This window comes from Lichenostomus cassidix, chromosome 27, assembly GCF_008360975.1.
Source record: "Lichenostomus cassidix isolate B80296 chromosome 27, HeHo_3.0, whole genome shotgun sequence".
Classification (NCBI taxonomy): domain Eukaryota; kingdom Metazoa; phylum Chordata; class Aves; order Passeriformes; family Meliphagidae; genus Lichenostomus; species Lichenostomus cassidix.
In genome coordinates, this window is record NC_139507.1 from 2,155,255 (window position 1) to 2,226,473 (window position 71,219).

The 71,219-nt window shown below is 45.2% G+C and overlaps 1 protein-coding gene and 3 long non-coding RNA genes across 4 annotated transcripts; all 4 read left to right on the forward strand.

The window, feature by feature from the left end:
* The first annotated feature begins 5,368 nt into the window (after window positions 1–5,368).
* LOC146426506 (Ig heavy chain Mem5-like) lies at window positions 5,369–18,249 on the forward strand. Its single transcript, XM_085083297.1, has 7 exons — window positions 5,369–5,900; window positions 6,100–6,429; window positions 12,680–12,757; window positions 15,506–15,781; window positions 16,973–17,080; window positions 17,420–17,536; window positions 17,617–18,249. Exons 1-6 carry the CDS (start codon window positions 5,684–5,686, stop codon window positions 17,533–17,535), a joined length of 1,125 nt encoding a protein of 374 aa, XP_084939423.1. The 5' UTR covers window positions 5,369–5,683; the 3' UTR covers window position 17,536; window positions 17,617–18,249.
* Window positions 18,250–32,787: 14,538 nt separating this feature from the next.
* LOC146426507 (uncharacterized) lies at window positions 32,788–38,009 on the forward strand. The gene is made up of 4 exons (XR_014846172.1): window positions 32,788–33,243; window positions 35,915–36,103; window positions 36,683–36,799; window positions 37,430–38,009. It is a non-coding gene; the product is annotated as an uncharacterized LOC146426507 (long non-coding RNA).
* Window positions 38,010–42,349: 4,340 nt separating this feature from the next.
* LOC146426508 (uncharacterized) lies at window positions 42,350–46,001 on the forward strand. Its single transcript, XR_014846171.1, has 3 exons — window positions 42,350–42,557; window positions 43,267–44,029; window positions 45,578–46,001. It is a non-coding gene; the product is annotated as an uncharacterized LOC146426508 (long non-coding RNA).
* A 6,058-nt stretch (window positions 46,002–52,059) lies between these two features.
* Window positions 52,060–57,212, forward strand: LOC146426509 (uncharacterized). Its single transcript, XR_014846170.1, has 4 exons — window positions 52,060–52,230; window positions 54,925–55,113; window positions 55,693–55,809; window positions 56,427–57,212. It is a non-coding gene; the product is annotated as an uncharacterized LOC146426509 (long non-coding RNA).
* Window positions 57,213–71,219: the final 14,007 nt, after the last annotated feature.

Here is a 71,219-nt window from a genome sequence, read left to right on the forward strand (position 1 = left end):
GAAGAGAAGGGGTCCAAACGAGAAAAAAGAAGAAGAATGGAAAAAAAACGGGAACAGAGCTCACTCCGACCCCCGTCCAACACGCAGTCTCTGCCGGGCGACGAATCCTCCCCCGGAGCGAGGCTTGGAGAAAATGTTTTCAAAACAACCCGCGTTTCTCTCTGCGGCTGGGTGCAGTTAAAGAGACAGGACCACACATTTTTACACATTTTTTTTTCTTTCTTGGGCATATAAGCCAACGATAGGGGATAAAGGATTATCATATCATCAATCCAAGACAGAAACATAGCCTGCAAGGAGACAGAGACAACCCAGCCTTCATTTTGTGGGGATCTCTAACAGGCATTTGCACATACAGTTTTATTTTGTTGACCAATACAGTCTCAAACCACGGGGTTCCACCTGCTTGCACACACTGCTAGATCATCCTTGGGACAATACCTTCCTCTCACACATGACAGGAGTCACCTCCAGAGGCTGAGAGTTTCTGTCCTCTTCCCAATCCCCTTGTCAATGCCCACAGCCCCTCCAAATATCAACACGAGGAGCACAGATGGAACATACACAGGGTTAGGTACCACAGCCACAGGAACAGGCCAAGAAATGCTGTCAGCAGAGCCTGCACACCTAATACAACTAATGCTTAGATCAGATTTGTTTCCAGCCCACTCTGGGCAGATCTGCTGTTATCTCAACTCTTTATGCTCCACACTGAATGCCAAATAAGGCTGTTGTGGTTTAGTAATGCTATTTCCCACTTTAGTGTTCCCACTGACTCACTCCACACCAAGCCTGAGGGGTCTTCCACAGGATCACAGAAAGTGTGATTATGGAAGAGGCCTCACTTATAGAAAGACAGCTTAAAAGAAAGATGGGGACCACACATGGTGAGAGACTCAAGAGGGCAGCAAGAGCTTCAAGTTGTGCTCCTCCTGCTCACAGCTCTCCCCTCTCTGTTGTCACTGACAGAGGGAGGGCCTAGGAGGGACTGGGCCTGAGTGCAGTGACAGAGGCGCAGGCAGGGAAGGTGTGGGCAGACCTGTTGTGCAGGCAGACAGAAGGTGCAGAGAGGTGAGCCAGAGCAGGCCTGGCCATGTGGAGTGCCCTGTGCACTGTGGGCTTCTTGCCCATTGTAGGTAAGTGAAGGGAAGGGCTGATGCCCCCAGGAGCTGAGCGTGGCCCTGTGCTCTGCTCGGCTCTGGGCAGCTGTGCTGAGCGCTTGCAGCCAGACCTGTTCCTGGCTCCAGCTGCCCAGCCATGCCTGTGGAGCCCGGGGAGAACAGCCCTGCTCCTCTTCTAGCTGGCAGCTCGGCACCTCCATCCATCCATCCATCCATCCATCCATCCATCCATCCACGCTGCCTCCTCTGCAGCCTGGGCACTCGCAGGGCACCTCCCTGCTGCACTCAGACCTTGGGGCACAGCACTCTGCCCTGGCACTGCACACTCTGCTGCTGGGCACTGCGGCCCCTCTGGCAAAGACCAGCTGGAGGATGGCAGCACAGGGCCCAAGCCTCAGCTGCCCGTCACAGCTTTTGTCTTTCCTGTGCTCATGTAGAGCAGTTTCAGGGACAGGAGAGTGGCTTCCTCACCATCCTGTCTGGGCAAAGACAAAGGGATTTGTCACCCCATGGTGCAAATCCTTCTTGCTTCTTTGGGGAAAATCAGAAACAGCCTCCTGTCTGATTGAGAAAAATAGGGAGGTAATTGTGGTGTCTCCTTCCTTGGGAGCCTTGATAGCTGCTACCAGCTCTGCCCATTTATGTCAGTGGGATTCAGAGGATGATTTTGTCCCCCCCTCTTTTAATGCCATTCCAATGTCCCACCAGCATTGCCCTGACCTTTGCCGACTCTTGGAGTGATCATGGCTTGCTCTTTCTCTCTGCAGCAATCACTGGCCAGATGACCTTGGAGCAACACTCCAGGGAAGTGACCGTGCGAGAGGGAGAACGAGTCACCTTCCAGTGCAGCATGAGGGGAGCTGATATGAGCAAGTACTTCATGAACTGGTACCGTCAGGGCCCAGGGGGCTCTCCCAAATTTATTTACAGGCGGGGTGATATCTACGGAGAAGGTTTCAAAGACCATTTTGAGGGTTCCTTGGAGAGCTCCAAGAACCAATTCACACTGCAGATCATGGCAGCAAAGCAAGGGGATGCAGCAACGTATTACTGTGGAGCAGAATCACCCTGGAACAGCTCTGCAGCAGAGAGGACCAAAAACCACCAGATGGGGAAGACAGATCACTCAGCATTTCTTTCTAGCAGCTGCAACCCAGGGCTCTAGTCAGGCACTGGCAGGTGCACAAAGCTTCCCTCTCTCTTGGTGGCACTAAAAGCCAGTTGAGGGAAATGTGGTAGAAGGGGTGCTACCACTTCTGGGGGGACCTCTTCTGGGAACTTCACAGGCTCTTAGGGCAAGTGCATCTTCAGTGCTCTTCGCCTGGGCTCCTGTCCAGCACAGCCTCATTTTTCCTCTGTGCCTTGGCTGCAGAGCAATGGGATGAAGGAGATGTGTTGCTGTAGCTTCCATAGTGCTGTGGTGGATGGAGCCAGGCTGTTTAGGAAAGACAGATCAGCAGGGATGGCATTGCTCTGGGTGGCTGCTACAGAGCACCTGATCAGCAAGCAGGAGTTGACTTTGGTTTTGTTCCAGGGTCTCAACAAGCTGCTGTCTCAGTGCTCCTCCTCTACAGGACAAGGCAAAAAATATGCATTGAAGACTTGTGGGTTGACATAAGGACAGGGAGATGTCCCAGCAGTGCCACCATGGGCAAACACATTGACTTGGGAAAATGAATTGAAGTCAGTGCCAATCAAATCAATGTAAGTTCCTGAGAAATGAGAACAAATCATGAAACATCTCCACCTGATCCCTGTAAAAATGGATGGGGAATGTGGCCTGTACCCCATTCCAAACATGTTTTCACTGCCATTTTTTCCTTCTCACTCTATTCCTCTGCTTCAATGTGCAGTCCAACCCATGGATGACATTTCTCCAGGAACTTCTCCAGTGCAGGTTCTTCCCTCTGGCTGCAGTACCTCACACACTCCTCCAGCCCAGTGGGTCTTTTCCATAGGGTGCAGCCCTTCAGGAACACACTGCAGCATTGTGGCTCCTCTGTGGGACACAGGTTCTGTCAGAAAACCTCCTCTGGCATGGGCTACTCACTCCATGGGACCACAGCTCCCATCAGGAGCCTGTTCCAATGTGAGCTCTCCATGGAGTCACAGATGTTTTCAGGCCATATCCACTCACTCCTGTGTGGGGTTCTGCACTGTCTGCAGGATCAATATCTGATCTGGTATCCATTGCCATGGTCTGCAGAGGGACAACCTGCATCACCATTGTCTTCACCATGGACATCAGGGGAATCTCTGCTTTGGCCCCTGGAGCACCTCACAGCCCTCCTTCCTCATGGAAAGTCAGCAAGGCTTTGGGAAGTGGCAATTGTGCTTCGCTACATTTACAGCCTTCTGCAAGTGAGGCAAAGGGTCTGTGTGGGTGAGAAAAGAGTGGATGTTTTGTATTCTTCATTCACTTGTGCTTTCAGCACTGACTTCCCTGAGAACCTTCTGGACAAAGTCTTTCATTAAGGACTAGGAAAGGGCTCAGTGACATAGGTTGTGCAAGGGTACATATTCATTATTCCAGTCTCTCCCCCTGGGCTGTGGGAAATGGACTTTCTGAAGGCTGGTCTGGCTGCTGAAGCCTGAGGAGAATAAAGCATTCAGTACCTCAGCCCTTTTCCTTGTTGTTGTGTTTTAGGAATAGTAGACCCCAATTCAGTGTCCTCCATGGAGACTGTCCCAAACCAGAGCTTGTTTAGTCCTTCTACCCCTTCCCTTCCCACTTTCTGCTCTGGGAATGGGGTTGAGAATTGGAGGCACAATGGTTAAAATCACAGGCTAAGATGAGAATAATTTGCTGGAAATAACAATGACATAAGGAATGAAATGTACCAGCAACAATATTAATAACAAAAAGTAAAAAACGAAGACATTATTTACACAGAAAGCAAAACAAGACTCTTTTGCCTGCTGAGCTTTCTCCCCCTCCCTCCTCCTGACCTGAAGAAGAGAGGGAATCCCTTACTCCCATGCCTGGCAAGTGACCTGAGATGGCATTGAACAATAGTCGATTCTGGCCACACCCCCTCCTGGCTACTGTACAAAATGAACCCTTTCCTGGCAGAGACTAGGACACACATCCTGTGTCACCTGGTCCCCATCCCATTCAGCAGTGAGCCCATGTTTTCCCCAGCCTCGTTTGCCATGCAGACTCCTGGCATGTTGACCTGACTCCTTGCTCACTGGGGAGGAATCCTCTTCAGCTCAGCACTGGTGAGACTGTTGACTACTGAGTTACCCACTAGGCTCCCAAGCCTGGGAAGGACATGGACAGAGGGGAACAAATGCAATGAAAGGCCGTGAAGACAGGGAAGGGAACAGCTGAACATAGGAGAGCCTGGGAGAACTGGGTTGGTTTAGTATAGAAATGAAATTGCCATGGGGATAATTTGTAACATATACCCCCTGCAACCCTCCAGCAGTGGCCTTTGGGTTGCTGTGAAGGGGAGAGGGAGAACTTCTACTCATCATTTCCCAAATGAATTTCCTCCCATCCACTCTGCCCACTGTCACCAAAAGCTATGAAATAAACTCTCCAACCAATTTGCTGTGTTAGAAAGCCAACATTACTGAATTAGCAGCTCTGGATACCTGGGGATGTCTCCTCAAAGCATGCTCAGTAACCTTACAGAAAAGTCCTGTTCCAGAAATGAATACATATTCATCACACTTCCTGAATACATGCATATATACTAATTATTTCCATGGACTTTTTTGAATATGGTTCTAGATCTTCTGTTGAATCTTTTCTCCATGAGAGTATCTCAAATAGGTTCTCTGGTCATAATGTACTTCTCTTATCATTCTTCACTGACACACAAACCTTATTTCCAAAAGAAAGATATTGGCAAATACATATTAATCACTAATATAATTAAATAAGGAAACATTAGCTGACACAAGACTTATTAGTCACACATATAGGGAGTTAACACAAAGCCATATTTATCTCTGATATTTGTACTAAGCACTGTATGGTACAAAATTAAGCATGAATTTCTTATAATGACAGTGATGAAAAGAAGTTGCCCCAAGAAGTTGTATCTGCTCCAACCACAGATACATTTAAGATCAGATTAGGTGCAGCTTGAGCTACTTGTGTCGCTGATCATAGCAGGAGGGCTGGACTAGATGACCTTTAAATTTCACTTCCAATCCAATCCATTCTGTGATTCTAAAATTCTTTTCCTATCCATTGCTGAGAGAACATCTCCCCAACACCAGGCTTTCTCTTCTCCAGGGTGAACAGTCCCAGCTCTCTCAGCCTTTCCTCATGCAAGAGGTCCTCCAGTCCCATAATCATCTTCCTGGCCCTTCACTGCCTCTTTCCAGGAGATAAAACTCCTTCTCGTAGGGGGAGTCAAGCTGTGCCCCCAGTACTCAAGTGTGGCCTCAGCAGTGCTGAGGAGAGAGGAGACATCACCTCCCTGAGCTGCTGAGAGCATTTTGGCTAAGGCTGCCCATGATCCCAGCGACCTTCTGTGCTTCCAGGGCCAATTGCTGGGCGAGCTGCCCACGAACGCCTCGGGTCCCTTTGGCAGAACGCGCTCTCCATGCGGTGCTGCCCTTGCCGTGGCCCGGAGCCCCGCTGGCTGTGTCGGGGCGGGCAGAGGCGCCGGCGCTGCCCCGGCGAGGCGGGGCCGGGCGGGAGCGGCCCGAGCGCGGCTCCGCTCGGCTCCTGGGCGGCTGCGGCGGAGCCGGGGCTGGTCACCATGTGCGCCGGGCTGGGGCCGTGGCTGCTGGCCTTGGCCTTGGCCTTGTGGCCGGCAGGTGAGAGCCGGGCGGGGAGAGCAGCGAGTCTGGGGCGGGGAACGAGGGACAGGGAGAGGGAGAGGGACAGGGGCAGATGTTGGGGGTGAGGAGGAAGGCGGGTTTTGTCACTGTGCCTGGCCGGGGGCACCGGGACACCAGGACAATGTCCTCGGTCCGTGGTCGCACCCTGCCCGATTCCTGCGCTCTCTCTCCGCAGGGCTCTGGGCACAGCTGAGGCTGGAGGAGGCTGGCGGAGGGCTGCGAGCGCCTGGGGAATCCGTGACCCTGTCCTGCCGTGGATCCGGATTCAACTTTCATTACTATGATATTTGGTGGTACCGTCAGGCACCTGGAGGCAGCCTGGAGTGGGTGTCCATTATCAGCCCTGATTCCTCTCTCAATAAAAGTGGGCCAGCAATGCAGGGTCGAGCCTTATTGTCCAGAGACAATTCTCGGTCCGAGTCATCCCTATCGCTGTGGGCCTTGGATCCCCTGGACTCTGCCCGGTATTTCTGTGCCATTTCACACGGGGACAGGAAATCCTGCTGTGCTCTAACACAAACATATGGGGCCTGCAGCAAGGTCCATGTGATTCTAAGACAGAGAATTCTGAGGTAGCTCAGGGCTGCTCCCAAAGAACTGGGCCATCACTGTGCACCACAATGATCCTGGCCTTTCTTCCAGAGCTCCTTTCCCCACGATGGCTTATGGCATATCTGAAATCCCAAATACAATGCCTCATTCTGTAGAGGTTGTTCAAAGCACAAAGCAGCCTGGTCACTCTGCCTGCCTGCAGCCTGTCTCTGCCTTCCTTTGCTCTCCTTCTTCCCCGGGGCACCCAAAGCACCTGGGCATTGACAACACCTTTACCTGCTTCCTTTGACACTCTTAGGGGCCATCTCCTCGCACCACTGAGAGCAAAGCAGTGATGCAATGGGCCTGCTTTTCTTTCAGCTGCATTTCAAGGTGATGAGATCCAAGCAACAAGCTCTGCAGTGTGGTGCCCAGCAGGGAGTACTGGGACCCTCGATTGCACTTACAGCTCCAAAGCCTCCTATATTTACATGGCCTGGTATCAGCAGTGTCCTGGTGGATCCCTGCAGTACTTGCTGCAGGGCCAGGGCCATGGAGGCTCCTACAGCCACACAGCCCCTTTTGCCCACAAGGGGTTTTCCTGCCAGGCTGACAAGAGCTCTGGGACACTGACCATCAGTGGGCTGGAGCTGGGGAACAGTGCACTCTATTACTGCACCCTGGAGGGACCACAGTGAGAGCGAACACACTTGGGGTGTGCCTGGACAACATCAGCTTCCTCCCCTCCTGCATGTTCACGTGGGTCACAGCTCATGCAAGGGCAGAGTCAGTGAGTGGGCTGTGCCTGGGGTCAGGGAAATGGGGTCTCATTGTGCCTAAGGGCTTGCAGAGGAGAGGAGTGGAGGGCAGGGGAGAGGGAAGACTATTTCAATTTAAAATGAGCTACAACGACTGTCTAGTCCAATTGCCTAAGCCCTTCAGGGCTGAACAAAAGCTGCAGCATGTGTCAAAAGACATTGTCCAAATGCCTCTTAAACACTCACAGGCTGGAGTCATTGACCTCTCTAGGATGCCTGTGTGGATATTTCATTTCTCTCTCAGTAAAGAAATGCTTCCTAACATCCAGGCCAAACCTCCTCAGTTGCAGCTCTTGACCATTCCCACATGTCCCATCACTGTGTACCTCCCTTGAGAAGGGAGAATATCCTTCTCAACCTTCTTTCCTAAAGAGGCAGAGACAAGGATTAGGTCCTCAAATTCCTTTTTTCCAGACTAGACAAATCCTCTGTGATCTTGGCACCATGGGGAATCTAGTATGTTCTACCATGCTGGAGCATCCCCAAGTTTCCAAGAGCACCATAGCTCTCCCTGGCACCCAACTGCTTTTCCCAGCCTCAAGCCCCCAATCTCCGTGGGTTTCTCTACACTCTCCAGCTCCCTTTTCCCACCCCAGTCCTAATGATCCCCTCTACAAGGCACCACATCCAAGTACCCAGGGAAAGAAAGAGGAGGGAATGGATTCAGTCTGTGGTAGGACTGTGTGGAGTGGGCAATGCTCCCTAAAAGGATGGTGGCAGTGAGGACAATGCCACTGTCAGGATTTAGAGCTGTCCCTTCCTGTGGTCCTATGAAGAGCCATGGGGTCCTTCTGAAGAGGAGGACATAGGGAAGGAAGGAAGTGTCCTGGTTGTGCTGTGCAGCCCCAGCAGCCTGGTCCCTGCAGATTCCTGTGCTGCCTTTGCTGCCTGGGCCGAGATCCAGGAGGGTTTTGACAGGAAGATACAGCTGGAGAAATGTCATCACTGTGGAGAGAGTAGGGTGCTGGGCCAGAGTGCAGGGAGAGGTGTGAGGAGCACTTTGGCTTAGAGGTGCCCTGGCCAAGCTGAGCTGGGATCCTGGGGCATCCCATCTGGGAGCAACTCCTCAGTAGCAGCAAGGGCCAGGGGGCAAGGGAAAGGACAAGCTGACAGCCTCTCTGGTCAGCCTGAAAGTCCCAGCAGCAGTCTGCAAGACTTCCTCAGGGAAAGACCATGGATGCCCCCACAGAAACACATCACCTTTTCCCCACCACAGCATTTCCTGCCCAGACTGTCTGTTCATGCACCACACAGGGTGAGAAACACCCAGGAGAGCACAAGAGCTTCAAGTTGTGCTCCTCCTGCCCACAGCTCTCCCCTCTCTGTTGTCACAGACAGAGGGAGGGCCTAGGAGGGACTGGGCCTGAGTGCAGTGACAGAGGCGCAGGCAGGGAAGGTGTGGGCAGAGCTGTTGTGCAGGCAGACAGAAGGTGCAGAGAGGTGAGCCAGAGCAGGCCTGGCCATGTGGAGTGCCCTGTGCACTGTGGGCTTCTTGCCCATTGTAGGTAAGTGAAGGGAAGGGCTGATGCCCCCTGGAGCTGAGCGTGGCCCTGTGCTCTGCTCGGCTCTGGGCAGCTGTGCTGAGCGCTTGCAGCCAGACCTGTTCCTGGCTCCAGCTGCCCAGCCATGCCTGTGGAGCCCGGGGAGAACAGCCCTGCTCCTCTTCTAGCTGGCAGCTCGGCACCTCCATCCATCCATCCATCCACGCTGCCTCCTCTGCAGCCTGGGCACTCGCAGGGCACCTCCCTGCTGCACTCAGACCTTGGGGCACAGCGCTCTGCCCTGGCACTGCACACTCTGCTGCTGGGCACTGCGGCCCCTCTGGCAAAGACCAGCTGGAGGATGGCAGCACAGGGCCCAAGCCTCAGCTGCCCCTGACAGCTTTTGTCTTTCCTGTGCTCATGTACAGCAGTTTCAGGGACAGGAGAGTGGCTTCCTCACCATCCTGTCTAGGCAAAGACAAAGGGATTTTTCACCGAATGGTGTAAATCCTTCCTGCTTCTTTGGGGAAAATCAGAAAAAGCTTCCTATCTGATAGAGAAAATCAGGGAGGGAATTGTGGTGTCTCCTTCCTTGTGAGCCTTGATAGCTGCTACCAGCTCTGCCCATCTGTGTCAGCTGGGTTCAAAGAGGATGATTTTTTCCTCTGGTTCAGTTCCAGTCCGAATCCCCACCAGCATTGCCCTGACCTTTGCTGACTCTGGAGCGATCATGGCTTGTTCTTTCTCTCTGCAGCAATCACTGGCCAGATGACCTTGGAGCAACACTCCAGGGAAGTGACCGTGCGAGAGGGAGATGCAGTCACCTTCCAGTGCAGCATGAGGGGAGCTGATATGAACAAGTACTTAATGTACTGGTACCGTCAGAGCCCAGGGGCCTCTCTGGAATGGATTTGGTTTCATGATTCAACCTATGGAGAAGGTTTCCAAGATCGCTTTAAGGGAGAAAAGGAGACCTCCCAGAACAGACTCCAACTGCAAATTGTGGCAGCAAAGCAAGGGGATGCAGCAATGTATTACTGTGGAGCAAGAATCACACTGGAGCAGCTCTGCAGCACAGTGGGCCCAAAACTGCCAGATGGGGAAGACAGATCACTCAGCATTTCTTTCTAGCAGCTGCACCCCAGGGCGCTAGTCAGGCACTGGCAGGTGCAGGAAACATCCGTCTTGCTTGGTGGCACTAAAAGGCAGTGGAGGGAAATATGGTAGAAGGGCTGCTACCACTTGTGGTGCAGGAGGATCTCTTCTGGGAACTTCAGAGGTTGTCTGGGGAAGTACATGTTCAGTGCTCATTGCCTGGGCTCCTGTGAACCTGTGACTGCATGTTTGTTTTGGTTTGAAAGACAGGTGTCTGCTAAGAGAGGTTGAACCCTCCCTTAGGACAGAGAATGTGATTTCCCCTCCCTCAGAATTATTTTCATTTTGAAATCAAGGGCTTTCAGGCAAAGGTATGGGAAAAGGAATAAAAGTTCTTTACTAGTATCTATAAACAAGCAATAACAATAATAGCAACCACAAATAGACCGAGAAACCAATAGCAGATGACTTTTGAGCTGCTGAGCCTTTTCCCGTGTGGTGCTATCACGGTCGCAAGCAGCAGGGGCGCTGTTGAGTTTCCGGTTGGGCAGGGCAGGTGCGATGACTGCCGAGCGGCTGCAGGTGGCGCTGTGGCGCAGGGTCAGGTCAGCCTCACGCAGCTGGTGGTGGCGGAAAAGGCTGAGGAGCAGGCAGGGCAGCAAGCAGCTCAGAGCGATGAGCAGGGCGGCAGGGGCAGGAGCTGGCTCTCCCAGGCTAGCCAGCGAGGCAGCAAGGACTCTGCAGTCACAGCAGATGCCGCGATCTCGTGCGGCAAAGTGGGGCAGACAGCAGGGACAGCCAGACTGTGAGAAACACAGCCTGGAAAGCGTGCACTTCCCAGTGGGAAAGAGGTTGAATCAAAGCTCACTCAGCCAGGAGAAGAAGACAGGGCACAGTTGGATCTCCTGTGGTCGCAGCCAGAAGTAAAGAGCAGTCTCTCCTCCAGGTGTCTGACAACGAGAGTGCCAGTTCCAACGGCTGGCTCTTTCCTTCCCCTGCCCCACCCAGCACACCCTTTTGTCTCTTACAAAAGAGTTGATGGCTTTAATCACCCAGCAATTTGTTGCGTAGTAACAGGGATGGAGAAAAATGCCCCCCAACCTCCGACAATGTTCTAGTGATGGGATGAGATTCTCTCTCAGGGGTCAAGGTCCTGGCTTTTCCTCTGGGGAACCCGAGCAGATGGTGAGGATCTTTTCCAGTGAGATCAGATGTTGAAAAGGTCCCAGTTCAATGGCTGCTCTTACGATCACAGGCTCACCCATGGTAGGAGGAGCAGTGCAGGACAGAACTCCGCAGTGGCAGCGAATCCTCCCTGCAGCAGCAGCCTGGCACCAAGTCTATGACCATCTCTGCTCCAATCCCAACAGAAAAAGAGCCAGCGAAGAGCTGAGCCCAGCCCCTCACCTGCCAGCCAAGATCTCGAGTATTTCTGCACTTCCCCAGAGAAAGCCTCCAGCTAGGAGGGTAGCCAACTGTACCCTTCTTCCTCCTCCCCCACCCTGCCAAATCTTTTGTCTCTTAAGTATCGTGTTATCATTTCTCAGCCAAAATCTGGAAGAAAATTCCCTGAGAGAAAGAAAAAAAATAAGAAACATTCCTAACCTCCAACATGTGTTGATGTTGAAAAAGTCCCATTTGCCAATGCCAACTGTGTAACCAACTACTGAGCTGCATGATCCATCCACTCCTCCTTCTCCTCACCTCGCCCCTCTCCAGCAGGATGAAGGAGAATTCCATCTGGGCCCACATGCCCTTGGCCACTGCCCCCTGTGTGAAGCAGCCCACGCAGCAGCTGGAGCACCCTCAAACTCACAAAGAGTTCATTTATTTCTATGACCTTACTAAGCTGGGGGAATCCCACAGCAAGAGCCAGGCAGAGGCACAGAGAGACACCAGCATCTAAACTGGGTCCATGCTAGAGGATCCCTGGGTCCAGTTCACCCTGGCCTACCAAGGGTAAATCCCAGCTGCAAGGTCACTTGGGTGATTTATGATCCTCCTGAGCCTTCTGCTTTTAATCCATTCCTCCCAAGACTCCCAGAGCCACCCTGCTACATCCCAGGACTCCTGTCACACTATCACTAGTACCCACAAGGGAGAGAAGAACTGGTAACAGACTGCATTGCAAGAAATGTATTGAAATAACACAAAAAGTACTGACTATTTTTCTGCTTTCTATCCATCTACAGATCTATAGATCTATTCATCTATATTGATCTAACTCCATCAGACTTTTCAGAGACGTCATGTAATCCCCAAGTTCTCATTTAAAACTCAACCCTTTCTGATATTATTTTGGATCCTTCCTTGAAAGCCATGTAGAGTTTCTTCATGTGGTACACTGGCTCTTAAACCACAGAAGAAGTCATGTGACTGCCTTTATAATCCAAAATTCTGTGTAGTGGAACAGAGACAGTTTTTGCTATGAAATATATCACAGTGTTTGGGGCTGGGGTACCACAATGATATAAGCAGCATGAGGACCTGTACAAAAATACAAAGAAGGAAAAACATGAGATATTTTGGAAAAGAAAGGAGATGGGTGACTGTAATGATTAAGTAAACAAATAGAACATTCTTTTTATATTTCCTTTTATCCTTTTGGGGGTTCCAAAAGATGGAACAAATGGAGAAGTTGGAAATTCTGTACTCAAGCTAACTGAAATCATTGAACTATTCGATTAACTTTTTTTCCCTTTCCAGTTTTGGAAGTAAATGTACCTCTGGATCCTCTCATGGACTTTCACCCATGGATAATTAGGACAAATGTCTGGCTTTTCATCTCCTGTTTCTACAACACTTTTGAACAACACGAGGAAAGAGTGATTTCTTGGAAGGAGTCTTAGCAGTGTGAGAACAGATAAGCTTGTATTTGGACCAGGGACAACTCTCACCGTTGTACCAAGTACGTGTGGTTTTTTCTTTTAAAAACTTCATTTAAATTTATTATGGGGGGGAACAATTTAATGGTTTGTGTTCACTGTAAGAATTTCTAGCTGCCATGATCCCTTGAGTGCCCTCGCTCTCCAGCCAGGCTTTCAAGCCAAATCCTCAGCTTGGATCTGCTCAGGAAGCTTTCCCAGAACAACTGGGCTGACTCTGCACAGCTCCATTATTCCATGATCCCCAAACACCAGCAGGGCACTGCTTAGCATGTTGTAACTTATTCCCAGTTTGGACAGCACTCTGCCCCAAGTTGCTGTGAAGTGTCCCATTCTGCAGTGGACTTCCACTGACTCACTTGGGGCAGGAATGCAGAGCTCAGGGAAGAGCTCACAGTGGTGAGGAGTTTTGAGACAGAGCTGTAACTGCCCAGTTTGAGAAGTTTTGCCATCAGCACTAGACTCCCAGTGTCCCCAGGTCAGTAATTCCAGTGCCCTGGAGACAGAGGAGGAAGGAGCTTAAATTGCCTTGGGCTTAAATTCTCACAAGTGCCTCACATCCAAGAGCTCCTGGAATGAAAGACAATTGGCTCCCAAGTTGTGTGGGCTCTGAAAAGATCAGTGTGGGGAGTAGGGATTATAAGAAACCTTACTTATTTCTATCTTTATTTGGAATTCCATGATGTATGGAAAGGTGGATTTCACCCCAAGCTTTTCTAAGGGAATGTGAAGGTTGGGGTGGCAGAGGAGTTTGCAGTGTTGGTCTGTGTTATCCTAAAGATCCAGGTGCATCCCTTAGGAATTGTTGCTGTGCTTTCAGAGGTCTGCATGTCTTTAAAGTGCTGCAAGTTATTCCCATGTTATTTGATGGGACATGGATCCCTAAAACCTCCTGCTCTCCTTCCAGAAGGGCATGGGACTCCCTTGGGTGCTGACTAATATCTGTCCATATCTCTAGGAAATGTTGCATGGGAATGAATGTGTATTTGGGAAAACCCCCAGTGCAATTCCAATGCCAAATGGACAAAGGAATGCCAAGATATCATCCGAAGAAAGACCTCCTCTTTCCATGCTGTTCAAAGTTTTTGGGTTTTTGGGTTTTTTCCCTAGCTGAAGACAGGATATTTTCAGAGCTACACAGAGATTCTGGGATTATGTTGGACAGTAGAAGACATTGAGCCTTAAGAATCAAAGTCCCTTTCGAGTTTGCTGATATACTTAATAGGTTGAAGCCAAAATTTCTAGAATATGAGCAACGTCTCCCTTTTGGTTTTGAATTCCTTTGAGAGCTACTAATATTCATTTTAAGGTGTTTAGAGCACATATACTTAATTATGCAAATCTTTAGAGAATTCACCCAAATCAAAATGACATAAAATAACCATTATTTTCACTGTGAGATACTCCAGGCATATTGTCTTCAGGACACAGACAGGGTTAAGGTGAGAGAATGCGTTTCTTTGGTTCAGGTTGGTTTATTCCAGATAAAACATTCATTAAGAATGCTAAGGCCCATCACTTTTTGGAATATAGGGCACTTCTTGTGACTGTATAAGACTAAAGCAAAGGAGAAATACCACTTTTTGTCCAAATAAATTGCCAGAACATAAAACACAAATCCTTCCCAGAAGCAAGCAGTGGGAGGAATACATGGCTGTATTGTCAGGTAATGCAAACTAGTGGGACTCAGGTGAGGCTTCTGGTGTCAGAGAAAACAAATCTTCTGCACTATGAACTACAGTTGCACTGTGTACATTATTTCTTGCTGAAGATCTTGCCCAGGGAGTTATTGCAGAGAAGCAGCTTGTTTGTATTCTGGCTGTTTGGAAAGCCTGGAGAGGAGACCACCTGAGAAGCCTTTCAAGGTCTTCCCAGAGAACACAGAATGCACAAGACTGACAAGCTCTGCAAACCATGGTACAACACCTGGGAAGGAAATGTGTATAGCAGGAATAGCAAAACAAACCATGTTTGATTTGCATGTTTTAACTGTGTGTTACTGCTGCTCTTGTCTTTGGGAAAGGAGCTCAACAGACTGTGGAGCCAAATACATATCCTCTATGCATTTCCATTTTCCAAGGTGCTAATTGAATTTTCACTTTTTCTTTTGTCAATGTTTGATTTCTGTTGGATGTCTGGGTGCTGTAAGTGTGTAGTTCTGCCTGTTTGATCAGCAGAGCTGACCCATGAAGTTCTGGCAGAGCACGATTTGGTTTTCATCTCAGTTCCTCAGCAGAGCCATAGAGTGGAAGGGGAAAGGGTGTAAAATCAGAGCCCCTTGATCAAACTTGGATCAGCACCCTGTTAGACCTGAGGGATTCCTTGACCCACCTGAAAAGCAGATACCATGCAAAATAAAAAGCCTAATGCACCTCTCTTTATCAAGAGTCCCATCAGGATGCTGGAGTCAAAGTAGAGACAGAAACCTTTGTGGATGTGTCTGACAGCTTTTCATAAGCTGAGCCCTTTGTTGCAAAGAAGGAGTCAGGAGGATTCCTTTCAATTCCATGTTTTTACCCTAATTCAAATTGCTCATCCTGAGGTAAATCCTGACATTGTTTTGTGAGATCACCCTTGACTCTCCATGTATGACCTGACCTAGTGGCAAAGATATTTTGTTTAAAAAAGAAACCATGGTACCACAATGATTTGTTGGCTGCTACATTCTTTTGAGACCAACTGTGTCCTTGCTGCGATAAGTTTAAGAAATGTAATTTCATTACTTGTACTTCATACTTGTTTGGTATGTCCAAACCATGCTTCTATTACAGATATCCCAAACAGTTCTGTCCCTCAAGTCATTCTGATGAAATCCAAAAAACTGGAAGAAGGTGGCAGCACTGGGAAAGCAGCTTGTTTGGCAAGGAATTTCCTTACAAAGAACATCACCTTGGAGATGCCCTCTAAGGAGGTTGTATATGAGCAGAGCACATCCATTTTGACATCAGAGGGGTTGTACAATGCAATTAAAGTGGTCAGAGTGACAAAAGACACAGAGGTGACCTGCACAGCCAAATCCGACAACAGCACCATAACAGCACTGCCAGGTACAGTTTGGTGGCACAGCTGTCACTTCTTGCTGGAGACAGTGTCCTGTGGGGCTTGGTGTTCTCCTGCTTGTGAGCATTGGCCTGCAGAAATGAGAAAGACATTTGGTACTTTGAAATGGTTTCAACTGCTGAATTAGTTGGAGATACATTTGTCCCGGGTTAATGATAAGACTCTCTCTCCTCCGAGAGTGAAGGGCCCCGACACCCCCTCCCCCACCCACAACAGAACCTCTTAGATGGAAGTGAAGAAAAAACTATTTATTTAACAAAACCACGCAGAGTGCCCTACAAGGCACAGGGGAAGGGGAAAAAACAAGGTGAAAGGCAGTTATTCAACCTGATTAAAAAGTCCTTTTCTCAGACGCAGTCCCTCTCCTCCTCGCCCCCACCCGGGGCCGGGTGGAGCTCCCTGGAGAGCTCTGCTGTCCTCTGGCCCTCCTGGGTCTCCGGGTGGCAAAGCAGATCGAAGAGAAGGGGTCCAAACGAGGAAAAAGAAGAAGAATGGAAAAAAACGGGAACAGAGCTCACTCCGACCCCCGTCCAGCACGCAGTCTCTGCCGGGCGACGAATCCTTCCCCGGAGCGAGGCTTGGGGAAAATGTTTTCAAAACAACCCGCGTTTCTCTCTGCGGCTGGGTGCAGTTAAAGAGACAGGACCACACATTTTTACACAGTTTTTTCTTTCTTGGGCATATAAGCCAACGATAGGGGATAAAGGATTATCATATCATCAATCCAAGACAACATTTTTAAGGGAGGCAGGGAGAAAGACACAATCCATTTGTTCAAATTGTGAATTTCCTTATGACTAAATATTTCCCCCTGTAGCACTACATCTCCTGCAATTCAACCTGAAACAGCCTTTCTAAAATCCAACTAAAAGTTAAAGGTGTGGGCACTTTTGGGGTTTTTTTAAAAATAAGCACTTTTTATATTTACTGGAATTGGTTGAATCATCTTGAAAGGCATTCAAATAGTAAAACCAAAGCAATGCAGGAATTGTTTTATTTTCTCCAACTGCATGGAGAAATTATCTCCTCAAATGAATGTTGGCATTAATGACTGATCATCTGAACCTCAGTCTGTACTTTCCTCAAGTTCCTGTGGGAAGAGTCACATTAACATTTTATTAATCCTGTATAAAATGTGCATAGAGTTTAAAATGCCTTTTTTTTTTACCCTGCAACAGCAGAGGAAGAATCAATTACAGTTACCAGTTACCCATTACCAGTAACTGAAGAGCCAGTGACAGGGCCCAGGAACAGGGTGTGCAACAGCACAGACCTCTCTGCACAAGGTGAGTTACCCAAACAGGCTGTGAAGTTCTATTGCTGTTTGGGGATTAAGGCATGGAAATGTCTTTTCTCCAGGGGAGAGGAATCAGAACACAACAAATTCAGCAGGCACAAGCTGCTGTCCCAGGGTTGCTCCTGCAGTAACACACAAGCTCCAGAAAGCAAAAAGCAATGCAGACAGACCCTGGGCTGCCCTGCTGTTGCCATCTTCTCTATTGTCTGTTCCCTGCTGCTCTTCCTTTCCCTCAAACTATCCCCAGTGGTTTTTTCCACTTTCTTCCAAGATCACATCATCAAAACCTAGACTGTGATCTCTCTCATCTTTTCTGGTCCCTGAGCAGATGCTGAAGGGGAGAGAGTGAACATGCTGTCTATGGCTGTGCTGGGTTTGAGAGTCCTGCTGGCAAAGGTCATCACTGTCAATACACTCATGAGTATCAAGCTGTTTCTTTTCTGAGGTAAGGGAGCTCTCAGCTATCAAACAGTGGTTCTTAGGCTCAAATCCATTAAATGTTGAAATTCCTCTTTGCTCTTGCAGACATGGGGAATGAAGGCAAGAGGAACCCGCAGAAGAGCAGGAAAGAATGTGAACCAGCAGCACAAGGGGATTGAACAAGCAGTGACAGAGCTGCTGACAGTGACCACCCAGGACACAGAGCAGCACCTTCCCCTGAAGACACTGAATGCTGTTCACTCCTGCCTGGCCAGCTGATTTACACTGAAGAGTTTTAAGTGCTTTTGCTATTTCCTTCCCTCTGTGAATGGAGGAATCCTTCTCCTTCTGCTGAATAGATCTCCCCACTCTTCTGCATTTGCATAGAAATGTCCAGCCTGCTTCAAGAGCTTTGAAACTCCAATGCTCACTCTGAATATATCACCTTCCAAAAGCACCTTTCACAGGCATGTTGTGTCACTGCCTGTTCAACTAGAGTACTACTGCTGAGGGAATTCAGACCCAGTAGCTGCCATTTTTAGCTTTGGGATTTTGATAGCTTTAATAACAAAAAGTGTGTATTGTAGACGAGAAGACCTCTGCAGGATCTGAAGGAATTCAAATCAACCAAGTAAAGTTCATTTCTTTATTAATCCTATATTTCTTCTGCCAAATCTATTGCACGTGCATTTTAGGTTCCTGTAGTAGTCATGAAAATAAAGTTTGATTAGGCCAAAATGCTGTGGTGTTCTGTGCTTTTCCTTCTGAATTTGGGATGCAGATTTCTGAAATATACTTGTCCTAATGCCCACTGGGATTGCAAACACGGCTTTGATAACACAGAGTTCCTGTGTCCTGAATTTGTCTTTTCCAGACTTTTATGCAGGGAATTGTCTCTCTGGCACATTCAAGAGTGTCAGTGAGGAGAGACCTGGCTAAGGCAGGAGGGAGGAAAATGCTCAGATCAGCAGGGAAGAAACCCTGCTGCTGTTTTACACTCACTAATATGAGGAAGAGGCCACCAGAAAATAATGTCGGGTGGTTTGATGCAGTGATAGCTCCCATAGCAACTTGGTTCTTACCTCAGAGAGCCCAGCACACACCTTCCCCAGCTGATCTTCTCTCACCAGCAGCAGGCAGGATGCTGTGGTCACCATTTCTGACTCAGTTACACCAGGCAACATCAACCCATCCCTGCTCTGGAAAAAACAATTTAACCACATCCTGAAGGGGAAATGAGGCTTTTCTCACACTGCTGAGTCCCTGCTGCCTTCAAGAGAGCCTCTGCAGAGGACATAGCAAGCTCTGCTGCATTCAGCTTGGTCAGGTCAGACCCTCAGGCCCCGCAGACCCCCAGAGAACACCTTCATCCTGTTGGAAATGATACCATGTTTAGAATTTTTTCTGTAACTTTAGTCAGGGGTTTTGTTCACCTTTGCCCCGAGGGAAGGGAATTGAAATTTCCTTTCAGGGGACTCGAGGCCTGATGAGCTTAACATCTCAACAGACTCAAACAGGGAGTAGCACAGAGGATACACAAAAGATAATGACCATCAATGACCATTAACAAACATCAGCTCCAAACATCACCCCGGGCATAGTCACAGACACCTGCCCTGGGAAAAGAGAGATAAGAGAACCAAGAATGAGAACCTAAATAACATCAGTGGCAAAGGGATCAATAACCAAGAGGAAACCAAATACTAGAAATTGTTGTCATAAATGAGAGTGGAAAGGAGGGTGGGGGAAAATGAACCAACAGGACTGTGTAACTTGGGACCAATGAACATTGAAGCAATTAATTTCTCTGGGGTTTAACTGTAGCAGCACGTGCAAAATCTAGTAAAAACCTTGTGGATTGGAAGGATGTTTTCTGCACAATGCGGGCAATGTGTGGATGAAAGGATTTCTGTTGAATATCCTGGTCAGTACAACATCCTGGCAAGAATAAAGTAATGCCTTGATTCTCTGACACTAAAAATGTTGTTGGAGACTTTTTATTTTTCCCACAGTTTCAGTGGCAACACCACCCACAATGTGAACTTCCAAAACACTTTTTAAGTCATTTTAGGAACATTTTCACCTCCAGCACATGATATTTAATTTTACTCTCCCTTGCTGAGTCTCACACACAGAATGAGGTATCTACCATCTCTCCTGCTGAGCAACTCCACACGGTGAGAGCTCTCTCCTGTGGCAGAGAACATTCAAAGCATCCTGAAAGAATAAAGCACTTTCCAAGAGATTACAGGGGAAAACATTGTGAAGAATAACAAACTCTGAATACCAGGAAGAATATTTTGCATCTTTCCCACATTTTTATTTATATCTGGGGAGAGAAGTGCTTATGCTTCCACGCTACACCTTTCTTGCTTCTGCGGAAATGTATGGCAATGACCCAAGCAAGGGTAAATATCTGAAAGGTTTCAGTGCCCAACACACAAAGGATGGGGAAGCTGCACAGCCAGAAAGGCCCAGGCAGCACCAGGCAGGACTCCCAGTCTCATCCCTTCAGGGGATTGGCTTTCCAGAGCCAGTAGGAATGGGACAGAAGGAGAAGTTCAGGACAGTACCAACATCTCTGCATTTCCTGACCCCTTTGCAGCTCAGCCCCTGAACTGCCACATATCACAGCCTCAGCCTTGGACATGCAGAAAACCTCGGGGTTTTTCCCATGTGGTGCCCCATAGTGTTCTAGGGCCAGAATTCCTCACCCTCAGGCCCTTGGCTGCTCCTGGGCACAGCACAACAACCTGACCTGGCGTTTATTTAGAGTTTTCCTGCCAAAGCATCAGATTATTCTTTTCCATTTCAAATTTATAGCTGAGAGAGTAAACAGACTTTGTTTCACTCTCTGGTGACAATAACCTTTTGAAAAAATGATAAATGTATTATTTTCTTGGGTTTAATTTAAACATTATCAAACTAAATGAGAACGGGCAATATTAAATAGCTTTTTGTACTGCTGAATCCTTCTGCTGTCTTCTACAGTATTAAAAATACAATGTAATGATCATATTCCTGCATCTGCTGGGGATAGTCTGACCTGCCTCTTTTGTTTCCCCAAATACTAAAAAGTTCCTGATAAAATTAGATCTACTGATGTAAACTGAACTTCTTTCTCTGTTCTCTCCTGCTGCCTTCTGGTCAAAGTGTTTATTGTTCTCACAACATTTGCAATTTCGTTAAATTCAGCAAATAGCTCAAACAGGAGAAAAAAAACCCCAGAAAACCAACCAACCAAAGAAACCACCCAAACCCCATGAGAAGTGTTGTGTCTGCACATGCCACCAATTAAACTTCTTTGCTCTTCATTTCTATTCACATCTTGCCAGCAGTTGCAGTTGGAAACTCTTGCTAAGTGATGCAGAGGCTTTAGAGAGTCCAGGACCAGTAAGGTGAAAGTGTTCAATAAATGAAGCAAGATTCAGAGAAGCTTCTTTTGAAGCTCCAAAATAAAGCAGGGTTACAGCCGGAAGTGATTTGTAACAGCAGAAATGGAGTGGAATACAAGAAGCACTTGCAGCATTGCTTTCAAAATTCCTTACTAATTCTAAAGGAGTTTGAAACTCTAAGTTATTCATGAAACTTGACCAAGCAAAGTGAACTAGGAAAATTTCCTTAAATATGTATGAAACCACACATATATGCAGTGAATAACTGAAATGGACATATCCGACACAGAAACTCAATAGGAGTGTGCTTAATCACTTGACTGCAAGGGCAACTTCTCTTTCTCTTTCTCTCTCTCTCTCTCTCTGTTATATTTCAGTCAGCAGATATGGTCTGAACTGAAGTATTGGAGAAGCTGATCTTCCCATGCAAAACCATTCAGGACTGGGGAGTGCAGTGCTCCTGGGAATGTCTGTCTTTCCAAAACACAGCTTGGAAAATTGTTGTCAACTCTATGATTTCTGATGCCTGGCTATGCCAAAGCCACTCACGATCACAGCACTTCATGTTTTGTGAGCTGTAGAAGTATTGAAACATAACCTGCAAGGAGACAGAGACAACCCAGCCTTCATTTTGTGGGGATCTCTAACAGGCATTTTGCACATATAGTTTTATTTTGATGACCAATAGAGTCTCAGGCCATGGGGTTCCACCTGCTTGCACACACTGCTAGATCATCCTTGGGACAATACCTTCCTCTCACACGTGGCAGGAGTCACCTCCAGAGGCTGAGAGTTTCTGTCCTCTTCCCAATCCCCTTGTCAATGCCCACAGCCCCTCCAAATCTCAACAGGAGGAGCACAGATGGAACATACACAGGGTTAGGTACCACAGCCACAGGAACAGGCCAAGAAATGCTGTCAGCAGAGGCTGCACACCTAATACAACTAATGCTTAGATCAGATTTGTTTCCAACCTGCCCAGGGCAGATCTGTTGCTATCTCAACTCTTTATGCTCCACACTGAATGCCAAATAAGGCTGTTTTGGTTTAGTAATGGTATTTCCCTGTTTAGTGTTCCCACTGACTCACTCCACACCAAGCCTGAGGGGTCATCCACAGGATCACAGAAAGTGTGATTATGGAAGAGGCCTCACTTATATAGAGAGGGATTAAAAGAAAGATGGGGACCACACATGGTGAGAGACTCAAGAGGGCAGCAAGAGCTTCAAGTTGTGCTCCTCCTGCCCACAGCTCTCCCCTCTCTGTTGTCACAGACAGAGGGAGGGCCTAGGAGGGACTGGGCCTGAGTGCAGTGACAGAGGCACAGGCAGGGAAGGTGTGGGCAGAGCTGTTGTGCAGGCAGACAGAAGGTGCAGAGAGGTGAGCCAGAGCAGGCCTGGCCATGTGGAGTGCCCTGTGCACTGTGGGCTTCTTGCCCATCGTAGGTAAGTGAAGGGAAGGGCTGATGCCCCCAGGAGCTGAGCGTGGCCCTGTGCTCTGCTCGGCTCTGGGCAGCTGTGCTGAGCGCTTGCAGCCAGACCTGTTCCTGGCTCCAGCTGCCCAGCCATGCCTGTGGAGCCCGGGGAGAACAGCCCTGCTCCTCTTCTAGCTGGCAGCTCGGCACCTCCATCCATCCATCCATCCACGCTGCCTCCTCTGCAGCCTGGGCACTCGCAGGGCACTCCCTGCTGCACTCAGACCTTGGGGCACAGCGCTCTGCCCTGGCACTGCACACTCTGCTGCTGGGCACTGCGGCCCCTCTGGCAAAGACCAGCTGGAGAATGGCAGCACAGGGCCCAAGCCTCAGCTGCCCGTCACAGCTTTTGTCTTTCCTGTGCTCATGTACAGCAGTTTCAAGGACAGGAGAGTGGCTTCCTCACCATCCTGTCTGGGCAAAGACAAAGGGATTTTTCACCCCCCCATGGTGCAAATCCTTCTTGCTTCTTTGGGGAAAATCAGAAACAGCTTCCTGTCTGAGAGGGAAAAGGAGGGAGGGAAATCATAACTGCTACAAACTCTGCCCATGTGTGTCAGCTGGGTTCAAAGAGGGTGATTTTGTCCTCCCACTGGTCCTGTGCTCTTCCAAATCCCCATCAGCATTGCTCTGACCTTTGCTGAATCTTGACGTGATCATGGCTTCTTCTTGCTATCTGCAGCTATGTCACTCGCCGGTGCAGTCAGCTTGGAGCAGAACCCCAGGGAACTGACCGCACGAGAGGGAGATGCAGTCACCTTCCAGTGCAGCATGAAGGATCGTTTTATGAGTAACTACTCCATATTGTGGTACCGTCAGGGCCCAAGTGGCTTTTGGGAATGGATTAAGGATGGTAGCTATAGAGCCGGTTCCCAAAATCGTTTTAAGATAAGAGAGCAGAAGTCCAAGAACATATTCACACTGCAGATCCTGCTGGTAAAGCAAGAGGACGCAGCCACGTATTACTGTTACGCAGAATCACCCTGGAACAGCTCTGCAGCAGAGTGGACCAAAAACCAACAGATGGGGAAGACAGATCTCTCATCATTTCTTTCCAGCAGCTGCACTTCTAGGCCCTTGCCAGGCAGTTGCAGGTGCAGGAAACATCCCTCTGGCTTGGTGGCACTAAAAGGCAGTGGAGGGAAATATGGTAGAAGGGCTGCTACCACTTGTGGTGCAGGAGGATCACTTCTGGGAACATCAGAGGTTGTTTGGGCAAGTGCATGTTCAGTGCTCATTGCCTGGGCTCCTGTCCAGCACAGCCTCATTTTTCCTTTGTTCCTTGGCTGCAGAGCCATGAGATGATGGAGATGTGTTGCTGTAGCTTCCATGGGTCCTGTGGAGATGGAGCCAGGCTGTTTAGGAAAGGCAGATCAGCAGGGATGGTGTTGCTCTGGCTGGCTGCTACAGAGCACCTGATCAGTAAGCACGAGTTCAAAAGGTGTGGTGAGTTGACTTTGGTTGTCCTCTAGGAGGTCAGCAAGCTGCTGTCTCAGTGCTCCTCCTCTACTGGACAGGTGGAAAATATCCAATGAAGGCTTGTGGGTTGAGATAAGGACAGGGAAATGTCCCAGCAGTGCCACCATGGGCAAACACTTAGACTTGGGGAAATGAATTGAACTCATTCCCAATAAAATCAATGTAGGTTAGTGAGGAATAAGAACAAATTACAAAGCATGTCCTCCACCTGATCCCTGCACAGGGATGGGGAATGTGGCTTGTATTCCATTAAAAACATGTTTTCACTGCCATTTCTTCCTTCTCATTCTCTTCCCCTTCTTCAATGTGGAGTCCAATCCATGGAAAACATTTCTCCAGGAACTTCTCCAATGCAGGTTCTTCCGTCTGGCTGCAGTTCCTCACAGCCCTTCAGGAACACACTGTAGCATTGTGGCTCCTCTGTGGGACAAAGGTTCTGGCAGAAAATCTCTTCTGGCCTGGGCTACTCACTCCATGAGACCTCATCTCCTGTCAAGAGCCTGCTCCAAATGTGCTCTCCATGGAATCGCAGATTTTTTCAGGCCATATCAACGCACTGCTGTGTGGGGTCCTGCACTGTCTGCAGGGTCAATGTTTGCTCCACCACCAATCCCCACCAGCTGAGAGGGACAAACCATGGTTTTCACCTTGAGCAGCTGTGGAATGTCTGCTCTGGGCTCTGCAGCACCTCCAGCCCCTCTTTCCTAAATCCTCCTCCTTGCTAATTGCAATTCTGATGCTTAGAAGGATGAGTCCTGCCTGAGACTATTAGTTTTTACCTCAGGGTTCATTGGTCTGAAGATCCAAACTATGCCAGCACTTCCCAGCTCAGAATACCCTGAGGCAAAGACAAAACATGGAAGGGCAACTCTGTTCAGCTCTTCTGTGGGTCCCATGGAGCCTTGGATGTGGCCAGGCATGAGGTCAGCCCAGGAGGGGAGAGGGACAGGCAGGGGAAAGGCCAGAAACTGGAAAAGGGACAGGAGAAATGTGGGGAGTTCGGTTAATTCTCTTCATAGGTGATACAACAGGACTATGTTTTGAATCTGTGCTGGAAAGAGTGTTGGTAATTCAGGGATGTTTGAGAGAGTTTACAGAGCTTACATGGAGTCAAGGCCTATTCTGCTCCTCATTCCACCCACCAGTGAGTAGCTGAGAGTGCACAAAATTTAGGAGGGAACACAGCTTGTTCAGCTGACCCCAGCTGGCCAAAGGGGTATTCCAGGCCACAGGACATCATGCTCATTATATAAAGATGGGAAAGAGGAAGGAAAGAGGACATATTGAGTGATGACATTTGTATTTCCATGTAAGCACTCTGTGTGATGGAGCTCTGCTTGTCTGGAGTAGGCTGGACACTTGCCTAACAATTGGAAGTAGTGAATGAATTCCTTGCTTTGCTTTGCTTGCACATGCAATGTTTGCTTTATTTCTTAAATTGTTGACTTATTTATTAAACTTATGAATTTTCTCACTTTTACCCTTCCAGTTCTCTCCCCCATCAAAGAAAGGGCAAAGGAGCAAGCAGCTGTGTGGTGCTGAGTTACCATCTGTGGTTAAACCGTGACAAATTAACCCAATGAGCACTGAAGGAGATGAAGTTTTAATGTGGAAAGGTGGAACTCAACTGCATTTGGACACTTCATGATGTTTAGAGAGTCTCACAATAACATTGCAGGAACACATAATAATAGTCAATTAATTAGATCTGAGGAACAAATGGCACTGCACAGGAACAGCATTGCCAAGGTGGACTTTCCCAGAACATGATGAAAAAATCCTCTGCACTCGTAACTTTGGCTCTATGTGTATAAACACAGGGGCTCTTCTTCTGAGCACTGACCGTTCATTTCTTTATTTAGAAGTGTAGGCTTTCATGGAAGACACGAGGAGACCAATGCTAAGGCATCCATGGGTTTGTGTCCCTGAGCACAGTGCCTGAGGTATCCTGTATAGGAGCTACAGATGCTAGAGGGTCAGGCAGGTGTCCCGAGGCTTTGCCCCAATTCCCACCTTTGGCTCTATGGAAGGATTGCTGCAGTGCATTAATGTCATTAATTCAACATAGCACTGCCTGTCAGGACAATGTTATCTGTCTTGGAAAGGCTACAAACACAATGACAATGTTCTTTTGTCACCTCGTCTTTTCTTTTAGATGTCAGCAGCCCAAGGACTTCCCTAAGCAGATATTCCAGGTCACTTTTGAAATCACTGCTTTTAGCTGTCCTCTCCATAGTGGATGGACAGTGACTTACTGCTTCACCTTCAATATCTAGTTTTCTATGGTCACCTGTAGTGTCTCCAGGGAATCCATCACCAGTGACTTCTCTGCTTTGTTAGAAAGGTCGAGTAGGATGTTTTAGTCCAGAAGATAATTCTCACCACAGCATGTAAGAAAAAGTTGCCTTCTTGACAGATATATCCCAGAACCAGCTCTCCATCAATGAAAGCCTTGGACACAGCCTCTGGTAAATGTGTGATGAAATCAGGTGGATTTGCTGGGAGAGAAGCTCAGAGTGAGCTATTCCTCTTCCCGCTCTCCCCCCTGAAAAGAAGAAATTTTTGTTAAAATACAAATGGAGATTTTGCAGGGAGCAAGAAGCATTATGCTGGAAGAGCCAGGGTAGTTTCTTCTGGAAAGAAGCAGCGTCAACCTCTCAGCAAGGGCAGAAGGAAGAATTCCAACAACCATGCATGCACAAACAACCTCCAAAATGTGCCTTCATCGGCCTAGGACCCATTTGTAGAGGAAACAGGGACTCCCTGTGTTGTCCTTTTTTCCTGTTGGAGGTTAGGATTTTTCCCTTTTTTTTCTTTCTCTCAGGGAATTTTTCTCTCATTTCTTGCCTAAGAGATAAGAACGATGATACCTAAGAGAAAAAAGACATGGGTGGGAGGGGGAAAGGGGTGCAATTTGCTGCAATCTCTTAGCTGGGGAGCTTTCTCTGGGGAAGTGAAGAGATATGATGTGACTTGCCTGGGGGTCAGGGGCTGGGCTCAGGGCTCTCTGGTTCTCACTCAGGGATTGGAGGAGAGATGGTTGTGGATTGGAGGAGAGATGGTTGTGGTCTTGGTGCCAGGCTGATGCTGGGGAGAGAATTCGCTACCACCAGGGAGTTCTGTCCTTCACTGCTTCTCCTTACCGTGGGTGAGCCTTTGCTTGCAAGAGCAATCATTGAACTGGGACCTCTTCTACACATGACCTCACTGGGCAGGACCCTCACCATCTGCTCTGGTGCTTCAGGGAAACCTGGGACTCTGACCCTCTCCCCAGCTCTGGAGGGAGAGTCTCCCAGCTGCTTGCGGGAGCTGCTTTTGGAAGCTCAGCTGTTGCTGCCTATTGCTGCTGTTTTCTGCTGTTTTTTTGGCCATTTTGCTACACTTTAACTCCACACCCCATGCCTGCCCAGACACCCAGCGGCTCCTGCCAGAGCTCTGGAGATTTTGCTACCATTTGCTACCCCGGGTGTGCTCACCTCTGCTGTTCCAGCTTGGTGCACTGAGGTTCCTGCTACAGTCCATTTTGTCACCCGTATTGGCACTGAGACCAGCTGCTTCCCCCGTGAGTTTTGCAAAAGGAGCCACCTCCCCTCTTTGCTATCGCCTGAGCCGCCATTACCCAGTGGAGAGGCAGCTGATCTCGCACCATAGCGCCCCCTGCAGCCGCGGGGGAATCATTGCACCTGTGCTGCCCTGCCGGGAGCTAACAGCACCCCTGCCGGCTGTGAGTGTAACTGCACTAACAGGGAAGGTGCCTGACAGCCAAGGGAAGGCTGGTACTGGGTTTCTGGAGACCTTTTCTGTTTGTTATTGCTGTTGTTCTTGTTCTTTGTTGGTCTTGTTATACATATATAGATACACTAGTAAATAACTGTTATTCCTTTTGCTTTATCTTTGCTGGAAAGCCCTGTAATTTCAAAGTCATGACACTTTGGAGGGTAGGAGGGTCATATTTGTCATCCCAGGAAGTTCCCACCTTCCTCGGCAGACACCTGTCTTTCGAACCAACACACCTCTGAAGCAGAACTCCAGAAGAGGTGTTCAGTATCACCTGGTGGAACACAGCCTAAACATTCTATCCAACATCTCACTGACAGTATTGGAGCACCTCCTGTAAGATTTGGGAGGGCCTGCAACAGGACATTGATAGCAAAGAGAAAGGCAGAACTCAACTTTTAAAGCATAGAAATATGAGCGTGTGTGGCTAATGGGAGATTGAGCACAGGTGTGTCTCTGTGGTCACTGAAATGAAAAGGGGCTTTTTAACGACCTGGGGGATCTCAGTAAGGAGCAGGGGGAGGTCTCACAGCTCTGGGAAAATTTGCCAGCCAGGGCAGGGCATGTGAGAGGCATTTGTGTGTGCCCAGGCTTGTTGCAGGAGTTGGACAGACTGGGAGCATCACATCAGTACATTCCACAGCTTTCCTGCAGGACTCAAGCAATAAGGAAGAGAAAACAATTTGACACACTCAAGGCAACAGCAGATGAAGATGCCCATTTTTGCAATGAGAAATAGCAGTACTGCTGTTAAAACCAATGATTAAAAATGAGAAACATACCTCTGTCCTTGGGAACAACAACACTACAAACAAAAGGAAATTATGTTCTTTGCTTTTTTTGTATTAGAACTGCATCTGAGGATTAGGCAAATGCTCCACAATTCCAGGTTACCATTAATCATAACCATTAATTTAATCAAAATGATTAAAGTAAGATAAAAATCAAATTAAATGTCAACTTTCGTCAACTATAACCCAGTTTTCCCCATTTTGAAACTCAGTGAAAGACACATACAAATAAATCAAAACTCCAAACAATTGCCAACTCAGTGGTCAAATGATCAGTTCATAAAAATAAAGAAACATAAGGGGGGAAATGCTGATTTAATTGGGACAAAACTCATGCGGCCCTTATAAAAACGGAACTCAGAAAAGAAATATTAAAATTAAATAGCTGAGTAAATTAGCATCTTTAGGACATTAAAGAAAACAGAGTCAATTAAAGCACCATCAGCTGAACCGAAATATCTTCTGAACAATTTCTAAACATGGGCACACTTTTTCTTTGGCATGCAAATAGGCTTGGAGGACAGATGTGCATTAAGGTGAAGAAAGGCTTAGAAAATACAGAATGAAACTAATTGAAAATTATTAAGCCTGGGTAACTTCTACCCAGATACCAATCGAGGCAACTTTTAAGTGAGATTAATACTAACTGCTCAATCTGCCAAAAAAACCCAAGGATGATAATGTTATTTCCAGCGTAGAGAGTACTCTGGAACAGTATTAAATGTTCAGAAGTAGAACAATGCTGAGGAAGAGGAACACAAAAGGCAGCACTTCAAAGCCATGAAAGAGGAGACATCTCTTGGCTCTGAAAAAATCCCCAGATGTTTTTGTAGAGCTGTCTAGCACAGTGCGGGCTATGTACCACAGTGATTGAAAACAACTGAATCACCATACAAAAACTACCTCCCTCACTTCTCTTGAGGTGGGAAACATGGTGCTCTACCTCATTTGTTTTTCCTCAGACAAGTGTGTGCACATATACAAATTTGATTCCCAGAATGACTCAAACAGCAGAAAAACCCTCCTATTTTTCCAAGACTAATTTCTTCAGTATTCAACCTCATATCTTGCCTCTTGCAAACAGGTCATTTTACACATTTGATTGCCAGGTCCAGCTGAACAATTTGGTAGGAACCTTCTGTATTTAGATGTTTGCATTTTAGCTCAGCATTATGTTCTTCTCTTTGTCTCAGAGCACAGACGAAGATCTTGGTAAGAACAAGGATCCTTTTTAACTTCAGATCCAACAATGGCCAGAAGCAGATGCATGAAGAACAAGACTTGGAGATCAAAAAGGGCACTTCCTGCAAGGAATCTCTCAGATATAGACATCAGAACAGGGACTGAATCACTTACGGTTGCTTTGTGCTTACCTGTTATGAGTTTGTTCAGGAGCTCTTTGTTCATCATTTTGGCCTTCTGACACAATGCCTAACTTACTGTTTTTTTCAAGAGGAATCATTCTTGATGTTGAAGGAGCTAATCTCTGAAAATGAGCAGCTCTCCTAGACCCCTCCTGTCACTGCTGAACCGCTAGCAGAGTGAAGGAAACCGAGCCGAGTCGAATATGAGGAATTTCTTATTTAATAATTAATTTCTAAAACTTATATAGACTTTCAAAGATCATCTGGACTGGGCCAGTTCAAAACCTCTCCCTAGGCTGATTGGCCAGGCTTGAACCGCCTATGTTTCCAGAGACCGTTTCAATAACATCCAAACTTTATCTTTGTTTATAAAACACAGGAAGAAGAAGAGAAAAATTCCCATGGGAAAGAATCTGTGCTTGCCACACCCTCCTCTGTCCAGGACCATAACCCATGGGATTCCTCCAAGCAGATCCCTGAACAGCCCAAATTCTGCTCTCCTGAAGCCCAGGGCTCCAGTTCTGTTTTTTGCACTGCTCTCTTCTCCCTGGATCCTGAGCTCAAAATGTGCATAGTCACTGCAGCCAAGGCTGCCCCAACCACCTCACATCCACCACCAGTTCTTCCTCACTGGCAAGTAGAGGTCCAGTTCAGCAGCCACTTGTGTCAGTAAGTTTGCCTCAGTACACTCCAGAAGAGTCCTTGATTGGGTATGCTCAGCTGTGCTGTCCTACCAACAGACACTTGACAAGCTTCAAGCACCCCATGAGGACTGGAGCCAAGGGATGTCCCATTTGTCCCAAGACGTCCTTGCCTATTTCTTCCCCATCAGGTGATGTGTAGTAGCCACCCACCACAGAGTCCCCATTGCTGCTGTGGCATCTAATCCTGACCCATCTGCTGTCAGCTGGCTCATTGCACATCCCAAAGCACAAATTCCAGCTCTTCCCTCAGAGAAAAGGCAACACCCACTCCTTGCCTTCCCAGTCTGTCTGCCATGAAGCCTGGCTTCAGTCACTACAACACTCCTGGAAGCTCTCCCACCACACCTCCATGATCCCACAGCTCTGCATCCAGCCTGCAGAGACAGAATTCAAAGGCTGAGAGAGCTGGGGGTGTTCAGCCTGGAGAGGAGACTCCTAGGAGACCTTAGAGCCCCTTCCAGCACCTGAGGGGCTCCAAGAGAGCTGGAGAGGGACTTTGGCAAAGGGCCTGGAGTGACAGGACTTAGAGGAATGGCTTCCCACTGCCAGAGAGCAGGGTTAGATGGGATATTGGGAAGGATTTCTTCGCTGTGGGGCTGGTGATGCCCTGGCACAGATTGCCCAGAGCAGCTGTGGCTGTCCCATCCCTGGAAGTGTCAAAGTCCAGGCTGGACTGTGCTTGGAGCAACCTGGGATGGTGGAAGGGGTCTCTGCCCATGGCAGAGGGATTGGAAATAGATGCTCTTTATGGACCCTTCCACCCAACCCAATCCAGGATCCTCACTTGCAGAGGAGCCTAGGCCATGTGCCTTAACCTGCCCTCCACCACGCATTTCCCTTCCTGAGTCACATGAGCTGTCCCACCATTTCTCTCTGCTGTCTATCAGGTCCTAGCCCTGCACCAACTGGTGCAGCCCCAATGTCTTGTATTTGTTCCCCATTCTCCATGTGTTTCTACACAGGCACTGTTGAGGCACCCAGCCATGGTCACTTCCCAAAGCCCAGAGGATTGTCTTTACCCTCACACATACTCCTTGTGTATGTCCACACTCTTCAAGTGTACCCCTTTCAGCCCTTTGGGTTTTTCAATATTATGAAACCTGTCCTGTTCATATAATTCCTCAGGTTTTGTACCAACATTTGCCATTGCTTTCTCATTGGATTAGAGTTCCCACTTCTGCTTGTAACCCATTCCTCCAACCACTCCCGGAGCCATCCTGCTGCTTCCCAGGTCTCCTATTGCCCTATCATTAGAACCACATGGAAGAGAAGTAGGGGTAATGGACTGCAGGGGCAATAAATTTTGCACATCTTTTGAAAGCATCCCTAGTTCAAGTCCATGACAAGGAGATGGCTGATCCAGCCACACAGAGCCTTCCTTTGCTATCACTCACCACTTTTTCTGGTGCTCCTCTGTGGCTCAGGGCTGATGGGCTTGGACACCTCATCTGACAGAGCTCCCAGCTCCTCATTTGTGAGGACAGCTCTTAGTCTACCCTGTAGCTACAAATCTCCATGTGAAGCAAGAGCCTTCACCTTGGTGCCAGAAGCTCCCAGGCTTTGTCATCGTGGGAACCTCCATTTCCCATCCTGATGGGCACAGCCTCAACAAGTCCCACCTTTGCTAGAAAAGGCAGGGATGGGCTCCTGAAGCTGCAGAGTCTCAGAGGTCGAGCTCAGATCTTGCCATCAAGGTCCAGATAGGGTTCATGATGCAGAACTTGACTATCATGAAGGATTTGGTCAATGTGCAACACCTCCTTTACTCTTTGATCATCACTCCCAAGGTTTCAGTGCCTCTACATAACAAAGAACAATCATTTTCCCTACTTTCTCCTCTTACCTAAAACAGCAGAAAGACTTTCTAAGGTACTAAATGACCCTCAGACACCAATTCTAAGAGCCCAGATGGTACTTCATCCTTCAGTGCTTCAGAGCACTGAAAAAAAAGGGGAAAAGTGGACAGCTTCCTGCAAGTCAGAAGAATTTACAGAATTGCTTTGAAGCAACATGAAAAGTACTGATTATTTACCTGCTTTCTATCCACCTTAACTCCATCGGACTTTTCAGAGGTGTCATGTAATCACCAAGTTCTCATTTACAATTCAACCTTTATGATATTATTTAAGATCCTTCCTTGAAAGCCATATAGAGTTTCTTCATGTGGTATGTTGGGTGTTAAACCACACAATAAGTGGAGTAAGTCATGTGACTGCCTGCATAATCCAAAATTCTGTGTAGAGGAACAGAGACAGTTTTTGCTATGAAATACCTCACAGTGGTTTGGGTTGGGACAGCACAATGACATAAACAGCATGGGGACCTGTACAAAAACACAAAGAGGGGAAAAAAGGTGTGATATTTTGGGAAAGAAAGGAGATGGGTGACTGTAATGATCAAATAGAACATTCTTTCTGTATTTCCTTTTACCCCGGAAACATTAAACAGTTCATGGGGATTCTAACAGATGGAAGAAAGGGAGAATTTGAAACTTCTGTACTCAATCAAGCTAACTGAAATCATTGAACTATTCATTTTTTTATTTCCTTTTCCAGTTTTGAAAGAAAATTTATCTCTGCATCTTCTCATGGACTTTCACCTATGGATAATTAGGACAAATGTCTGGCTTTCCATCCCCTGTTTTTACAGCATTTTTGAACACCAGGAGGAAAGAGTGATTTCTTGGAATGAGTCTTAGCAGTGTGAGGACAGCAACTGGACCTGGGACAACTCTCACAGTTTTGCCAAGTAAGTGCAATTTCCTTATTTCTAAATCTTCATTTAAAATTAAGCTGGGGGTGAACAAAGCAGTTTAATGGTTTGTGTTCACTGTAAGAATTTCTAGCTGCAATGATCCCTTGAGTGCCCTCGCTCTCCAGCCAGGCTTTCAAGCCAAATCCTCAGCTTGCATCTGCTCAGGAAGCTTTCCCAGAACAACTGGGCTGACTCTGCACAGCTCCATTATTCCATGATCCCCAAACACCAGCAGGGCACTGCTTAGCATGTTGTAACTTATTCCCAGTTTGGACAGCACTCTGCCCCAATTTGCTGTGAAGTGTCCCATTCTGCAGTGGACTTCCACTGACTCACTTGGGGCAGGAATGCAGAGCTCAGGGAAGAGCTCATAGTGGTGAGGAGTTTTGAGACAGAGCTGTAACTGCCCAGTTTGAGATGTTTTGCCATCAGCCCTAGACTCCCAGTGTCCCCAGGTCAGTAATTCCAGTGCCCTGGAGACAGAGGAGGAAGGAGCTTAAATTGCCTTGGGCTTCAATTCTCACAAATGTCTCACATCCAAGAGCTCCTGGAGTGAAAGACAATTGGCTCCCAAGTTATGTGGGCTCTGAAAAGATCAGTGTGGGGAATAGGAATTACAAGAAGCCTTAGTTATTCCCATCTTTATTTGGAATTCCATGATGTGCAATAAAGGTGGATGTCACCCCAAGCTTTTCTAAGGGAATGTGAAGGTTCGGGTGGCAGAGGAGTTTGCAGTGTTGGTCTCTGTTATCCTACAGATCCAGGTGCATCCCTTAGGAAATGTTGCTGGGCTTTCAGAGGTCTGCATGTCTAATTAAAGCGCTGCAAGAATGTCCCATGTTATTTGATGGGACATGGATCTGTAAAACCTCCTGCTCTCCTTCCAGAAGGCCGTGGGACTCCCTTGGGTGCTGCCTAATATCTGTCCATATCTCTAGGAAATGTTGCATTGGGAATGAATGTGTATTTGGGAAAAATATCTGTGTACTTCCAATTCCACAGGCACAAGGGAATGCAAAGACATAATTCTGAAGAAAGACCTCTTCTTTCCATGCTGTTCAATGATTCTCTTTCTCTAGCTAAAGACAGGATCATTTCAGAGCTGCGCAGAGACTCTAGGATTTTTGGACAGTAAAAGATTTTGAGCCTTAGGAATCACAGTCTCTTTTGAGTCTGCTGAAATTTCTAGAATATGAGCAATGTCACCCTTTCAGTTTTAATTCCTTTGGGAGCTACTAATACGTATTTGAGATGTTTAGAGCACATATATGTTATTATGCAAATCTTTTGAGAATTCCCCCAAATCAAAATGGCATAAAATAACAACCACTAGTGTCACTGTGAGATATTCCAGGCATATTCCCTTGAGGATTCAGTTAAGGACAGAGAAATGTTTTGTTTTGGTTTGGGTAGATTAATTACAATAAAACATCCATTAGGATTACTAAGTTCCATTGCTTTTGCCTCTTCCTGTGACTTTATAAGACTAAAGCAAAGGAGAAGTACCACTTTTTGTCCAAATAAATTGCCAGAACATAAAACACAAATCCTTTCCAGAAGCAAGCAGTGGTAGCAATTCATGGGTATGTTGTCTGTGATGCAAACTAGTGAAATTTAGGTGAGTCTTCTGGGGTCAGATAAAACAGATCTTCTGCACTATGAACTACAGTTGCACTGTGTACATTATTTCTTGCTTAAGATCTTACCCAGGGAGTTGTTGCAGAGAAGCAGCTTGTTTGTATTCTGGCTGTTTGGAAAGCCTGGTGAGGACACCACATGAGAAGCCTTTCAAGGTCTTCTCAGAGAACACAGAATGCACAGGACTGACAAGCTCTGGCAACACCTGGGAAGGAAATGTTTGATTTCTGTTGGGTGTCTGGTTGCTCTAGGTGTGGACAAGTGTGTAGCTCTGCCTGTTTGATCAGCAGAGCTGACCCATGAAGTTCTGGCAGAGCACAATTTGGCTTTCACCTTAGCTCCTCAGCAGAGCCATAGGGCTGATGGGGAAAGGGTGTAAAATCAGAGCCCCTTGATCAAACTTGGATCAGTACCATGATGAACAAAATGTTATTTCTGAGGGATCTCTTGACCCACCTGCAAGGCAGACACCATGCAAAATGAAAAGCCTAATGCACCTCTCTCTACCCAAGAGGCCCATCAGGATGCTGCTGTAAAAGTAGACCCATAAACCTCTGTGGATGTGTCTGACAGCTTTCCATAAGCTGAGCCCTTTCTTGCAAGGAAGGGGTCTGGAGGATTCCTTTCAGTTCCATGTTTTTACTCTAATTCAAATTGTCCGTCTGAGGTAAATCCTGACATTGATTGGGAGATCACCCTTGACTCTCCATGTATGACCTGAGCTAGCGGCAAAGATGGTTTGTTTAAAAAAGAAACCATGGTATCACAATGATTTCTTGGCTGCTACATTACTTTGAGACCAACTGTTTCCTGGTCAGACAGCTCCTGCAAGTTTAAGAGATCTTATTTTATTACTAGTACATCTTATGGTAAGGAATAATGACGTAAAAGAAAGTAAATGAGAATGCTACTAATTAGTCACAGCTGGAGTATATGCAAATTTTTGGTCACTCAGCACTCAGCAGTAAAATCAGTCATGTCCAAACCATGCTTTTTTTTACACACATTCCAAAAACGTCTGTCCCAGAGGTCACTGTGGAGAAATCAACTAAACCGGCAGATGGTATTGGGACAACAACACCCTTGCCAAGGACTTTCAGTACAAAGAACATCAGCTTTGAGTTGGAGTTTGTACATGAACAGAACACATCCGTTTTGCCGACAGTGGTGACCTGCACGGACGAGTTCCACAGCAGCGCTGTTACAATAGTGCCAGGTACAGTTTGGTGACACATGTGCAACAACATATTTCTAGGGACAGTGTCCTGTGGGGCTTGGTGTTCTCCTGCTTGTCAGCATTGCCCTGGGCAGCCAGCAGAAATGAGAAAGACATTTGGTACTTTAGCAGGGACAGTTGAAAGATGTTTCAAAACATCTAAACAAAATGATCTCAACTGTTTAATAAATTTGAGAGGAAAAGGGAAGACACAATCTATTTGTTCAAAATGTGAATTTCCTTATGATTCAATATTTCACCCTCTAGCAGCAAATCTCCTGCACCACCACCTGAAACAGTCTTTTTTAAACCAACAAAAAGTTAAAGGTGGGGTGTTCAGGGTTTGTTTTGCTAAATCACTTTCTGTATTTTGTGGGATTGTTTTTGTAGTCCTGAAGGTCATTCAAATAGTAAAACCAAAACAATGCAGGAATTCTTTCTTTGTTTCCTGCAAGTGCATAGAGAAATTGGCTCTTCAAATGAACGTTGGAATTAATGACTGATCACATGAGCCCCAGTCTGTACTTTCCTCAAGTTCCTGGATCATGATATCTCCCATCTTTTGTGGTCCCTGATCAGATGCTGAAGGGGAGAAAGTGAACATGCTGTCTGTGGCTGTGCTGGGTTTGAGAGTCCTGCTGGCAAAGAGCATCGCCTTCAATACACTCATGAGTATCAAGTTATTTCTCCTCTGAGGTAAGAGAGCACACAGCTTGGTTTGTAGAAAGACTGGAAGCTCATGCCAGGAGTGACTGCCTGTCCCTGTGTACATCCCTAGCCCCACAAGGAACGATGCCCATTCATCTGCTCCTGATGCCATTAAACAGCTCTTGCAGCTTTCTGGGGGAAAAGGCAACAACAATGACCAAACAAAGAAATCCAAAATCAAACACAAGAAAACCAATTCCCCCCCAAAAAAGCAATAAGACAAGGCCACCCTCCCTCCCAAAGGACAAAGGAAAGAGCACTTTTCTGTATCCAATGCTCAGTTCTTGGTGGCTGGTTTCCAGATTTTGTTTGCCAGGACAACTCAGGTGTTACCTGAACAGCCTAAGAAATATCTCATTGATATTTCAAGTGGCAGAGCACAAAGCCTGGAGAAAAATCCAGACAAACGAGTATTCAAGGGCAAGGATCCCAAAATACAAACACATGGGAGTAAAGAGTGGAAGGGGAGGATTTTTAAATTAAAGTCTCCAAAGAGGCACTAAAGATAGTCCAGCCTAACTTCTGTGAGTGTATCTGTCTTGAACTGACAGCTATCAAACACCAATTCTTAGGTCCAGTTTCAGTAAATATTGTTTAAAGCCCACTTTGCTTTTCCAGAACTGTGGAATGAAGACAAGAGGAACCCAAAGAAGAGCAGGAAAGAATGTGAACCAGCAGCACAAGGGGATTGAACAAGCAGTGGCAGAACTGCTGGCAGTGACCACCCAGGACACAGAGCAGCACCTTCCCCTGAAGACATTGAATGCTGTTCACTCCTGCCTGGCCAGCTGATTTACAGTGAAGAGTTTTAAGTGCTTTTGCTATTGTCTTCCCTTTGTGAATGGAGCAGAGTGGGTTTATCCTCATCCCCCTGCTAAATAGATCTCCCCACTCTTCTGCATTTGCATAGAAATGTCCAGCCTGCTTCAAGAGCTTTAAAAACTCCAATGCTCACTATGAATATATTCCCTTTTAAAAGCAACATTCACAGGCATGTTGTGTCACTGCCTGTACAACTGGAGTATTACTGCTGAGGGAATTCAAGCCCAGTAGCTGCCATTTGTAGCTTTGGACTTTGGATAGTTTTAATAACAAGAGGTTTGTATTGTACATGAGAACACCTGTGTAGGATCTGAAGTGATTCAATTCAATCAGATAATGTTCTTTATTAATCCTACATTTCTTCTACCAAATGTATCTCACGTGCATTTTAGGTTCCTACAGTAGTGATGAAAATAAAGTCCTACTAGGCCAAAATGCTGTGGTTTTTCTGTGCTTTTTCTTCTGAAATTGGGATGGAGGTTTGTCTTAGCTTACATGGAAGGTGTAACTAAAAGTCTGTATTCTATTACCATCTTCATAAGCTGTCAAAACCAGGTAGGGCAGTGGCCCTCAGTGTGACTCAGCCCCTATAACACCATTTGGTTGGCCATCTCCTCTGATGGGCCATCAAAGTCCCTGGGAATGACTCATAAGATTATATGAACCCATTGTGAGATGCCCTGCCTAGAGGGGAGGAATTGAACATTCCCACCTGCATATAAACTGAGACTCGGGAATACTGGGTTACAACTCCCACTGGATTCCCAGAGCAGAAGAGCTCAGGAGTCACCACTGGACCTCCAGAGACCGAGCAGACCTTTCTGAGAATCACCATTTCAACAAGACCACATCCATCACTCCAAGGGGACTGCAGTCAACATTTAACTGGACTGCTACCACCACCCTGACTAACAGGGTAGCAGGTCGTATTCTGCCTTTGTCAGTTAAAACCATTGTTGCTGTATTATTGGCTTGTTATAAATACTAGTGAAGAATTGTATTCTCTTCCTCATATCTTTGCCTGAAAGCCCCTTGATTCCAAAGCTATAATAATTTGGAGGGAAGGTGGGGGTTATATTCTCTCTTCTAAGGGAGGCTCCTGCCTCCCTTGGCAGACATTTCTCTTTCAAACCAAGACAAGGTTGCTGAAATCCAATTGTCCTAAAGGCAACTAGAATTGCAAACTCAGCTTTGATAACATAGATTTGCTGTTGGCTGAATTTGTCTTTTCCAGACTTTTATGCAGGGAATTGTCTCTCTGGCACATTCAAGAGCTTCAGTGAGGAGAGACCTTGCTAAGGCAGGAGGAAGGAAAATGCTCAGATCAGCAGGGAAGAAACCCTGCTGCTGGTTTGCACTCAATAATGTGAGGAAGAGGCCACCAGAAAATAATGTCGGGTGGTTTGATGCAGTGATAGTTCCCATAGCAACTTGGTTCTTACCTCAGAGAGCCCAGCACACACCTTCCCCAGCTGATCTTCTCTCACCAGCAGCAGGCAGGATGCTGTGGTCACCATTTCTGACTCAGTTACACCAGGCAACATCAACCCTCCCCTGCATTAGAAAAACAATTTAGCCACATCCTGAAGGGGAAATGAGGCTTTTCTCACCCTGCCTGAGTCCCTGCTGCCTTCAAGAGAGCCTCTGCAGAGGACATAGCAAGCTCTGCTGCATTCAGCTTGGTCAGGTCAGACCCTCAGGCCTTGCAGACCCCCAGAGAAGACCCTCACTCTGTTGGAAATGATACCAAGTTTAGAATTGTTTCTATAACTTTAGTCAGGGGTTTTATTCACCTTTGTCCCGAGGGAAGGGAATTGAAATTTCCTTTCAGGGGACTCGAGGCCTGATGAGCTTAGCATCTCAGCAAACTGGGAGTAGCACAGAAGATACACAATAGATAAGACCATCAGTGACCATTAACAAACATCAGCTCCAAACATCACCCTTGGCATGGTACAGAGACACCTGCCCTGGGAAAAGAGAGATAAGAGAACCAAGAATGGGAACCTAATTAACATCAGAGGCAAAGGGATTAATAACCAAGAGGAAACCAAATAGTAAACAACTGTTGTCATAAATGAGAGTGAAAAGGAGAGTAGGGGAAAATGCACCTACACGACTGTATAACTTGGGACCAGTGAACATTGAAACAATTAATTTCTTTCTGGGTTTTTACTGTATAAGTATATGAAAAATCAATTAAAAATTGTGGAATGGTAGGATTTTCTCTGCACAACCCGGGCAATGTGTGGATGAAAGGATTTCTGTTGAACATCCTGGCCAGAACAACATCCTGGCCAGAATAAAGTAATTCCTTGATTCTCTGACACTAAAAATGGTGATAGAGAGTCTTGGTTTTCCCCACAGTTTTGGTTACAAGGCCACTCACAATGTGAACTTCAAAAAACATCTTAAGTCATTTTAGGAAGATTTTCACCTCCAGCAGATGTTATTTAATTTTACTTTCCCTAGGTGAGTCTCACACACAGAATGAGGTATCTACCATCTGTCCTGCTGAGCAACTCCATACAGTGAGAGCTCTCTCCTGTGGCAGAGAACATTCAAAGCATCCTGAAAGAATAAACCTCTTTCCAAGAGGTTACAGGCAAAAGCATTGTGAAGAATAGGGAAATCTGAATAGCAGGAAGAATATTTTGCATTTTCCCCACGTTTTTATTTCTAGCTGGGGAGAGAAGTGCTTATGCTTCCAGTCTACACCTTTCTTGCTTCTGCAGAAATGTATGGCAATGACCCAAGCAAGGCCCAAGCAAATCTGAAAGGTTTCAGTGCCCAACACACAAAGGATGGGGAAGCTGCACAGCCAGAAAGACTCTGGCAGCACCAGGCAGGACTCCCAGTCTCATCCCTTCAGGGGATTGGCTTTCCCAGAGCCAGTAGGAATGGGACAGAAGGAGAAGTTCAGGACAGTACCAACATCTCTGCATTTCCTGACCCCTTTGCAGCTCAGCCCCTGAACTCCCACATATCACAGCCTCAGCCTTGGACATGCAGAAAACCTCGGGGTTTTTCCCATGTGGTGCCCCACAGTGTTCTAGGGCCAGAATTCCTCACCCTCAGGCCCTTGGCTGCTCCTGGACACAGCACAACAACCTGACCTGGGGTTAATTTAGAGATTTCCTGCCAAAGCATCAGATTATTCTTTTCCATTTCAAATTTATAGCTGAGAGGGTAAACCAGACTTTGTTTCACTCTCTGGTAACAATAACTTTTTGAAAAAATGATAAATGTATTATTTTCTTGGTTTTAATTTAAACAGTATCAAACTAAACAAGAATGGGCAATATTGAATTGTTATTTAATATTAAATTAAATTAAATTTTTGTACTGCTGAATCCTTCTGCTGTCTTCTACAGCATTAAAAATACAATGTAATAATCATATTCCTGCATCTGCTGGGGATAGTCTGACCTGCCTCTTTTGTTTCCCCAAATACTAAAAAGTTCCTGATAAAATTAGATCTACTGATGTAAACTGAACTTCTTTCTCTGTTCTCTCCTGCTGCCTTCTGGTCAAAGTGTTTATTGTTCTCACAACATTTGCAATTTCGTTAAATTCAGCAAATAGCTCAAACAGGAGAAAAAACACCCAGAAAACCAACCAACCAAAGGAACCACCCAAACCCCATGAGAAGTGTTGTGTCTGCACATGCCACCAATTAATCTTCTTTGCTCTTCATTTGTATTCATGTCTTGCCAGCAGTTGCAGTTGGAAACTCTTGCTAAGTGATGCAGAGGTTTTAGAGAGTCCAGGACCAGTAAGGTGAAAGTGTTCAATAAATGAAGCAAGATTCAGAGAAGCTTCTTTTGAAGCTCCATAAAGCAGGGTTACAGCTGGAAGTGATTTGTAACAGCAGAAATGGAGTGGAATACAAGAAGCACTTGCAGCATTGCTTTCAAAATTCCTTACTAATTCTAAAGGAGTTTGAAACTCTAAGTTATTCACGAAATTTGACCAAGCAAAGTGCAGTAGGAAAATTTCCCTAAATATGTGTGAAACCACACATATATGCAGTGAATAACTGAAATGGACATATCCATCACAGAAACTCATTAGGAGTGTGCTTAATTACCTGACTGCAAGGGCAACTTCTCTTTCTCTCTCTCTCTCCCCATTCCATTTCAGTCAGCAGATATGGTCTGAACTGAAGTATTGGAGAAGCTGATCTTCCCCTGCAAAACCATTCAGGACTGGGGAGTGCAGTGCTTCTGGGAATGTCTGTCTTTCCAAAGCACAGCTTTGAAAATATATGTCAACTCTACCATTTCTGTAGGGAGGCCCTTAGTTTATTCCTGACTATGCCAAAGCCTCCCACATTACGAGCACTTCACGTTTTGTGAGGTGTAAAAAGTATTGAAACATAACCTGCAAGGAGACAGACTAGAGACCACCCAGCCTTCTAGATTTTGTGGGGATCTCTAACAGGCATTTTGCACATACAATTTTATTTTGATGACCAATACAGTCTCAAACCATGGGGTTTCACCTGCTTGCACAAACTACTAGATCTTCCTTGGGACAATACCTTCCTCTCACACGTGGCAGGAGTCACCTCCAGAGGCTGAGAGTTTCTGTCCTCTTCCCAATCCCCTTGTCAATGCCCACAGCCCCACCAACTATCAACACGAGGAGCACAGATGGAACATACGCAAAGTTAGGTACCACAGGAAGAGGGCAGCAAGAGCTTCAAGTTGTGCTCCTCCTGCCCACAGCTCTCCCCTCTCTGTTGTCACAGACAGAGGGAGGGCCTAGGAGGGACTGGGCCTGAGTGCAGTGACAGAGGCGCAGGCAGGGAAGGTGTGGGCAGAGCTGTTGTGCAGGCAGACAGAAGGTGCAGAGAGGTGAGCCAGAGCAGGCCTGGCCATGTGGAGTGCCCTGTGCACTGTGGGCTTCTTGCCCATTGTAGGTAAGTGAAGGGAAGGGCTGATGCCCCCAGGAGCTGAGCGTGGCCCTGTGCTCTGCTCGGCTCTGGGCAGCTGTGCTGAGCGCTTGCAGCCAGACCTGTTCCTGGCTCCAGCTGCCCAGCCATGCCTGTGGAGCCCGGGGAGAACAGCCCTGCTCCTCTTCTAGCTGGCAGCTCGGCACCTCCATCCATCCATCCATCCACGCTGCCTCCTCTGCAGCCTGGGCACTCGCAGGGCACCTCCCTGCTGCACTCAGACCTTGGGGCACAGCGCTCTGCCCTGGCACTGCACACTCTGCTGCTGGGCACTGCGGCCCCTCTGGCAAAGACCAGCTGGAGGATGGCAGCACAGGGCCCAAGCCTCAGCTGCCCGTCACAGCTTTTGTCTTTCCTGTGCTCATGTACAGCAGTTTCAGGGACAGGAGAGTGGCTTCCTCACCATCCTGTCTGGGCAAAGACAAAGGGATTTTTCACCCCATGGTGCAAATCCTTCTTGCTTCTTTGGGGAAAATCAGAAACAGCTTCCTGTCTGAGAGGGAAAAGGAGGGAGGGAAATCATAGTTGCTATGAACTCTGTCAGTCTGTGTCAGCTGGGTTCAAAGAGGATGATTTTGTCCTCCCACTGGTCCTGTGCCATTCCAAATCCTCATCAGCATTGCTCTGACCTTTGCTGAATCTTGAAGTGATCATGGCTTCTTCTTGCTATCTGCAGCTATGTCACTCGCCGGTGCAGTGACCTTGGAGCAGAACCCCAGGGAACTGACCGCGCGAGAGGGAGAACGAGTCACCTTCCAGTGCAGCATGACTGGAGGTAATATGAGGGACTACTCCATGTCGTGGTACCGTCTGGGCCGAAGTGGCATTCAGGAATGGATTTACAAGAATGATGCCTATGGAAGCGGTTTCCAAAATCGCTTTAAGATAAAAGACGAGAGCCGCAGGAACAGATTTCCACTGCAGATCCTGCTGGTAAAGCAAGAGGACGCAGCCACGTATTACTGTCAAGCAGAATCACCCTGGAACAGCTCTGCAGCAGAGTGGACTAAAAACCACATGATGGGGAAGACAGATCTCTCAGCATTTCTTTCTAGCAGCTGCACCCCAGGGCTCTAGTCAGGCAGTTGCAGGTGCAGGAAACATCTCTCTGGCTTGGTGGCACTAGAAGGCAGTGGAGGGAAATGTGGTAGAAGGGCTGCTACCACTTGTGGTGCAGGAAGATCACTTCTGGGAACATCAGAGGTTGTTTGGGCAAGTGCTTGTTCAGTGCAAGTTTCCTGGGCCCCTCTCCAGCATATGCCTCATTTTCCCTCTGTGCCTTGACTGCAGAGCCATGGGATGATGGAGATGTGTTGCTGTAGCTTCCATGGTGCTGTGGTGGATGGAGCCAGGCTGTTTAGGAGAGACAGATCAGCAGGGATGGCATTGCTCTGGGTGGCTGCTACAGAGCACCTGATCAGGAAGAAGGAGTTTAGAAGGTGTGGTGAGTTGACTTTGGTTGTCCTCTAGGAGGTCAGCAAGCTGCTGTCTCAGAGCTCCTCCTCTACTGGACAGGTGGAAAATATGCAATGAAGACTTGTGGGTTGAGATAAGGACAGGGAAATGTCCCAGCAGTGCCACCATGGGAAAACACATGGTCTTGGGGAAATGAATTGAAGTCATTGCCAATAAAATCAATGTAGGTTAGTGAGGAATGAGAACAAATTACAAAGCATGTCCTCCACCTGATCCCTGCACAGGGACGGGGAATGTGGCTTGTATTCCATTAAAAACATGTTTTCACTGCCATTTCTTCCTTCTCATTCTCTTCCCCTTCTTCAGTATGCAATCCAACCCATGGAAAACATTTCGCCAGGAACTTCTCCAATGCAGGTTCTTCCCTCTGGCTGCAGTTCCTCACAGCCCTTCAGGAACACACTGCAGCACTGTGGCTCCTCTGTGGGACAAAGGTTCTGGCAGAAAATCTCTTCTGGCCTGGGCTACTCACTCCATGGGACCTCATCTCCTGTCAAGAGCCTGCTCCAAATGTGCTCTCCATGGAATCGCAGATTTTTTCAGGCCATATCAACTCACTGCTGTGTGGGGTCCTGCACTGTCTGCAGGGTCAATATTTGCTCCACCACCAATCCCCACCAGCTGAGAGGGACAAACCATGGTTTTCACCTTGAGCAGCTGTGGAATGTCTGCTCCGGGCTCTGCAGCACCTCCAGCCCCTCTTTCCTAAATCCTCCTCCTTGCTAATTGCAATTCTGATGCTTAGAAGGATGAGTCCTGCCTGAGACTATTAGTTTTTACCTCAGGGCTCATTGGTCTGAAGATCCAAACTATGCCAGCACTTCCCAGCTCAGAATACCCTGAGGCAAAGACAAAACATGGAGGGGCAAAGACAAAACATGGAAGGGCAACTCTGTTCAGCTCTTCTGTGGGTTCCATGGAGCCTTGGATGTGGCCAGGCATGAGGTCAGCCCAGGAGGGGAGAGGGACAGGCAGGGGAAAGGCCAGAAACTGGAAAAGGGACAGGAGAAATGTGGGGAGTTCAGTTAATTCTCTTCATAGGTGATACAACAGGACTATGTTTTGAATCTGTGCTGGAAAGAGTGTTGGTAATTCAGGGATGTTTGAGAGTGTTTACAGAGCTTACATGGAGTCAAGGCCTATTCTGCTCCTCATTCCACCCACCAGTGAGTAGCTGAGAGTGCACAAAATTTAGGAGGGAACACAGCTGGTTCAGCTGACCCCAGCTGGCCAAAGGGGTATTCCAGGTCACAGGACATTATGCTCAGTATATAAAGATGGGGAAGAGGAAGGAAAGAGGACATATTGAGTGATGACATTTGTATTTCCATGTAAGCACTCTGTGTGATGGAGCTCTGCTTGTCTGGAGTAGGCTGGACACTTGCCTAACAATTGGAAGTAGTGAATGAATTCCTTGCTTTGCTTTGCTTGCACATGCAATGTTTGCTTTATTAATTAAATTGTCGACTTATTTATTAAACTTATGAATTTTCTCACTTTTACCCTTCCAGTTCTCTCCCCCATCAAAGAAAGGGCAAAGGAGCAAGCAGCTGTGTGGTGCTGAGTTACCATCTGTGGTTAAACCATGACAAATAAACCCAATGAACACTGAAGGAGATGAAGTTTTAATGTGGAAAGGTGGAACTCAACTGCATTTGGATACTTCATGATGTTTAGAGAGTCTCACAATAACATTGCAGGAACACATAACAATAGTCAATTAATTAGATCTGAGGAACAAATGGCACTGCACAGGAACAGCATTGCCAAAGTGGACTTTCCCAGAACATGATGAAAAACTCCTTCTCTGCACTTGTAACTTTGGCTCCATGTGTATAAACACAGGGGCTCTTCTTCTGAGCACTGACCGTTCATTTCTTTATTTAGAAGTGTAGGCTTTCATGGAAGACATGAGGAGACCAATGCAAATGCATCCATGGGTTTGTCCCAATTCCCACCTTTGGCTCTATGGAAGGATTGCTGCAGTGCATTAATGTCATTAATTCAACATAGCACTGCCTGTCAGGACAATGTTATCTGTCTTGGAAAGGCTACAAACACAATGATAATGCCACTTGATTTCTTTTGTCACCTCGACTTTTCTTTTAGGTGTCAGCAGCCCAAGGACTTCCCTAAGCAGATATTCCAGGTCACTTTTGAAATCACTGCTTTTAGCTGTCCTCTCCATAGTGGATGGACAGTGACTTACTGCTTCACCTTCAATATCTAGTTTTCTATGATCACCTGTAGTGTCTCCAGTGAATCCATCACCAGTGACTTCTCTGTTTTGTTAGAAAGGTTGAGTAGGATGTTTTTGTCCAGAGAAGAAGATAATTACCACCACAGTGTGTAAGAAAAAGTTGCCTTCCTGACAGATGTATCCCAGAACCAGCTCTCCATCAATAAAAGCCTTGGACACAGCCTCTGGTAAATGTGTGATGAAATCAGGTGGATTTGCTGGGAGAGAAGCTCAGAGTGAGCTACTCCTCTGCCTGCTCTCCCCCCTAAAAAGAAGAAATTTTTGTTAAAATAAAAATGGAGATTTTGCAGGGAGCAAGAAGCATTATGCTGGAAGAGCCAGGGTAGTTTCTTCTGGAAAGAAGCAGCGTCAACCTCTCAGCAAGGGCGGAAGGAAGAATTCCAACAACCATGCATGCACAAACAACCTCCAAAATGTGCCTTCATAGGCCTAGGACTCATTTGTAGAGGAAACAGGGACTCCCTGTGTTGTGGTTTTGTCTTGTTGGACACCCCAACCCAACACCCCACAAACACCACAAACAAACCACACAAACACCAACAACCCCACCCCAACAACAAAACCCCAACAGGAGGTTAGGATTTTTCCCCATTTTTTCTTTCTCCCAGAGAATTTTTTCTCATTTGTTGCCTAAGAGATAAGAACGATGATACCTACGAGACAAAAGACTGGGGTGGGAGGGGGAAAGGGGTGCAATTTGTTACAGTCTCTTAGCTGGGGAGCTTTCTCTGAGGAAGTGAAGAGATATGATGTGACTTGGCTGGGGGTCAAGGGCTGTGCTCAGGGCTCTCTGGTTCTCTCTCAGGGATTGGAGGAGAGATGGTTGTGGTCTTGGTGCCAGGCTGATGCTGGGGAGAGAATTCGTTGCCACCACGGTGTTCTGTCCTTCACTGCTTCTCCTTACCATGGGTGAGCCTTTGCTTGCAAGAGCAATCATTGAACTGGGACCTCTTCTACACATGACCCCACTGGCAGGGACCCTCACCATCTGCTCGGGTGCTTCAGGGAAGCCTGGGACTCTTACCCTCTCCCCAGCTCTGGAGGGAGAGTCTCCCAGCTGCTTGCGGGAGCTGCTTTTGGAAGCTCAGCTGTTGCTGCCTATTGCTGCTGTTTTCTGCTGTTTTTTCGGCCTTTTTGCTACACTTTAACTCCACACCCCATGCCTGCCCAGACACCCAGCAGCTCCTGCCAGAGCTCTGGAGATTTTGCTACCATTTGCCACCCCAGGTGTGCTCACCTCTGCTGTTCCAGCTTGGTGCACTGAGATTCCTGCTACAGTCCATTTTGTCACCCGTATTGGCACTGAGACCAGCTGCTTCCCCCGTGAGTTTTGCAAAAGGAGCCACCTCCCCTCTTTGCTATCGCCTCAGCCGCCATTACCCAGTGGGGGAGACGCGGCTGATCTCGCGCCACAGCGCCCCCTGCAGCCGCGGGGGAATCATTGCACCTGTGCTGCCCTGCCGGGAGCTAACAGCACCCCTGCCGGCTGTGACTGTAACTGCACTAAAGGGGAAGGTGCCTGACAGCCCAGAGAAGGCTGGTACTGGGTTTCTGGAGACTTTTTCTGTTTGTTATTGCAGTTGTTCTTGTTCTTTGTTGGTCTTGTTATACACATATATATATATACTGGTAAATAACTGTTATTCTTTTTCCTTTATCTTTGCCTGAAAGCCCTGTAATTTCAAAGTCATGACACTTTGGAGAGTAGGGGCTTCATATTTGTCATCCCAGGAAGTTCCCACCTTCCTTGGCAAACACCTGTCTTTCGAACCAACACACCTCTGAAGCAGAACTCCAGAAGAAGTTTTCAGTATCACCTGGTGGAACACAGCCTAAACATTCTATCCAACATTTCACCGACAGTATTGGAGCACCTCCTGTAAGATTTGGGAGGGCCTGTATCAGGACATTGATAGCAAAGAGAAAGGCAGAACTCAACTTTTAAAGCATAGAAATGTGAGTGCATGTGGCTTGTGGGAGACTGAGCACAGGTGTGTCTCTGTGGCCACTCAAATGAAAAGGGGCTGTTTAACCACCTGGGGGATCTCAGTAAGGAGCAGGGGGAGGTCTCACAGCTCTGGGAAGATTTGCCAGCCAGGGCAGGGCATGTGAGAGGCACCTGTGCGTGCCCAGGTCTGCTGCAGGAGGTGTTTAGGACTTGTTCCCTTTGTCATGCCAAGGGTTGGACAGACTGGGAGCATCACAGCATATTCCACAGCTTTCCTGCAGGACTCAAGCAATAAGGGAGAGAAAACAATTTGACAGACATGAGGGAATAGCAGATGCAGATGCCCATCTTTCCCATGGGAAATAGCAGCACTGCTGTTAAAACCAGTGGTGAAAAATGAGAAACACACCTCTGTCCTTGGGAACAACAACAGTGCAAACGAGATGAAATGATGCACTTTGCTTTTTTGTATTAGAACTGCATCTGAGGACTAGGAAAATGGTCCACAATTCCAGGCTACCACTACTCAAAATGATTTAAGTGAGATAAAAATCAAAGTAAAAGCCAACTTCAGTCAACTATAACCCGATGTTCCCCACCTTCAAACTCAGTGAAAGACACATACAAATAAAACTCCAAGCAGTTGCCAACTCAGTGGTCAAATGATCAGTTCATAAGATTAAAAAACATAAGGGGGGAAATTCCGATCTAATTGGAGTCAAAACTCATATGACCCTTATCAAAACAGAACTCAAAAAAGAAATACTAAAAATTAAACAACTGAGTAAATAACCATCTTTAGGACATTAAAGAAAACAGAGTTGATTAAAGCATCATTAATGCTGAACCAAAATATCTTCAGAACAATTTCTAAACATAGGCAGACTTTGTCTTTGGCATGCAAATAGGCTTTGAGGATAGATGTGCATTAAGGTGAAGAAAGGCTTAGAAAATATAGAATGAAAATAAATTGAAAATTATTAAGCCTGGGTAACTCCCAGCAAGATACCAGTTGGGGCAATATTTTAATGAGATTAATATTAACTGTTCAATATGCCAAAAAAACCAAGGATGATGTTATTTTCAGTGTAGAGAATCCTCTAGAACAGTATTAGATGTTGAGAAGTAGAACAATGCAGTGGAAGAGGAACACAAAAGGCAGCACCTCAAAGACATGAAAGAGGAGACATCACCTGGCACTGAAAAAATCCCCAAATGATTTTGTAGAGCTGTCTAGCACAGTGCGGGCTATATACCACAGTGATTGAAAACAACTGAATCACCATACAAAAACTACCTCCCTCACTTCTCTTGAAGGGATAAACACAGTGCCCCACCAAGTGTGTGCACATATACAAATTTGATTCCCAGAATGACTCAAACAGCAGAAAAACCCTCCTATTTTTCCAAGACCAATTTCTTCAGTATTCAGCATCAGATCTTGCCTCTTGCAAACAGGTCATTTTACACATTTGATTGCCAGCTCCAGCTGAACAAGTGGGCAAGAATGTTCTGTATTTAGATGTTTGCATTTTAGCTCAGCATTATGTTCTTCTCTTTGTCTCAGAGCGCAGAAGAGGATTTTGGTACGAAAATGATCCTGTTTAACTTCAGATCACACAACGACCAGCTGGTGCATGAAGAACAAGACCTGGAGATCAAAAAGGGCATTTCCCGCAAGGAACCTCTCAGATACAGGCATCAGAACAGGGACTGAATCACTTATAGTTGCTTTGTGCTTACCTGTTATGAGTTTGTTCAGGAGTCCTTTGTTCATCATTTTGGCCTTCTGACACAATGCCTGACTTACTGCTTTGTCAAGAGGAATCATTCTTGATGTTGAAGGAGCTAATCTCTGAAAATGAGCAGCTCCCCTAAACCCCTCCTCTTTCTGGGACCGTAACCTACGGGATTGCTCCAAGTAGATCCCTGAAGAGCCCAAATTCTGCTTTCCTGAAGCCCAGGGCTCCAGTTCTGTTTTTTGCATTGTTCTCCCTGGATCCTGAGCTCAAACACTGCATGGTCACTGCATCCAAGGCTGCTCCGACCACCTCCTGGGTCACATGAGCTGTCCCACCACTTCTCTCTGCTGTCCATCAGGTCCCAGCCCTGCACCAACTGGTGCAGCCTCAGTCTCTCATGTTTGTTCCCCATTCTCCATGTGTTTCTACACAGGCACTGTCGAGGCACCCAGCCTTGGTCAGTTCCCGAAGTCCAGAGGATTTTCTTTTCCCTCACAGATACTCCTTGTGTATGTCCACACTCTCCAAGTGTACCCCTTTCAGCCCTTTGGTTTTTTTCAATATTATGAAACCTGTCCTGTTCATATCATTCCTCACGTTTTGTACCAACATTTGCCACTGTTTTCTCATTGGATTACAATGTTCTCACTTCTCCTTTTAACCCATTCCTCCAACCACTCCCAGAGCCATCCTGCCGCTTCCCAAGTCTCCTATTGCCTTATCCACAAGAAAGAGAAGTAGGGATAATGGACTGCAGGGGCAATAAATTTTGCACATCTTTTGAAAGCATCCCTAGTTCAAGTCCATGACAAGACGATGGCTGATCCAGCCACACAGAGCCTTCCTTTGCTATCACTCACCACTTTTTCTGGTGCTCCTCTGTGGCTCAGGGCTGATGGGCTTGGACACCTCATCTGACAGAGCTCCCAGCTCCTCATTTGCAAGGACAGCTCTTAGTCTACCCTGTAGCTACAAATCTCCATGTGAAGCAAGAGCCTTCACCTTGGTGCCAGACGATCCCAGGCTTTGTCATCGTGGGAACCTCCATTTCCCATCCTGATGGGCACAGACTCAACAAGCCCCACCTTTGCTAGAAAAGGCAGGGATGGGCTCCTGAAGCTGCAGAGTCTCAGAGGTCAAGCTCACCTCTGGACATCAAGGTCCAGATAGGGTTCATGATGCAGAACTTGACTATCATGAAGGATTTGGTCAATGTGCAACACCTCCTTTACTCTTTGATCATCACTCCCAAGGTTTCAGTGCCTCTACATAACAAAGAACAATCATTTTCCCTACTTTCTGCTCTTACCTAAAACAGCAGAAAGACTTTCTAAGGTACTAAATGACCCTCAGACCCCCATTCTAAAAGCCCAGAGGGCACTTCCTAATTCAGTGGTTCTGAGCACTGAAAAAAAAGGGGAAAAGTGGACAGCTTCCTGCAAGTCAGAAGAATTTACAGAATTGCTTTGAAGCAACATGAAAAGTACTGATTATTTACCTGCTTTCTATCCACCTTAACGCCATCAGACTTTTCAGAGGTGTCGTGTAATCACCAAGTTCTCATTTACAATTCAACCTTTATGATATTATTTAAGATCCTTTCTTGAAAGCCATATAGAGTTTCTTCATGTGGTATGTTGGGTGTTAAACCACACAATAAGTGGAGTAAGTCATGTGACTGCCTGCATAATCCAAAATTCTGTGTAGAGGAACAGAGACAGTTTTTGCTATGAAATACCTCACAGTGTTTTGGGCTGGGATACCACAATGACATAAACAGCATGGGGACCTGTACAAAAACACAAAGAGGTGAAAAAAGGTGTGATATTTTGGGAAAGAAAGGAGATGGGTGACTGTAATGATCAAATAGAACATTCCTTCTGTATTTCCTTTTACCCCGGAAACATTAAACAGTTCATGGGGATTCCAACAGATGGAAGAAAGCGAGAATTTGAAACTTCTGTACTCAATCAAGCTAACTGAAATCATTGAACTATTCATTTTTTAAATGCCTTTTCCAGTTTTGAAAGAAAATTTATCTCTGCATCTTCTCATGGACTTTCACCCATGGATAATTAGGACAAATGTCTGGCTTTCCATCCCCTGTTTTTACAGCACTTTTGAACACCAGGAGGAAAGAGTGATTTCTTGGAGTGAGTCTTAGCAGTGTGAGGACAGCAACTGGACCTGGGACAACTCTCACAGTTTTGCCAAGTAAGTGACATTTCCTTATTTCTAAAACTTCATTTAAAATTAAGCTGGGGGCGAACAAAGCAATTTAATGGTTTGTGTTCACTGTAAGAATTTCTAGCTGCAATGATCCCTTGAGTGCCCTCGCTCTCCAGCCAGGCTTTCAAGCCAAATCCTCAGCTTGCATCTGCTCAGGAAGCTTTCCCAGAACAACTGGGCTGACTCTGCACAGCACCATTATTCCATGATCCCCAAACACCAGCAGGGCACTGCTTAGCATGTTGTAACTTATTCCCAGTTTGGACAGCACTCTGCCCCAATTTGCTGTGAAGTGTCCCATTCTGCAGTGGACTTCCACTGACTCACTTGGGGCAGGAATGCAGAGCTCAGGGAAGAGCTCACAGTGGTGAGGAGTTTTGAGACAGATCTGTAACTGCCCAGTTTGAGAAGTTTTGCCATCAGCCCTAGATTCACAGTGTCCCCAGGTCAGTAAATCCAGTGCCTTGGAGACAGAGGAGGAAGGAGCTTAAATTGCCTTGGGCTTAAATTCTCACAAGTGCCTCATATCCAAGAGCTCCTGGAATGAAAGACAATTGGCTTCCAAGTTGTGTGGGCTCTGAAAAGATCAGTGTGGGGAGTAGGGATTATAAGAAACCATAGTTATTCCCATCTTTATTTGGAAATCCATGATGTGCAATAAAGGTGGATGTCACCCCAAGCTTTTCTAAGGGAATGTGAAGGTTGGGGTGGCAGAGGAGTTTGCAGTGTTGGTCTCTGTTATCCTACAGATCCAGGTGCATCCCTTAGGAAATGTTGCTGTGCTTTCAGAGGTCTGCATGTCTTTAAAGTGCTGCAAGAATGTCCCATGTTATTTGATGGGACATGGATCTGTAAAACCTCCTGCTCTCCTTCCAGAAGGGCATGGGACTCCCTTGGGTGCTGACATAATATCTGTCCATGTCTGTAGGAAATGTTGCATGGGAATAAATGTGTATATGGGAAAAAGATCTGTGTACTTCCAATTCCACAGGCACAAGGGAATGCAAAGATATCATTCTGAGGAAAGACTTCTTCCCATTCTGTTCAATGATTTTCTGTTACTTGCTGAAGACAGGATATTTTCAGAGCTGCGCAGAGACTCTGAAACTGTTGACAGTAAAAGATATTGAGCCTTAAGAATCACAGTCCCTTTCAAGGTTGCTGAAATACTTAATAAATTGAATCCAAAATTTCAAGAATATGAGCAATGTCACACTTTCAATTTTAATTCCTTTGGGAGCTACTAATATGTATTTAAGATGTTTAGAGCACGTATATGTTATTATGCAAATCTTTTGAGAATTCCCCCAAATCAAAATGGCATAAAATAACAACCACTAGTGTCACTGTGAGATATTCCAGGCATATTCCCTTGAGGATTCAGTTAAGGACAGAGAAATGTTTTGTTTTGGTTTGGGTAGATTAATTACAATAAAACATCCATTAGGATTACTAAGTCCCATTGCTTTTGCCGCTTCCTGTGACTTTATAAGACTAAAGCAAAGGAGAAGTACCACTTTTTGTCCAAATAAATTGCCAGAACATAAAACACAAATCCTTTCCAGAAGCAAGCAGTGGTAGCAATTCATGTGTATGCACGTAATGCAAACTAGTGAAATTTAGGTGAGTCTTCTGGTGTCAGATAAAACAGATCTTCTGCACTATGAACTACAATTGCACTGTGTACATTATTTCTTGCTGAAGATCTTACCCAGGAAGTTATTGCAGAGAAGCAGCTTGTTTGTATTCTGGCTGTTTGGAAAGCCTGGAGAGGACACCACATGAGAAGCCTTTCAAGGTCTTCTCAGAGAACACAGAATGCACAGGACTGACAAGCTCTGGCAACACCTGGGAAGGAAATGTTTGATTTCTGTTAGGTGTCTACTTGCTCTAGGTGTGGACAAGTGTGTAGTTCTGCCTGTTTGATCAGCAGAGCTGACCCATGAAGTTCTGGCAGAGCACAATTTGGCTTTCACCTTAGCTCCTCAGCAGAGCCATAGGGCTGATGGGGAAAGGGTGTAAAATCAGAGCCCCTTGATCAAACTTGGATCAGTACCATGATGAACAAAATGTTATTTCTGAGGGACCTCCTGACCCACCTGCAAGGCAGACACCATGCATAATGAAAAGCCTAATGCTCTTCTGTTTACCAAGAGACCCATCAGGATGCTGCTGTAAAAGTAGACCCATAAACCTTTGTGGATGTGTCTGACAGCTTTCCATAAGCTGAGCCCTTTCTTGCAAGGAAGGGGTCTGGAGGATTCCTTTCAGTTCCATGTTTTTACTCTAATTCAAATTGCTCATCCTGAGGTAAATCCTGACATTGATTGGGAGATCACCCTTGACTCTCCATGTATGACCTGAGCTAGCGGTAAAGATGGTTTGTTTAAAAAAGAAACCATGGTATCACAATGATTTTTTGGCTGCTACATTCCTTTGAGACCAACTGTTTCCTGGTAAGACAGCTCCTGCAAGTTTAAGCAATCCCTTTTTATTGCTTGTACCTCTTATGGTAAGGAATAATGACGTAAAAGAAAGTAAATGAGAATGCTACTAATTAGTCACAGCTGGAGTATATGCAAAATTTTGGTCACTCAGCACTCAAGCAAGCTTGCAGTAAAATCAGTCATGTCTAAACCATGGTTTTTTTTACACACATTCTAAAAATTTCTGCCCCAGAGGTCACTGTGGAGAAATCAACTAAACCGGCAGATGGTATTGGGACAACAACACCCTTGCCAAGGATTTTCAGTACAAAGAACATCAGCTTTGAGTCGGAGTTTGTACATGAACAGAACACATCCGTTTTGCCGACAGTGGTGACCTGCACGGACGAGTTCCACAGCAGCGCTGTTACAATAGTGCCAGGTACAGTTTGGTGACACATGTGCAAAAACTTATTTCTAGGGACAGTGTCCTGTGGGGCTTGGTGTTCTCCTGCTTGCCAGCATTGCCCTGGGCAGCCAGCAGAAATGAGAAAGACCTTTGGTACTTTAGCAGGGACAGTTGAAAGATGTTTCAAAGCATCTAAACAAAATGATCTCAACTGTTTAATAAATTTGAGAGGAAGAGGGAAGACACAACCTATTTGTTCAAAATGTGAATTTCCTTATGATTAAATATTTCACCCTCTAGCAGCAAATCTCCTGCACCACCACCTGAAACAGTGTTTCTTAAACCAACAAAAAGTTAAAGGTGGGGTGTTCAGGGTTTGTTTTCCTAAATCACTTTCTGTATTTTGTGGGATTGTTTTTGTAGTCCTGAAGGTCATTCAAATAGTAAAACCAAAACAATGCAGGAATTCTTTCTTTGTTTCCTGCAAGTGCATAGAGAAATTGGCTCTTCAAATGAACGTTGGAATTAATGACTGATCACATGAGCCCCAGTCTGTACTTTCCTCAAGTTCCTGGATCATGATGTCTCCCATCTTTTGTGGTCACTGAGCAGATCCTGAAGGGGAGAAAGTGAACATGCTGTCTATGGCTGTGCTGGGTTTGAGAGTCCTGCTGGCAAAGAGCATCGCCTTCAATACACTCATGAGTATCAAGTTATTTCTCCCCTGAGGTAAGAGAGCACACAGCTTGGTTTGTAGAAAGACTGGAAGCTCATGCCAGGAGTGACTGCCTGTCCCTGTGTACATCCCTAGCCCCACAAGGAACGATGCCCATTCATCTGCTCCTGATGCCATTAAACAGCTATTGCAGCTTTCTGGGGGAAAAGGCAACAACAATGACCAAAATCAAACACAAGAAAACCAATTCCCCCCCAAAAAAGCAATAAGACAAGGCCACCCTCCCTCCCAAAGGACAAAGGAAAGAGCATTTTTCTGTATCCAATGCTCAGTTCTTGGTGGCTGGTTTCCAGATTTTGTTTGCCCGAGCAACTCAGGTATTACCTGAACAGCCTAAGAAATATCTCATTGAGTATTTCAAGTGACAGAGCACAAAGCCTGGAGAAAAATCCAGACAAACGAGTATTCAAGGGCAAGGATCCCAAAATACAAACACATGGGAGTAAAGAGTGGAAGGGGAGGATTTTTAAATTAAAGTATCCAAAGAGGCACTAAAGATAGTCCAGCCTAACTTCTGTGAGTGTATCTGTCTTGAACTGACAGCTATCAAACACCAATTCTTAGGTCCCGTTTCATTAAATGTTCTTTAAACCTTACTTTGCTCTTCCAGAACTATGGAATGAAGACAAGAGGAACCCAAAGAAGAGCAGGAAAGAATGTGAACCAGCAGCACAAGGGGATTGAACAAGCAGTGACAGAGCTGCTGGCAGTGACCACCCAGGACACAGAGCAGCACCTTCCCCTGAAGACATTGAATGCTGTTCACTGATGCCTGGCCAGCTGATTTACAGTGAAGAGTTTTAAGTGCTTTTGCTATTTCCTTCCCTTTGTGAATGGAGCAGAGTGGGTTTATCCTCATCCTCCTGCTAAATAGATCTCCCCACTCTTCTGCATTTGCATAGAAATGTCCAGCCTGCTTCAAGAGCTTTAAAAACTCCAATGCTCACTATGAATATATTCCCTTTTAAAAGCAACATTCACAGGCATGTTGTGTCACTGCCTGTACAACTGGAGTATTACTGCTGAGGGAATTCAAGCCCAGTAGCTGCCATTTGTAGCTTTGGACTTTGCATAGTTTTAATAACAAAGAATTATTGTACATAAGAACACCTGTGTAGGATCTGAAGTGATTCAATTCAACCAGATAAAGTTCATTTCTTCATTAATCCTACATTTCTTCTACCAAATGTATCTCACGTGCATTTTAGGTTCCTACAGTAGTGATGAAAATAAAGTCTTACTAGGCCAAAATGCTGTGGTTTTTCTGTGCTTTTTCTTCTGAAATTGGGATGGAGGTTTGTCTTAGCTTACATGGAAGGTGTAGCCAAAAGTCTGTATTCTATTACCATCTTCATAAGCTGTCAAAAACAGGTAGGGCAGTGGCCCTCAGTGTGACTCAGCCCCTATAACACCATTCGGTTGGCCATCTCCTCTGATGGGCCATCAAAGTCCCCGGGAATGACTCCTAAGATTATATGAACCCATTGTGAGATGCCCTGCCTAGAGGGGAGGAATTGAACATTCCCACCTGCATATAAACTGAGACTCTGGAACACTGGGTTAAAACTCCCACTGGATTCCCAGAGCAGAAGAGCTCAGGAGTCACCACTGGACCTCCAGAGACCGAGCAGACCTTTCTGAGAATCATCATTTCAACAAGACCACATCCATCACTCCAAGGGGACTGCAGTCAACATTTAACTGGACTGCTAACACCACCCTGACTAACAAGGTGGCAGGTTGTATTCTGACTTTGTCAGTTTAAACTATTGTTTCTGTATTATTGCCTTGTTTATTAATACTAGTGAAGAGCTGTTATACTTTTCCCCATATCTTTGCCTGAAAGCCCCTTAATTCCAAAGTTATAATAATTTGGAGGAGAGTGGTGGGGGGTTATATTCTCTCTTCTAAGGGAGGCTCCCAGCTCCCTTGGCAGACATTTGCCTTTCAAACCAAGACAATGTTGCTGAAATCCAATTGTCCTAAAGGCAACTAGAATTACGAACTCAGCTTTGATAACATAGATTTGCTGTTGGCTCAATTTGTCTTTTCCAGACTTTTATGCAGGGAATTGTCTCTATGGCACATTCAAGAGCTTCAGTGAAGAGAGACCTTGCTAAGGCAGGAGGAAGGAAATGCTCAGATCAGCAGGGAAGAAACCCTGCTGCTGGTTTGCACTCAATAAGATGAGGAAGAGGCCATCAGAAAATAATGTCGGGTGGTTTGATGCAGTGATAGTTCCCATAACAACTTGGTTCTTACCTCAGAGAGCCCAGCACACACCTTCCCCAGCTGATCTTCTCTCACCAGCAGCAGGCAGGATGCTGTGGTCACCATTTCTGACTCAGTTACACCAGGCAACATCAACTCATCCCTGCTTTGGAAAAAACAATTTAACCACATCCTGAAGGGGAAATGAGGCTTTTCTCACCCTGCTGAGTTCCTGCTGCCTTCAAGAGAGCTTCTGCAGAGGACATAGCAAGCTCTGCTGCATTTGGCTTGGTCAGGTCAGACCCTCAGGCCCTGCAGACACCCAGAGAAGACCCTCACTCTGTTGGAAATTATATCAAATTTAAAATTTTTCCTATAACTTTAGTCAGGGGTTTTGTTCACCTTTGTCACGAGGGAAGGGAACTGAAGTTTCTTTTCAGGGGACTCGAGGCCTGATGAGCTTAATGTTTCAGCAGGCTTGGGGCAGCACAGAAGAGACACAAACAATAACAACCATTAACAAACATCACCTCCAAACATCATCCCTGGCATGGTCACAGACACCTGGTCTGGGAAAAGAGAGATAAGAGAATGAAGAATGAGAACATAATTAACATCAGAAGCAATGGGATCAATGACCAATAGGAAACCAAATACTAAAAAATGTTGTCATAAATGAGAGTGTTTGAGATTGCTTAAAAAATCACCCACAAGGGTATGAGCAAAAGTCAGATTTAATATAAAGTGATAAAGCACAAGAAGTTCGTTTGTAAGATTCACTCTACTACTTACAGGACAGCTAAGGCCCAACAAGGGAAAGCAAGCAATGACAAAACCAAACAAAATCCAGGCAAACAAAACAGACATGAATTGAGAACCACCTAGTGGAATGTGTGTGTGTGAGAACAGACAGAGAAGGTAAGGATAAAAATGAGCACAGCCTAAAAGCTTAACAACACTCCAACTCAACAGTACTTTAACTTACACCTTAAGTCAAGTAATTTAACATATGGAAACACTTAACCCATCTTAGCATACACCTTATTTATAGCTTAACCTTAAGAAGAGGAATAACACTTAATAGCATTTAACCTAACTTATAATTTAAACTTCAAATTTAGCAATTTAACAAAAGGACACTTAACAACACTTAGCTTAACTTATGTTTAACAACTGGGCAAAAGAGTAATGCTTAGCGGCGCTTAAGTAAACTTGTAACTTAACCTTGCTTACAGGCCTGGATATCTGAAGTACTTAAACATCTGAGAAAGCAGTATTTCTCTCAGGTTTGCTATGGCATATGCCCAGGAGCTTGCATGCAGACAGAAACAGTCAGTGTAAGCTAGGTACCTGTGAAAAATTCCCCTTAGAGGTCAGTGAAATCCTCACTTCAGATGCTTTTGCATCTCCTGACAAGCGAAGGATCAGGCCTGGAGGAGTGAGGTGTCAGCCCAGGTCATTGTGTTTCAGCAATCCTCCAGGTATGGCAAACCTGGGGGTTTGCTGGCTCAGACAGACCCCCTCAGAGGGAGATTGCTGCTCACAGCCTGCCATGGCCCAGGAGAGCTCAGAGGGCCCCATTTTGGAGTGTTGTTTATAGAGCCACAAGAGAGTGGGCTTCAGGCATGACAGTGTTTTACCCTGGCCACAGTTCGGGTTGGCACTTTCCTTGAAAGTGTGAGAACAGGAATGTTGTGTCATTCAGGCCAGAGGAATATTTTCCAAGGCTGTTGATAAGGAAAACAAGAGCTTGTTAGCAATTCCTGGGAGCAGACAGTATTTCTCATGAGCTCGGAAAGAGCTGTTTTCAAGGTGTTTCCAAGGCCAAGGCCTAACAAGCATTTCTCAGATCACACTGAAGCCTGGAAAAGAGGGTTGGGAGGAATGCACCACCACAACTGTGTGACTTGGGCCCAATGAACATTGAACCAAAGAATTTCTCTGGGGTTTGACTGTAGAAGTATGTGAAAAGTCTAGTAAAAACCTTGTGGGGTGAAAGGATTTTTTCTGCTCAACACGAGTAATGTGTGGATGAAATTATTTCTGTTGCACATCCTGGCCAGAACAACATCCTGGCCAGAAGAAAGTAATGCCTTCATTCTCTAACATGTCTAACATGTCTCTAACATTCTCTAAAAATGTTGTTGGGGAATTTTTGATTTTCCCCACAGTTTCAGTGGTAAGACCACCCACAGTGTGAACTTCAATAGAACTTTCAAAGTAATTGTAGGAACATTTTCACCTCCTGCACATCATATTTATTTTTACTCTCCCTTGGTGAGTCTCACACAGAATGTGGTATCTACTATCTGTCCTCCCGGGCAAGTCAAAATGGTGAGAGCTCTCTCCTGTGGCAGAGAACACGAAAAGCATCCTGAAAGAATAAAGCTCTTTCCAAGAGGTTACATGGGAAATCATTGTGAAGAACAACAAACCCTGTATACCAGGGTGAATATTTTGCATTTTCCCCACATTTTTATTTCTATCTGGGGAGAGGAGTGTTTATGCTTCCAGTCTACACCTTTCTCGCTTCTGCAGAAATGTATGGCAATGACCCAAGCAAGGATCAATATCTGAAAGGTCTCCATGCCCAACACACAAAGGATGGGGAAGCTTCACCATCACTGCAGCTGCTGCATCCTGGGTGCAAGGCTTCTGTCTGGGGAGTAGAGTGGACAAATAATTAAAAGGATACTCAAAGCAAACCTCAAAACTTCCATGAGTTTTTATTTGCTAGGAGTAATTAAAATTATGAGGTTAAAAAAAATTCCTTTTTTTGAATTTTTTAGTCAGATTTGATCAGATTTGATCAATTTTCAATTTCAACTTTATAGTTGAGAGGATAAACCAGACTCTATTTCACTTTCTGAACACTTTAGAGATGTTTTTATAAGATGATAAATGTATTATTTTCTTGGTTTTAATTTAAACAGTATCAAACTCCATGGGAATGGGCAACATTTACTTTTTGTACCACTGAGTTCTTCTGCTGTCTTATACAGCTTTAAAAATACAATGTCATAGTCATATTCCTTCATCTGGCAGGTGTATTCTGACCTACCTGTTCTGTTTCCCCAAATACTAAAAAGTTCCTGATAACATTAGATCTACTGATGTAAACTGAACTTCTTTCTCTGATCTCTCCTGCTACCTTCTGGTCAAAGTGTTTATTGCTCTCACAACATTCTTGATTTCATGAAAACCAGCAAATAGCTCAAACAGGAGAAAAAAACCAAAAACCCAACCAACCAAAGGAACCACCCAAAACCCCACAGGAAGTGTTGTGTCTGCACATGCTGCCAATTAAACCTCTTTGCTCTTCATTTGCATTCTTGCCTTGCCAGCAGGTGCAGTTGGAAACTCTTGATACAGAGGCTTTAGAGAGTCCAGGACCAGGAAGCTGAAAGAGTTGAATAAATGAATTGAAATTCTGAGAAGCTTCATTTGAAGCTCCAAAATAAAGCAGGGTTACAGCTGGAAGTGATTTGTAACAGAAGAAATGGAGTAGAATACAAGAAGCACTTGCAGCATTGCTTTCAAAATTCCTTAGGATTTCTAAAGGAGTTTGAAACTCTAAATTATTAATGAAACTTGGTGGTCAGAATGTCCTGGACTGGAGGAAAGATGTCTTGCTGGGATTCAGGGATGTGTTGGTGCCCCAAAAAGCTGTTGTTCCTCAATCAGGTTTTCCAAAGTTGTGGATTTCTGGCTAAGCAAGCAGCAAGTGTGAACCAGCGGGGAATACAGCCCAAGCTTTCTGGCTTCAGGCAATGAGGCTGATAAGAAAATGAGGATAAGAAAATGCAAGTTCCAGAGTGCCTGGTGCCCTGGAAAAGGATATTGTGAGGAAGTTGTTTCCTGCAGGAAGGCTGGAGCTGAGGTGTCCTCAGAAGCTCCAGTCCTTGGAACTGGGAGGTGTCTCTGGTTTCTCCCTGGGGTTTCTCACATCAAGTTCTGCCTGTGGACCTGACTTTTTCTGCAAACAGGTGAGTGTTTGCATGGCACCAACCTATGGATATAATACTTCTTTAATTTGATCCAGCTGGGGATTCAGGAAGCTGTGCATTGGAGTCATCTCCTTTAGGTATCACAATATCTAGGGAGTGCTTTGAACAGCTCCAACAGAACAACCAAGGGGAGGGAAGGTCTCAAAGGACCAGCCTTACACATGGTCACTGGCTCTGGGACTCTGGGAAAATTACTTATCCTCCAGTGGATAATTCACTCTGTGAAACAGGAGAGAGAAATTGAATTCCTTAAATCTTGTTCCATACCAAAATGCTGCAGGGACTTGGAAGAGGATGGAATGACTTAAATACACAGAATTGGCCTGTTCTTGTTTTCAAAGTAATTTGAATTAATTTTTTCTATTTTATAGACATATATAAAATCTCCCAAATCGATATCTTATAGTAACATCAGTGAAAGAATTTCATTTTGTTGAACAAGTTTGTGTATTTGGAAATCTGGGTGAGATGTTTAAAACTGTTCAGTGATGCGGTCTGCTGCTTTTCAACAGTTTTTCCTTTCTCGTCTCATCCAGCTTTTAGTTGAAAATATTGCTAGGGATTGCACATACAGTACAGCTTGGAAAGCTAATGAACTTGCATAGGAATAATTTCTGCATGGGCAGGCACAAAAGTTTCCATCCCTTAATTTATAATTTGAACAATAGTCATTCCTCCCTCCCCTTCTTTACATCTCTCCCTCCTCACTATGCTATACAGTAATTTTGGGAACGGCACTTGGGAAAATTCCAAATGCCAATTGTGCTCTGGGTGAACTACAGAGAAAAACTCACCTGGCTATGATAATAAGGGATTACTTTGTGAAGCACTGTGGCATTGGGAGTTACTGCTGTGCAGGAACCACAAACCCTTCAATTTAACCATGATAACCCTGAGTAAAGACATAATCCTGGCTGTTCTTGCCAGCCAGGAATAAAATATCATCAGGTGCTGGTTCTAACTTTTTCCTTTTTCTTGTTTGCTGCAAGTAAATGTACTTGAAACTGCTTGACTGGAATGGAAGTGATAGACTAAGCTCTTCTGGATGCAGAATGGGACACAGAAAGAGATGTTGCATTCCTGGGAAAAGTAAAAGTTTTGACTAAATTTCCTTTTTGCTCCAAGGAAAATCTGCATGTATTCAGTCATTTTAGAACCTAGTACAGAATTATTGATTTCATCACACTCATGTCACTTAGCATGGTTACCATACTGAGAAAAGTGTAGCTGGTTTTAGAGGTGCTGCTATTTTAATGGATCTTTCATGGCTTTAAATATTTAACCACTCTGTGTAATTATCAAATTGCTTTAAAATAAACATTATTGATACTTCTATGTGATAAGGAATAGTTAAAAATCCTAATGTGCCGTGGAAACACCTTACATTTCAGGAGAGGATGGAGGTGGTGTTTTTGTAAAGGGCTGAGCTGCTGTGGGCACGATCATTGAAAAGCTCCATTTTCTGTCTGGATTTCGCCTGACAGTGCTTTCAGGTGAGCTGCTCCTCCCTGGCTGGAGCAATGTGGGGATGATATTTCCAGGGGCTTTACTCCCATTAACAATTCCAGAATGTGAAAAAGATGACAGAAGCACTAATCGCTTCCCTGCCAACTACAGCAGCCAGTTTGGGGAAGTCAAAGGAAGATAATCAGTAAAATTCTGCTTACAGCAATTGCTTTCAAAGCTTTAGTCTAATATGGCAATGAGGAATCTCCCCAGAGATGCCATTGAGAACAGAAAATGCAGTTGAGTAAGACAGACTGGAAAAAACACTGCAAATGGATGGATATGAGCAAATTAGATCATATTATTTCCTGTGCATTTAAATGAACTTAATACACTGAGCTGGCAAATTTAATCTCATTTTAATTACTTTATTTTTATTTTTTCTTCAATTTTTAATTAATTTTTGAATGTCTTTTTCTTTTAATTTTTCACATTTTATTTTAATTCAAGTTCATTTAATTTTTTAAGGCCAGTAGCAACTGAGGGCCTTGCTACTAAATCATACGTTTTCAGTTTGATGTCGTTCTGCTAATTCAGACCCATTTCTGACTGGGCAAACTGGCTGTTTGTCTCACATGGCTCAGTGTTGCATGAGAAAGGGTTGGGAAGCTACTGCCTGTTCAGAGACAGAGACACCATGAGGATGGTTTGTCCTGTGTGGGTTTTCACATTTGAGAAAGGAAAATTGGGATTTAAGTCCCACGATGGTTTTTTTTCTGTTCATCAGCAATTTGAAAAAAAATCCTGAATTAGTGCATGAGGTGAAAAATTAATGACATGCATCAGTCTGCTGTGCTTTTTTAATTCAATTTTTTTACAAACCTTTCTATGGTACTGAAAACACTTGTGGCAAATACCAGCTTACTTTTTCTCAAGGGGTTATATCTCACCCTAAAACCCACTCAGCATAAGAACTTCTGAGTTTGTTTTACCCTGTTTTGTTTCTTTTTTGTCTGAAAGACTAGTTATTTCTCCTTAAATATGAGGAATATCCAGACCATGTCCAAATGGGGAAACATCTCCATCTCTTGGTTTGCAGCTAAACTGGTCAGACAGGAGCAAATCAGTTCTTATCCTCAGTAAATCATCAGTAATAATTCAGTATTCCTGAAGCCAAAGTGATCAAATTGCACTGCTTTTGGCATTGGTTGGTGGTTTATCTCTCAGCAGCACTAGAGCAGCCCCTACAGCCCCTTTGGGTGAAAAACATGTGCTTTTGTAGTTCTATAGTGAAAGCCTAATGGACAATTCTGAAAAAGAAAGTGGTTGGGGCTGAAGAATGTGGTTGTCTCAGCTGCTCTACATGGAGATCTTGGAATTAATACTCAGAAATGCCTTAAAGAACAGGGTGTTTTAGACCAGGATGAAACAGGTAATTATCTGTGTTTTAGTTGTGAGAACTCAGCAAATTTCAAGTTCAGGTTTTTGTGAAGTTTCTTAGGTTTTTGTGAAGTTTCCTATGGTTGTGATTTACCAGTTTTGAGAAAATCATTTTTGCTCAAGGAAGAGCTTAATAATAAATCCAAGGAATTCTGAAGAATGGCAAAGAACCTGATCATTCCAGAATAGCTATGAAGCAACAGTAAAAGGTTCCTGGAATTGAGTGGCTCCCACAGATTGTTAAATCAGAGTTCAGAGTGGTGTTTTGAGGTGGTCTGCTGATAACTTCCATGGCAATGGGAATGTTGGAAATGGCAATGCACTCAGCTTTGGGACAAAGACTCTTCTGAAGGTAAATCCAAGTGAATATAATGGAAGAAGAATAAGGAAAAAAAGCTATGTGAAGGGAAAAGAACTGTCTGAGAGTATTCCACTCTTCTGTTTGCATGTCAGTTATCAGAGTTACTGATGTGGAGCTGGTCTTGCGCAGGCCAGAAAGGGAAAATACTGAATTTGGGGGCTGCAGTGCCAGTTTCTAGAAATCTCTGTGCATCTGTTGGAATGAAACTAGAGGCAGAAAGTGGGACTGAGCTGCTCTGTAGATTGTTTATAATTTTAGTTATACAAGAGATTGTAGAAGTTTGTGGCTTTGTTGTTGTTTAGTTTGGTTTGGTTTGGTTTTGGGGTTTAGCACTTGTTTCATTGTTTGGGTTTCTTTGGTTGGTTTTTTTCCCCCTCAAAACTAGAAATGTGAGAACAAAGGCAAATTCATATCTCAGAGAGGTATAAATGCTTATGAGTAATAAGAATGCTTATGAATGATGAATAAATGATGACTTCATCATCATTTTGGTGCTGTTCAGGGGATGGAAGACCCTTGGATGAGGAGTTTGGACAGTTTTTATTTGAGATGCCTGAGGATGCAGGCTGGTGTAAGCTGGGATAAGATAAGCACTAACTGAGGAGGATGGACAAAGTGCTGCAGGAAAATTTCACTCCTGTTGTGCTTTTCCTTGCTCATCTTCATGCTCACAGTTAATTATTCTGATTTCTGCAGTTGCTGCTATCCAGGAGGATGGACCACAATCTCCTCTGTGATAGATGTGAGCTGGGCTGATGAGATAAGATCCAACAGCTCTGGGAATCACTGTACAGAATTGTCATGAGAACTTTTTCCAAAATTTTAATCACAGAATGGGTTGGGTTGGAAGGGACGTTGAAGATCAGCTCATTCCAACCCCCTCTAGACCAGGTCACCTTCTCTAGATCAGTTGTGACCTAGAAACACCCTGAGAGATCTGTGAACACACATCAAAGATCAAAGTCTGACTCAAAAGCTGCTGCCAGCAGTTTTGGTAAAGCTCTTTGTCACAGTGAAGCTCTGGAGGTGCCTACGGAAAGGTGACTTTTGGAAAAGGAACTAAACTGTCTGTTTATCCAAGTAAGTGCAGAAATAAACATATCAAAACCTGAGCTTTATAATGCTGAGATGAGCTTTGATCCATCCTTGGAAGGGTTCGTAATTTTTTCCCTAAATGACAATATTTCCAGCTACCAAGAGTCAGTGGATGTGTCACCTTTGAGATATAGAATAAGTGAATATTCATCCTTAAATTGCAGATTTTTGAGTCCAGTTTGCTCTCTTTAATGCAAAACATTCAAAGTCAAATCTGCCAAGCCAAGGGGATTTTGCTTCCGTTTTGTTCAGTGCTTTTTGAGGTGTTTTTTTCAGAGTTTCTCATCCCAAGATGAGAACTGTACTTGAAAAATGTCCATGCTATTGGTTATAAATAACTAATAGACATATCCATGTCTACTGGTTATAAGGGACACTAGGACTGTAGTAAGTTTAGACAGCTCACGTGTGTAGGACTAGTTTCTGGTCTCTCAAGATACTTCATTTCCCTGAACATGTAGTTCAGACTGTCAGTTTCTTTTCAAATTAAGGTTTTTACAAGTTTTCCCTTTAGAGATTGAAGAAAGCATTTAATAATTACTCCTTTTTTAATAAGTAAGGAGAAAGTCTGTCATGGATCAGAAGTTTCCACAGCCAGGATTTTGTAAAACTCTGCCAAGGTGTAACTTTGGAGGTGAAAATCAGGAGTTGAAATGTAAATGGGGAATGCACATAAAAATAAAGCCAGAAAGAATCATGAAAGCATTTAGGAATCAAGTGCCTGTGATCCTGAGGATTGCATGCAGATAGATCTGGGCAAAGACATCCAGTATGAGTTCTCCATGGAGTTTAACTGATGATTTGGGGAACTTTCTTATTCTACATTTCCAGAATGGAAGTGGGGAATGCTATGTGAACACTTACATTTCAATATTCCAAGAAACTTGATGTTTAATTTATATACAATGTAAGCTTTAAAATCACTGTGATAGCAAAGGCTGTGAAGAATTTATGCATGACCTCACCTGACCCTGATCACTGAAATCTGTTGATGGAAATGTGGGGTTTTTTCCTAGTGAAGAATTGCCCTGTAAATGTTTTCATGGCTGAAAGTAGACATACAGTTAAGATGGAGTGATAATTACTCCTTGATAGAAAAAAATCCGTTTCCAGTTTAAAGGAGAAAGAAAAGGAAGAGATACATACAATTAGGTGTTACAGGTTGATGATGATTGCTTCAGTCAAGCCATGAGTCTCATTCCATGATAAACTATGGATCTCATCATTTACTACTCCCAATTTTATTTAGTTGGCTTCTTTTCTAGGAAAGGAGTAGTTTAAAAGGCAAATGTATTTCTTTGCATGGTTTTTGCAAAGCCCTTTCTGACTGTGTGAATACAGGAAATGTTGGGAAATTAACTTTTGGACAAGGAACAAGAATTGTTGTAAAACCAAGTAAGTGAAGAGTGAATAATTTAATAACTACATTTCTGTGGGGGTTTTTTTCTAAATATTTCATTTGTTTGAAGGTTTAGGAAATGTTGTCTCCATTCTGGTGAGCATCCATAAGACTAAAAACCTTTTCATTACTGTTTTTTCTTATGCCAGCCCTTCTCAAATGTACTGTGTTACAGGGGCAGTGGCATGGAATGATTCAGACAAATCTTTTTTGTTCTTTTATAATTGATATTTTGGCACAGTAATGGTTGCAGAGAAATGTTGCAAAATTTAATACTGTTTTTTTGTACCCATGCTTCATCTGAAATACCTTAAATGGGAAAAAAGAAGTGAAATAGAAAACTTGTGTGCTTTTACAGACCCAAAATATATACTGATGTGGACAGTAAAGCATTAAATACTGCCATTTATCATAAGATTTTGTTTAGCAATATTTGAAGCAACAGAAGTAAATTTCTGTGGTTCACAGGAAGACAATTTGGGAGAGCAGTTAACTCTGTCAATCAGCAGCAGTTGGGAATCTGTTCAATTCACCCTGCAGGGGTTTCTATAAAGTGCCTTCTCACTGTGTGTCTGATGCTAGCAGGAGGGTCACTATGGGTGGAGGAACTCATCTGTCTGTGCTCCCAAGTAAGTCTTCCAGGAAAAGCAGTGTTTCAGCATTTGTTTTCACTCAAAAATAGTGTTTTGGCTCATCCCAGGTGCAGCCAGAGCCCATTCTGTGTGACTCCTGCAATGCTGGATGCAGAAATGTTCTTGTGTTCTGATCCTAGAGTTCTTCTCCCCAAGATTCAGCTGGAATGATGAATTCAGATTCCTCCTAGAAACCTCACAGCAGTGTAGACAGACAGGATAACTGCAGGTGTTTGTTAAATTCTCTCCTGCCCTTGCAATTTCCATCAGGTACTTTTTATAAAGGAGTTTGTATTCAAGCCTTCAGCTCCAGGTTTTCACATCCAAGCTAATATCTGACAAAGAGCACAGACCTTTTCAGGAGCTGTCACACAAGCAGCTACACATTTCCTACCCATTTACAGGTTTTGGCTGTGCTAGTTCAAAGCTGCTGCATTGTTTGGGCAAGTTCAACAATCAAGAATTAATTTGAAGTCTAATGGACTTCCCTCTGAGGCTTAGCTATTCAAGCTACTTAAAAGTCATCTCATTCTACCAGGTTGAATGACTTCATTGTCTATTGAATATCTGGGATAAAATGGGCACTTGTGAGGCAGATATAGCTGAGAAACAGGAATCAGTAAAGTAAAATTAATTTTCTTTTCACTTTGTAGAAAGAAATCAGAACAAACCTTTGCTCATAGGAAAATCTCCAATTTGCAGTCAAAATTTAAATAAAATACCTGAGGATGAAAGGAAGAAAACCAGTCCAAACAGCATTTACTGTAAAATATTTATGTGCATCTAACTGGTTATTTCTGGGGTTTTTTTTTCCATTTTGAACTGTTAAAGGCACTACGTTTTCTTCATAGGCAGGTCCTGTGACTCACCAGCATGCTTTTAGTTGAGAAATTACACAATGTTCAAACTTCAGAGATTATTTTTATAGAGAACTCTCAGGCAGTGCAACTGCAGGAGGCAGAAAGCAGATATTTGGACAGGGGGCAACAAGTAAGTGTAGTTTGGTAAGGAAGCAGGTTTTTTACTTGTTTACCTTCCTACTCTGCCAGATATTTTGCAAATGTACTCAGCTCAAATTATTGGTCCATCATGCAGCTCCATAGAGTGAAATTCTTCTTCAGTTTTGACAATCTCAAATACTGCACAAGTCTTACACTCAGTTTTCCTGCATGGAGATGTCAGGCTAAATAATCTTAGTAAGTCCTGATTTCTGACTTATGATCAGAATGGTGTTTTGGTCAGATTTTGCCTTAGATTTACAGGTGAGAAACTGTGGTTTTCCTGAATTCTGTGATGAGCATTTCTCTTTTCCCAGTGTCTGGGAATACAGGAGGAGGGGGGGATGCTGGTAATGAAAAGTGCTCTGCAGAAAATGACAGGAGGAAACCCAAGGCTCACCCAAGCAGGCAGCACAATGTGTAGATTAATTCAGCTACAGACTTGATTTGATCCATATTTTATTCAGGATGCAGTGAGTGATTTGTGCCTTGATTAGGTGCAGGAAGGAGAAGCACATGGGGTTGTATTCATCCCATCTTCACTATTGTATTTCTGAAAACTTCACATAAGCAAGTCATCCACTTAAATATTGTGTGGAACCACAGAGGACATGCAACAAAGAGCCAAAATGAGCATACACATCACAAAAACTCATTAGGAGTGTGGTTAATTACCTGACTGCAAGTGAAGTTCTCTTTCTCCTCTTTATATTTCATTGAGGAGATATTGTCCAAATTCTTAGTGAGGAGCAAGGAACAGAGGTTTTTAATTAGGATGGAAGAATTTTCCTGTCCAGGTAGCTTACAAAATGGAAACATTTTATTGAGATGCTAAATATACGCCTAGATTTTCTTTGTCAGGTTCAGTAAGTCTGGGATGGGATTATCAGAGTTCCCTCCTGTCCAGAAATCATCACAGACCAGGAGTTTTCCTGTTTTATGTGCATTTGCAGACCAGGAAAGGTTTTTGCAAAGGGATTAATTGATGTGTGAATTCAGGAAACAGCTTTGCAAAGCTGCAGCTTGGCAGAGGAACAAAGCTCAGTGTTAAACCAAGTAAGTGCATGATCTGAACTGGAGTATGTGAGAAGCATTGGAGAATCAGATGCTTGGAATTGGCAGTATGTAATTACCCTGGGAGGGGAATCTCCTTCCATATCTGCTGCTTCTAGGGCTGAAATGAGAGTGTGGCTGGAATATTTAGTGGAAACACAGCAGCAAGAAGTATGGGGTTTTTTTGTAAGGTCTGAGAGGTCATGGAGAGTAGCTGTTGTGAGAGGAGTCCTTCCAGGAATTACTAGAAGTTTCTACTCACACAAAGGATGCAAGGAAAAAAACTGCAGCTAGATGGAAACCATGTAAATCACTGTGGAGTGCCAGAGAGATGAAAAATCTTCCACCAGATTACAGAGCTGTCTCATTCCTCAAGTTGCTTGAACCTTCATGGTATTCCTTAGTAGAAGGAGATACTGCAGACAGTGTAAATGAATAGATTTTCCTTGTGCTTTTCACATTTACCCCTTTTGAAGAGCATCACAAGGTCTCTCCTAGTGTGCAATTACATGAGCAAGAAAGGAGAAGATGGCTCTACAGACAACTGACAAGTCTCTCTCCTATAAAAAAGTGGTTTAATATGTATTAAAAAATGTAGAAGAGCCTGTAGAAGTTCTGCTCATGCAAAATACTGGGCCAGGTGTCTTTGCCAGGTATTTTCCCAGTTACATCTTCCCCTGCAAAACCATTCAGGACTGGGGAGTGCAGTGCTCCTGGGAATGTCTGTCTTTCCAAAACACAGCTTGGAAAATACTTGTCAT

What these genes read in the sequence shown, in the direction of transcription:
- LOC146426506 (XM_085083297.1), top strand. Translation starts at nt 5,684, where the DNA reads ATGCGGTGCTGCCCTTGCCGTGGCCCGGAGCCCCGCTGGCTGTGTCGG. An exon ending in CTTGGCCTTGTGGCCGGCAG is followed by an intron (nt 5,901 to 6,099) that starts GTGAGAGCCGGG and finishes CTCTCTCCGCAG; the next exon opens with GGCTCTGGGCACAGCTGAGG. An exon ending in AACTCTCACCGTTGTACCAA is followed by an intron (nt 12,758 to 15,505) that starts GTACGTGTGGTT and finishes CTTCTATTACAG; the next exon opens with ATATCCCAAACAGTTCTGTC.